The sequence below is a fragment of the Morus notabilis genome, unplaced genomic scaffold (assembly GCF_000414095.1).
Source record: "Morus notabilis unplaced genomic scaffold, ASM41409v2 Scaffold94, whole genome shotgun sequence".
In the NCBI taxonomy this organism is placed as follows: domain Eukaryota; kingdom Viridiplantae; phylum Streptophyta; class Magnoliopsida; order Rosales; family Moraceae; genus Morus; species Morus notabilis.
This window is the reverse complement of record NW_010363899.1, coordinates 2,989-74,704: the sequence shown is the minus strand read 5'-3', so window position 1 is coordinate 74,704 and position 71,716 is coordinate 2,989. Positions and strand designations below refer to the sequence as shown.

Genomic DNA, 71,716 nt, shown 5'->3' with positions numbered 1-71,716 from the left:
TTTTTAAGAGAATTTTTTCCCATGTCATACCACATAATTATATTTTTTTTTTAAGAGTCCGTTTAGATTGGCTTAAAAAAGCTGTTTATGGCTTATTTAGTCTAAAAGTCGCAGAACATTGTGTAAAAGAATATGAAAAATAACTTATAGATAACCGATCAAATTTTTAATCATCTGATTAAAACTCATGCAAAACAAAAAAGTACAAATTTAACGTAACTTAATAAATATTTGATTGCATAAATTTAATAGTACACTATACAATACTCTTCCTAATATTTATATTTATTTTTTAAAAGGAGGAGTTTACTTTAGGGAATAAGAATACCAAAGTGAGTAAGACACATCAATAAAGTATTAGACCTTTAAGTTCGTCAAATTACGATACTTTTAAGGTTCTATGATGTGATTTGATAATGTAAAATTATTTTTTAAGAGAACTTTTTCCCATGTCATACCACATAATTATATTTTTTTTAAGAGTCCGTTTAGATTGGCTTAAAAAAGCTGTTTATGGCTTATTTAGTCTAAAAGTCACTTTTGAATCTCTTTAGATAGACAATCTTAAAATATTTTTAGTTTTTTTAACACTTTTAGAACAAGTCATCTCTTTTGTATTTATGAAAAGTTTTTTTATTTACATTTTTATCCATTTATTTGTGAACAACAAATTAAATATCTCATCTATATATTTGTATTACATTACTTTTTATAACAATAAGTGCTTTTAACTTTTTTATCCAAACAGGTTTAAAAGCTCTTCTTAGATATTAAAACACTTTTTTGTACTTTAAAAAGTTACAACTTATTGTTATAAAAGTAATGTAATAAAAAGACTAATTAAAAGTCACAACTTGTTTGGGTAAAAGTTGTGACGCTATCTAAATACTAATAAAAAGTCACAACTTATATTTATCTTCTTATACTTCTTAAAAGTACAAACACAAACTATCTTAAACGAGCTCTAAATAATATACCAACCTTTTTTTGTACCACAAGCTTTTTTTTGGTCCAAATTTTTCATTTTTTTATTTATATTTTTTTTATCTTTTGAATTGTCTCACGAAAAGTTTATTCAATACATGAGTATTGTTTTTATTTTTCTTTTTGAAAAATTTGTTTATTTTTATCTCTCTCTTCCTTTGAATTATATATTCTCGTGATTGAATGCTAATTCCTCTCTTTATTTTCTTTTCCATTTTCCCAAATAAAAGCTTCTAATATACTATGTGTAGATACAAATGACTTTTGTAAATAGATAAAATCTAAGATTTAAGAGGATAAAGTATATTTTAGTCTTTCCCTTTTCCTGTCGCATCATATAATCTAGACCTAAACGCCCAAGAAAGGAATTACACCAAATTTACGGACTTCAATTATCAAATAATATATATATATATATAAAGACACAGAGACGAATTTAATAAGTAACTTAATTATGTGGTATAATAAAAATTTAATATCATTAATTGTCATATATGTTTTTAGTCAATTATCTAAGTCTTGTTCTTTCCACAATTTAAATCACAACTTAAGTTTTATTATTATAGTGTTTTTTCATAAAAATTTAAATTCAATTTTTACTACAATATTTTTTTTACATACACAATTTAAATTCTTAACTCAAATTGTGAAACAAACACACCCTTAATTTATTACAATTTTTTAATTAATATAGTACGATTAAAAGAATAATATTAACGGTATATTTATTTATTTATATGAAGGTAGAGCCCGCATATGACTATTCAATGGCAGTTTTTTTTTTCTTTTTTTCTTTTTGCTTTCTTTTGAATAGGAGCCACTCTTTTCTCCTTGTTTAATTACTTTTATTTTTTTTTCTCTTTAAAATGTCTTTCTTTATCTTTTCTCCTGTATTATTTTTTTGTGCCATCTCCCATATTATTCTTGAATAATAATATTGTATATCTTTTATGAACTGCGCGATATTCTCTCCAAATATCTTTAGCACAACTAATAAATGTGTAGGACCAATTTGACTTGGTGGATCTCATCATTTGGTCCAACATTGATACGTGCTTTCTTATCTTCTTCACATAACTTTGTTTATGGTTGTGCCAAAATATGGGACGGTCAAACTTTATGTTAAAAAACATGCATAAGGGATTAAACAACGCAGTGATCATACCTTTTCTTAAATGAGACGGCAGCAACATATATATATATATATATATACATAAGTGTATTAGGTATTCTTCTTTTTTCTTTATATTTTTTAATGGATTTTTTTTCTCTATATACATGTATAACTAGGTTTATGTGGTAGTAGACTAGTAGATTTCATTTCATTAATAGTATATTAGTATGTTTATAAACGATAACACAACTGGTAGGGGTCTTTTTCTCACCTTCACTCCACCATGCACAATTCTTAAGTTTTAATTTTATTCATTATTTAAACAACTTTTTTTTTTTCCCCCTTTGAATTGACAGTTTCTTTCTCTTGGTTTTATTTTGTTGGCTAAATTTGTAAAATATTTTAATCTAAAATTGGCTTATTTTGGACTGAATTAAGTCTCTGCTCATTTTATCAATTTAAATTTTATTATAGTAAAAAATTATCAAAAATAATTACATCTAATTTTTTTATTATAATAAAAAATTTTAATATAAAATTATATCTCAACTTAAATTAAAAACTCAAATTAACAAATTAGACGACCGTAAGTATGTTACAATTGTGTGTTGGTCTTGAACATGCTCTAGTCTCTTGACTGTACAAAATATGGGAAATGCATATGCAATGTAGGTCACAGTGGAGACACCTTTGCAAAGCGTGAGCACTTGATAAGCGGCTCTAAATGGTGTGGGTCACAAGCTGACACTGGCACTGGAGATTATGTTTCTGAAATATTTACAGTGATTTAGTGTTAGTCCCATCACACCACCTACCGCTTTTTATTTTATTTTGTATAATTATCTAAAGTGTAAGAACTTTCTACTTTCTAGTGAAACCTAATATTATCCGAATAAAAAAAAAAGGAAATTTTCAGTGATTGAAAAAATTACTGCTGGTTCAAATCTATAGTAATTACTAATTACTCGCCTTTCTAATATAACCCAAATATTATACAAGATTTTAATTTTAACGCATCATCACATGTTTTCTTTTCCTTCTTTTTGCCATTCCTTTTCTTTTAACACTATAACACGATAATTAATCTGAAAATCACGAGATTAACATGTTGTCTAAACTTATTTTAACCGGGTAACATAACATATATATATATATATTTAAATGTAACATGTACACTTTAATTTAGGGCAACGTTAAAGATTGCCAAGGATGCTTTACACAAGAATAATTAGGATACGAGCGATGTGCGCAAGGATATTTCCGTTGGCATTAAAGTTCCTACACATGGCCTAGAAACAACGTTTCAAGGTATGGGGGACATTGTTCCAAGTGTTTAGAGGCGATTTCTATGGTAATATTATTTCATGTTGAAATTGAAAAATAATAATAATAATAAAAAAAAAAAAACACACACACACAATGTGTGATCATATAGACGCCTCACCACGTTGAGGTAAGCAACTATGTCTACCAGTATGAAACAATTATATCTGTAACAATAATATTGCAAAAAATATATAGTATGAAACTAAGGATGATTACGGCTTCTTCATTTGCACATAAACTCTAAAAAATTTGAAATCAAGTTATAATTTTATTCAATTTCATATTTTTTTTTTTATAAAATTTGAGTTTGAACTTGTGTTTTAAATTGAATTTAGGGCTAAAATCGAGTTTAAGTTCATCCTTCAACTCAAGTTCATAAACTCAAACTCAAGTTAATGAACAATATTTTTTCTATTATTAAAAACGTCATAACTTTTTCGTTTTAATTCCGATTGAGATGATTTTTTTATATGCGTTCACAACGAAGGGACGAATAAAACCTCATTTATGTACCCCATTAAAATTTTTCATCACTATTGAGGTTTTATTAAAATACTATCCAAATACAAATTCAAATTTTGACGCACCTAAACACAAACTCAAATAGATCCTCAATTCAAACCACAACTCAAAATGAGCAAATATAAACACAAACTCAAATTAAAATCCCAACTCAAACCATACTCAAATACACCTTAATTCGAATAAAAATATGAACTCAAGTTACCTTAACTTAAAAAATACAAATGAACAAGTCCAAATTGTCTTTCAAAATGCCAACTAATTCATTTTAATCCCATTAACTTTCAATCAATCTTAGTTTGTAATTACAGTTAGAATTTAGAAGGGCCTGGAGGTTTTTTTTTTTTAATTTAAAGTAATGCTTTTTTCTCTGTTTGAATTTGATTTCATCCGTTGACTGGTTCCTCAAGAAAATGCTGATCATGAACACCCCACTACAAATATGGACAAAGCTGAAAGTAGGAGAAATAGGGTGACGGTTTGTTTGAGCAACTTGTAAAAGTGGGCGTAAGTTAGTCAACCACATGTACAACTGGCTTCCACGAGGGGAACAACTAACTAGTGATTACAGGTTACAACATTCAACAATGTTTAGCTGGTTCGTTCAAACAACAGCAATCAGCTTTCCCTTCCTTTTATTTCTGCGCTGCGTGCATTTACAGGCATCGTTCATTTCACTGATTTGAGTTTTTAGTTTTAAGTTTTTACAGTAAAAAGCTCTCAAAAAATGTTATATCTAACTTTTTTTACTACAGTGAAAAGCTATAAAAAAATGTCACATCTCAGCTCGAATTGAAAACTCGAATTCACGAAGTGAACGAGACCACCAGTAATTTGAACCGTTGAATTAATTTTATAACAATCTGAGCTGCAGTAAAAACAATTTTATATTAATAGCGGACATGTATTAAAAAACTAACCTAAAGGTTAAAAATAATAGTCCTTATGAGTGACACAAAATAGTCTTCTCCATCACAAAAATTTATCTTTATTTCTCTTCATATAATTAGATTTTTTTTTTAACGAAAATCAATGAGACAGACCTTAATTAGTCATTATTAAAAACTTTTAAGAGTAATACTAGTTATGCTATAGATATAATACGTTTTCTAACTACCATCTTTCCATGTGATTTAATTTTTTACGTTAATTTATTAAATTTTAACAGTTTTTTATATTATTTTCTTTTGATATAATAATGATTTAATTGAATATAGGAAACGTGCCCTACCACTACGTAGTAACTATAGAAACAAAAATACACACACACATTTTAAGCAAAATAGAAAGAGTCAACTAGCATCAAGGACTTCCTTCAAATCCCAATTAAGTTGTCACCCATAGAAAAAACCTATCCCACACATACCAAGACACCATGCTTCTAAATTTATAATTAAAATAAAATAATATATATGCTCTTCAAAACATATTTGGCGCGTTTGAAACTCGTTCTAAAATGATTTTATTTTTTTTGTATGAAAATGAAAATGAGAACGTTTTCAATCTCAGACAAAAATCATTTATAAAAATGCGTTTGGTAGTTTTATCAAGATATTATTTTCAGTATAAAAAACCCATTAATGTCTTTCTTTCTCTCTCTCTGTTCGAGGGATGAGAAAATGAAAACAAAAAATGAAAAAACGACTAAAAGTCATTTTTCATTTCTCTCTTATTTTACACTAAACCAAAAAATCATTTTCATTTCCATTTTTTGTCTTTATTGCGCCAAACGCCGTTTTAGAAACGTTTTCATTTTTTCTTTTTTGAAAAAATGTGAAAAATAAAAACGGAATCAATTCCGAACACGGTAATTAGTTACCGTGTATCCTTGTGTTCATTGTTTTTGTAAAAATCTACAAAAACATAAACTATGAAAAGAAAAATCTTGTTGAAAAGATGACAGCAGCAGATACTAGTAAAGACAAAGGAAGAGGTTAAAAATTGTGAGTGTGGTCACGGACTAGTAGTTTAATTCATGGAAAGTAAGTGATCACGGGGCTTTTTTGTTTTGAATATATGAATTTTTTTATTTTATTTTTTTAAAATGAATAAGATAACATATTACTAATTAACTGCCTCACACTCACCTCCTATGATGTACGCAAGATATCAAACATTTGAGAAAGGTCGGCAGCTAAAACGTTGTAAGCTTCTGAATTCTAGATATCTTCTCTTTTAGGTCACCCCTTGCCTTCATGTGGGCTCATGACACTTAATTTGCATATAATGGACCATGTCACATATAACGACAAAAATGCACCATTTAATTCACTATACTCTCATATAATTTGAGATTTATGTTTTGTTTAATCTATATTTGTCGATAAATAAATGGATATACGTTGGTATTATGCAGAAACAAATCAAGTATTTTTATAAGATAATAAATACTTGTTTGTCAAATTTTGATTGGTACCTTACAACATTCTTATAACTAAATAGGTTGAGCACATTGTCAAACTAATCTGAAAATATGATGCTTAATTTATCGGATGCTAAATGGTCGAGGTTTTTCATTACTTATATATAATTGGTTTCAAGTTCCCTTAGAAATATTTGGTTTAAAGTGTACCTTTGCCTTGATGTCTAAAGAAAGAATCCATATTTTTCAGGTCAGGTATTGATATTGTAATTTCTCTTTCAGGCTTTTGAGAGATAATTAGTTTTTAAAATTCACCCCCTAAATCAGCAATGAATAATTTCTCTTCCAGGCTTTAGGAAATAATATTGGTGTAATGTTACACACGTATATTAAGACCCCGTTCATTTCACCGATTCGAGTTTTGTCACATTAAAAAACTGTCAGAAACAGTCACATCTAACTTTTTTACTACAGTAAAAAGCTCTCACATAAAATCACATTTCAACTTGAATTAAAAACTCGCGTCAGCGAACTAAACGGGCTCTAATAATTATCGCAACTGCCACTTCTTGGTGATATATATATATATATATATATATATGTGTGTGTGTATTTTGTACAAATGCTCTTTAATATTATCTATTCTCTAATGGTTTAAATGTATAATTCCTACTAGCCTTTCATTCTAGCTAGTCGCCGACTCATGAGACTTCAAACTGTATAATTTCCTCCTTTTATCTACTTTGATTTATTGGCTTGTGAGGAAACAATTGTAGCATTTTCATGCCCTTATCCATCTAAGAAGGCCATGGTCATGACTATCATTAATGTCTTTGCATGAAGGGTTAAATTTAATTATAAAATGTTGTCATTATCTGAGTAGTTTCATAAGCTGACAAAAATCATCTTATTATTTAGGACAGCCTAAGTAATGTTTTCACTATGTGGGTATACACATAATAAATGCTACTTAATTTCTTTCAATATTTACACAATATTATATTTCTTCGACAGAAATTCGACATTATTATATCATTCACCACCGAATTGTGTTAAATGTAGGCATATAGGAATGCTTTCTCAAGACAATGAATCAGCACAAAAAGACAAATTTTTATACACGTTTTGTGGGGAATATTTGCCGTTCGGCTGCCCTTTGTTGATTTTGTTCGTTTATAAATTGCCCATATTTCGTATGTAATTAATGTCTCTGTGTGTGTATGTATTATATAATGGATTTAGGACAGAGAGAATCTTCACTTACGTACATATTACAATCATATATATATATATATATATATAAATCAAACCTGAATTATTGATGTTGGATTTGTATATATCTGATCTTAAACAAACATCATTTAGGTTTTTAGGTACAAAGATATAGGGTGTGTGTGTGGTTTTTTTTTTTTTAAAAAAAAAAAAAAAACAAGTGTCTGACATATATGTAATGCGGCACTACGTATAAAATATGTACGAAAATACGTATGAAAATAGAGACACAAACTTGAGTTTAAGAAATAATATATATTTGTGCATGATCTGTCGATTAAACTGATCAGCAGCTTTATTTGTCTCCTGAAACAGCGCTTGGATTTTGTTTTTTTGTTTTTTGCGAAAGGAAACAGTGCTTGATTAAGCATGAATATATGGTGCTACTTTATACAACGCAACAAAGCCATTCCACCAACAACATTGACCATTATGCTTGAGACGTGTAATGCGAGCAAAAACAACGTTTGAACGAATTGATCATATATACCATATTGATCAGAAAGCATCTTATGCTTTCACTTATTTTTATTTTATTGTCAATATTATTATTCAATATTGTTGTACTACAATTGGGAATAGGGTCACATGTACACCTACGAATGGGAATAGTGCATATACATATCTGATCAATATGTAAAGTTACATAATCGATAAGATATTTTCTGTACAACAATATTGAATAATTTCTGTTCATTAATAAATCAAACCGTTCGTTACTTTCGTTTAGTACATCATGTTCTATTGTACAGTAATTGCTTGATATTGAAGTGAATAAATTGATTTCGTATATATAAGCATTATTCATACTATATGCACAAAGCTTACAACATGAAATGAAGGGTTAGTATTATAATACAGCTTATGGTTAACCAAATTCGGTTTTTTTTTTTTTTTTTTTATCATCAATTGTTAGGTTATTATAAGGTTCAAAACCCTAGTTAACCTCAAATTCTCTTAACACGTACGTGGAAGAATTAGTTGAAATAAAGTAGATATCATCATTGGCCATTAATTATAAAAAGGGAAATTATAAACAAGGGCATTGAGGATAAGTGATGCTTATAATCTAACATATTTAAAGTCAATGTTGATGCTTCACTGTGACATCAATTATGATCATTAAAACTTCTACCAAAAAAAAAAAAAGTGAGTGATCATTAGCACGTATACAGCTATATATCTTAACGCCAAATTTGACATATATGCATATATATATATATGTATGTATATTACGCATACACTTATATTTATTATGAATTTTCCTAACTTGGCCTTATATTTGTTTTGGCCGCCTAGGTATGCCCACTCTGGGTAGCTAGTTTGGACATTCCCGTAAGCTATATACATATACATATATATATATATATGTATATGTATATGTATATGTATGTATATGTATATGTATGTATGTTCCGAAACCAACTTTGTTTTTAAAGTACTTAATTAATTAAGTGCCAAAATACAAGTAGCTGTTATCCCAGATGCATTAATATTATATATAATTCTCCTTCAATGACTTCAATATCGTAGTAAGTAGAAGAGTACAGATGCTTTGATGGATTTTTTAATGATTTAATTTATTAATATATAGGCGTTAGAAATATTCTGAAGGGTACTATTAATATTGCCATCCTCATTGTGGACGAAGTTTTTTAAACATATTCAATTATTGCGAGACGGCCTACCTCAGCTTGGCGGAAGCTACAAGTTTTAATTTGTATTTTTATTGATGATCACTACCAAACTAAGGAAGCCATATTAATCTTCTCTCTCTCCCCCTCTCTTTTCTGCAAAAGAGACCATATATTCCTTTTCTCTATGCTCAAATTTCTAAATGATATATAATTCTTTCTGTAAGAAACATACAATTAATATTCGCAGAGGTTGTGGTAGTTCTTGACTCATTTATAGTTTTGGTTCTTATCCCTTGACGCAGAACATAAGAAAAGAGTGGTTGTACGCGTAGTCTAGTGGTAATTTTACATCTGATTTTATTATAAAGTGTCGAGTTTGAATCTCTCTATCCGTAAGTTCAAGAAAAGAAAAGAAAAACACAAGAGAAGAAAAAAAAGAGAAAATAATGGCGCAAAAGCAAAACAAAACAAAGGGGTCCTGCATTATTTTTCAAGAAAGAAAACAGCAGATATGACATTGATTGGCCTTAAATTATAAAAGCTTTTTTTTTTTAAAGGATCAACTAAGGTTTTAATTTTGGATATTGCAACAAATATATCATTTTTTTACAGAGAGAAAAACATTAGAGGTAGTTTTAAGCAGCGGTAAAATTCAGTTCATTGTTGAGGTTTGGAATTCGAATACCCCACCTCAGTAAAAAGAACAATAAAGGGCAACGAAGAAAGTTATAGGGAGTGAAAATCCTAATTTGATGATTTTAGAAGAGAGAAGCAAACCAATCAAGAACAGCTTTGTCAATTTTGAGAGCGTGATGTAATTGGAACAATGGGAAAATTAGACATACAGTAAAATTATACTAGTCATATTGAAAGTTAGCAAAAATTTAGAATATTTTAAAACAAAAAAAATTAATACCACTTAAATAGTTACTATGTAATTTTATAGTATAAAATATAAATATCAGTGTAATAATTATTTTATAATTTTTCTGTTCCTAAATTTTTTCAAAAACTTGCAATATTTGCCGTTTGGTATCATTTTTAAACGAGAGAGAGAGAGAGAGAGAGAGATTTGAGTGGCAAATCTGGATCCAAGCCATGCAGAGGAAGAGAGAAATAGGCCAAGACTTGAAATGAATTAAAATTAATAAGCTAATAGATTTGAGTGGCAAATCTGGATCCAAGCCATGCAGAGGAAGAGAGAAATATGTCGAGACTTGAAATGAATTAAAATTAATAAGCTAATGTTTACATACGTTAATAAATAGGCCAAACTACTGTTTTTGTCCATAACTTGTCTGGTTATTGTCCATAATTCACAGTTGTTATCCATAACTTGTCTGGCTACGAATCATAACTTGACAAGTTTATCTATAACTTATCTGATTATAAACTATAACTTAACAAGTTATGGCCTATTAATTTCTATGACTAAAAATTAATCTATATACTTTCTTAAGCTTTTCAAGATATATTTTCTACTATTTTCGAAATATTATTTATAAAAGGGAGAAAGAAGGAAATATGTCAAGATTTGAGATGAATTAAAATTAATAGGCCAATAGTTTACATAAGTTAATAAACAGGCCAAATTACTGTTTTCATCCATAACTTGTCTGGTTATGAACTATAACTTGACAAGTTATTGTCCATAACTTATCTGATTATGAACCCTAATTTGACAAGTTTGTCCATAATTTATCTAGTTATGAACCATAACTTAACAAGTTTGTCCATAACTTATCTGATTATAAATTATAACTTAACAAGTTATGACCTATTTTCATATTGACCTATTTCCTACTATTTCTCTTTATAAAATAGTGAGGCCCAGTTACATTTGTTAAGCCCACAAACTTGTAGCCCAAAACTTCGCATTAACGCAGACGTAATAGAAAATATTAGAACTACTTCCTCCTTGATTACTTGTCCTCTGTTACCTTCTTCATTTTGTAAAGCAAAGACCTATTCAGTCGAGCATCGCTTCCACAGGTGACTTTTTAGATTTTCATTGTTATTCCCTTCTGTCCAGCTTCAGCTCGTAAATGGGTGTTTGTTTTTTTCAATTGTTTTTCAGATTATAATACCAAATTTGTCATTTTTATGATATCTCTGTACGATTAGCTTGTTTCCGAAAATTCTGATAATGGATATAGTGCCCAAATGGCATAGTCTATGAGATTTATTTTTATCTATTGTATCAGTAATTTATCCAAAAAGAAAGTTTGTTCCCGTGATTAATTGTTTGTTTTAACTTATACCCACATTGGCTTTTCGTTGTATTGATCTAGCTAGTGAGTAGTGTCGTCTTAAATGATGTCGAGAGATTGTTGAATTCTTTAATTATATCTGCATATATGTGAATAATGAGTTGTGTTGATATGGTTCAAGTATTGTTATGCCGCGTCAGCATATTAAAAGTGTCAGCTAACTGGTTAGTTAAATCAGTTAGAGTCTCTAAAACAAACAATTAGGTTTGGTTCGTTTTGCTGGCTCGAGTTTTCAATTTGAGTTGAAAATTGAATTTATGTGAGAGAAAATACTGTAGTACAAAAATTTAAATTTGAATTTTTGTGAGAGCAAAGACTTGAGTTGTGATTTGAACCAGCAAAATGAATTAGGATGTTAGAATTTATCTCAGTATTAAGTCATGTCTCTTGTATACCTATATATACTAGTTGGTAATTTCTAGAGTAATTAACTGAGTGATTTGGGTGTAATTGGGCTCAAAGTGAGGTTTCAGAGAGGGTGAGAGGCCTTGTTCTTCTATGTGGTTCAAGATCGTGTGGCTGTGTAAGTGAGATCAGAAGGGTCAAACTTGATCCTTGAGGGTGTAACAGAGATTAATATAGTGGATTGAGTTGTTGGCTTGGCTAGGGTAGATGTAGGATTCCTCATTGAAATCTGATCCTTGGTGTTGATTGTGTGTTCTGCAATTTTCTTTCTTTTTTTGTTTCTGCAATCGTTTTGGGAAATTGCTCGAAGCTCTTTCATCTGTTTTGGTGTTCAATCCTTGATATTGGTTCAGAATTTCTAACAAATTGGCTCGTGAGCTTTGGGATGTAGGAATCAACATATTTTGTCATACCGTGGTTTGATTTGGTTAATGATTTAATTAGGTGCAAAAAAGGATTCAAATTCCCTTTATATAAGTGGAACTATAGCATCTTAATTCTTACACTTCTATTCTATTGGGAATTTTGGGATTTGGCCCTGTGAGTTGGGCGTTTACCTTTTCTTTTGGGAACTATTGTTTTAAGACCACAAGATTTGGTGTCTATGTGACCTTAATCGTTTTGTGTCAACATTCCATTTTCCTTTTCTTTTGGGAACTATTGTTTTAAGACCACAAGATTTGGTGTTCGAAAGAAACAAGATAAACCCGCAAACAAGGGAACCTAAGTGGGAGAAAATAGATGGATTGGGGCTGTTTTGGCCTATGTCATAAAGAAAAGTTACACTAGGCAATCCAAACAGCCTATAAGTATCTGAAAATGTGCATGTTATGGAGCTATAGTTTTACAGGATTAGGAGCTGATGCTTTTCATTTTGGGACCTGAGATGGGAAAAAAGAGAGAAAAAAAAAGGGGAAAGGAAGAAAACAGAGAACACTCTTGATGCTTTTCATTTTGGGACCTGAGATGGGAAAAAAGAGAGAAAAAAAAGGGGAAAGGAAGAAAACAGAGAACACTCTGGGTGCGTTTGGAATTGGTTCCAAAACGTTTTTATTTTTATATTTGAATCGTTGAAATGAACGAGGCCTTAGTATTAGTGATTAGTAAATGATAACATATAAACGTTTTTGTTTTTTGTATAAAAATGAAAACAAAAACGTTTTTATTTTTATATTTGAATCGTTGAAATGAACGAGGCCTTAGTATTAGTGATTAGTAAATGATAACATATTTTTTAAAAATAGTAAATTATAGCATAATTTGATATTTTAAATTTTAAACATTATTAAAAACTTAAAAATACCCCTAAATCTCCTTTTTCACCTCACTCCTCCCTAAACATCTATTTTTTTTTTTAAATTAGTAAATTATAGCATATTTTTAAAAATAGGTAGATTATAGTCAAGTCCACCATGTCCGGGACTAGCGGCCGGCTCCGGCGATCGGAGACCATTTTTCGGCAACTTGTGACTGTTTTTTCGGCAATCGGTGACCGTTTCCGGTTATTGTTTTTCAGCGACCGTTTAACACTGTATTTACTGGTAAATACCGTATTTACTAGTAAATACTATATTTACCCGAAATGCCTACCACCGACTCTGGCTACCGTTTAACGTTGTATTTACAGGTAAATATCGTATTTACTAGTAAATATTATATATACCTAAAAATCCGGTCATCGACTTCAGTGACTGTTTAACATTATATTTATCAGTAAATATTGTATTTACTAGTAAAAATCGTATTTACTAGTAAATATCTTATTTATGCGAAATTTCAGGCACCGATTCTGACGAATGTTTAACACTGTATTTACCAGGTAAAGATTGATTTTGAGGAGTTCAATATCGAAACTTCAAGTAGTCATTTATTTTAGTTGTATCATTGTTTATTAGTTTAGTTTTGTTATCAATATATCGTTTATCTTAGTTGTTATTTTGCTATCGTTTTTTATGTAAGCTATAAATATTCACATTGCTTATGTAATAGGGAGACTTGAATGTTTTGACAATTGTATTAGAGTTGAGTTTCATCTCTAAATTGGGGATTCTCCCCTTGTGGGGTTTCTTTTATGTAGATTGGGATTGCATGTCCCATCGTCCGTCTGATTAGGCCGGTAAAATCATTTTCTATCAATTCCGCTGCATTAGATTATCTGTCATTCATCAACACCAGGACTATGTCGGCGCATAAACACTGAAAAAGGGGGAAAAAGAGAGAAATTTGAAAAACTTCAATGATAATACGGTTTATTTATTTATTTTTTAACCGTATTGCGATGAATTGTTGACATGTTTTTAGGTTATATACTGGCAGGATTAAATACAGGAAACAGCCATCTAGTTATTTTGACCCCTAAACATAATAGTCCTGTGATGGACTTGGGGCTAGTAATGCATAGTGGCGGTTGCCACTGCAGGAAGGTAAAATGGCGGGTTCAAGCACCGAAGAGTGTTGTAGCTTGGGATTGCGACTGCTCGGATTGCGCCATGAGGGGCAACACCCACTTCATTGTTCCTGCCTCGAGATTTCAGCTTTTGGGTGATTCCGAACGGTTTGTTACAACCTACACCTTTGGCAGTCATACTGCAAAACACACGTTTTGTAAAGTTTGCGGCATAACTTCATTTTACCGTCCGCGTTCAAACCCCGACGGGGTTTCAGTTACATTCAGGTGTGTCGATCCTGGAACTCTAGTCCACGTCGAGGTTAGGCGTTTCGATGGAAAAAATTGGGAGAGCTCGTACGCTCAGACTGGTGTTGCTTCATGTTCAAAGACAGATGAATCTGCACAACGTGAAGGCTCAAGTTGATTTGTGCCTAGATTATTTTGTAGGTTGGTTCATTAGGATGAATTTCGCTTCAGATGTCAAAGAATTGTAAGAGATTGGGATGCTGGCGTGGTGGGGGTTGGATTTTCGTTAAAAATAATATTGCTCCTTTTATTTGGAATTGAAACTTTAAAATTTTATGGCATAGTTTTATGACTCGGAAAAAATTATTTTTAGACTTCTCTTGAATTGAATTCGTATATGGGGAATAAATTTGTCTTTTATATATGTGTGCTTAAAGGGCGGAGCTGAGGTAGGTGGCGGCCACCTAATTATATTTTGTTAAAATTTACAGTTGTCTCTTTTAAAAATATGAAATTGTAAGTCTGTTTCTTCTTTATCCCGCTCAAAATTTGAAGTTATAATTTATTTTTCTGACTCCGCTCTTGGGCCTTACTCATGCTTTGATAGCCATTGCTGCAACTTTAATGTAATGGAGTTTGAAACCGCATTAAGTGTCAATTATTATGTCTGTTGTGACATTCTTGTCAAATTACTTCTTAGTTAAATCAATTCCTTATCCAAGGCAACTACATATTGTAACCAATCGGATTATTATTTACCAAAAAGATATCCACGGATTTGAATCTAGTGGAATAAAAAGAACTAGCTATAAATATAACTGTTTGGGATACAACTAATTATTGCTCACAATAATTCTAATTCATGGCATTAAGTTGATTAACATAATTAAATTCATAACTCAAAATTAATTTTATTGATAATATCAAAGATAATAAAAATACACTGATTCGATTGGCTCTTAAAATCACATATATTGAGTTTTTTTTGTTTTTTTTTTTGTTTTGCCAAGTACATAATTTGTGTACTTATTACAAATGGAAGTAATATAGTGTTATAAATTACATTAGCAAGACAATGGTAATCCAAGAAGTACACTATAGACGTGACATTGCTTCAACAAAATGTATACATACACGTTTAAGCAAATACATAGTACATAAAATGATGCTCACATATAAGTAAACAACAATTAATTATACTTAAGGCAATAACATTTACCCCGTTGTGTATATATCAGCGAGCTATGAGCATACAATTAATTATACTTAAGGCAATAACATTTACCCCGTTGTGTATATATCCGCGAGCTTTGAGCACACATTTTGCGTTTACTAATGTTGGAAATCTTGTTTTGCATCTCAGAATACATTCTACATCATTACGACATATGCCACGATTTCAAAGAACTCTGGTCATAGGTTCTGTTGCTCATAAAAAAAAAAAAAAAAAAAGAACAACAAAATGAGAATTTTTTCTTTTTGGTAGAAAGTTGTCTATAATGTAGTAATTTAGATGTTTGTGTGTGTAGATTGCAACAAAATATACGAATCCTTTTACATTGTTGTACTATTTGTATACAAGAGTAAGTGATTGATTTACTCCAACATATTTGATTTTAGGCGGTTAAAGCCAACTTTGAAACTAAATCCTAGTTTGGTTAGTGACTTTCAAAACATCCCAACTCATTTTCCGACATAACAAAAACGTTCCATAAAGTTCCTACCATAAAGAGACTATTAAGTTAAATTAAAATGGAGATTTCTATGGTAAGGCTTGAAAACAAAAGAGTTATCTAAATTTTAATTTTTAAATGTTAAATATGTTTTAAAAACGGTCTGTTCTGCAAGAAATTTTTTTGTAGTTGCATTACCTAAATGCTAACTTTTTATTCGATGGGTATACCACATAAACATGATGATATGTTACACCTAATTCACTGAATAATTCTTCATGTTCTGCCTATCATTTTTTTTAGATGTGATTTAACCTATATTCAACGGTGGAAGGAAAAATTATTAGTAGGAGATCCTACCGATCCAATAAAAATTGGGCAGATTGAAACACATTATAGTCTCATATTTAATTGAGGCCATTACGGTTGAGATACACACACATGTAAATGAAATGACCATAAAAACTCGGTTAAAAAAAAGGTAAGTCAAATGCTTTATTTCATCCATTTTCATATTCTATACACCTTTTTTTTTTTTTTTTTTTTAATTTTAAGAAAACGCATCCTTAGTTTTAATGGAACAATTTGGTATACTCTCTCTCTTAAGACGTACATGGTGGATGTTAGGGAACGACTAAAATGGATTCACACCGTAATTAAGTTGGAGATATTTAAACAATATGTCATCGTTTAAGTTGACGGCTAAAGTAGGCCCAGATTTATCTAGTGCTTATTTGGATACAATAATTTATCAATGTTTTGATATTCTAATATAGGTCGGTAAAAGAGAGAGACTAGGAGACGTTTAGTTCATGAATTAGAATCATGAGATTAGAACTATTTTTGATTTACGTGTATTTTTTGTGAGAGAAAACACTATAGTGAATCATGAACCATGATTCAAATCAGGATACGAATCCCCTATTAGAGAAGACGAGTTATGGTATAGAATATACAAATTGTTACATAATCTATAAATTGATAAGCATTTTATTAGGTCTATCAGTAACCATTTACACACAAATACATATGTTCAAGCCAAATATATATTATGACAATAAGAGTATTAAGTATTAACTAACCTGAATCGGCAAAGAACAAGGAGAAAGATTAATATGTGGGTTAAGAAGTCATCGGATATATAACTCATTGTTATCTTAAAATCACAATATATATGTCATACAACGTACAATGATTGTTAGCATTTATAAGATCACGTAATTCTTCAATGAATGAAAGATCATTTTTTCAGAGCAAACTTCTATGGAAATCTACAACCAATCGATGTGAAATGTTAATTGACCATCAATCTATTCATCATGAATAATATTTTTTGAAAGGAAAAATTTTAATATAAGCTTGTTTGTCCCTTTAACTTATGGTAGCTCTGTGTGTAATCATTTTATAAATGTAGAACGTTAATTTGCTTGAGACTTAACTTTAGAAGTTAGATTATTCAAATAGAGAAATTAATAAAGTACTAAGTTGTTTGTCCCTCAACATTCATCATGAGTTAACCTTTTAATTAGCTAGATTTTTATTATCTGATATATATATATAATTAATTAATTAGAAGTACATCTATACGTATATAATAACTTATTGACCATTTAATTAGGGCTTAAATGCCATTTCCATTTTCTTTGTGCTGATCATGCAAGAGGAGATGATTAATATAACATATGATCATGCATTAGTGATTAATGGTATTTTTACAGATTAGATAAGTTAATTTTAGTTAGTTCAATTTATAAGATGTAGTGGAGCATTTAGACAACTAGCTGTAGCTTCATAATTTTTTGCTCTACACATATCAAAAGATGATAGACTTTTTAAGAGCTTGTTTGGTAAGAGAGAAAGATTGAGTGAGTTAAGGAATAAATTAGGTATAACAAACACAATAAAGAAAAAGAATCTCTCCTTCCTTTCCAGTTAGGAACTACTATTGTAAAGTAAGGATTTCTTTTTGTTCTTAATATATATATATATATATCCGTGAACATCACAAAAACAAAGCAATAAATCCTCGTGATTGAGGAACAAAGTGGCGAATTTTGGAACATCAACCGCCGATGGTTGCAAGTTCAATGCGATAGAATATATACCTCTCGTTGTTTACACCTATTTTGAAGTATGAGCGTAATACATAAGCGTAAATTATATGCAATATTGGTAAACAATAATTGATTGTTCTAAATTATAATCAAATATAAGTTGAAAATCATAGATTGCGCGATAAACAAAATTAGATCAAGTACATGATATTCTCAACCCACGATTTACTAATCATCAATATATTTAATCCAACAATAGCATTTACCCCTTCTTACTATTGCATTCAATAATAATCAATTTTATGGATTCTGTTGATGAGGCAAATGAAGCTAATTATTAATCGAATTGCAACACATGAGTACTAAATAAATAAAAAATCACAAATTACAATACTTTATAAAAAGAAAAACCCCGCATTTTAGTCCTTTTTTTCCGTTGGAAGAAACCTTGTTGCCAGGTTCAAAAGAAAATATATAAACATAGTTTGGATCTCTAAGATGTTATAAGCACATAATTAAGGACAACTATATATATAAAGGAGCTCTATGGCACAAATAAATATATGTTCGAACTTCATATATATTATGACATTGAAATTAAAGTTTTCTCAACGAACCTGAATAATTGAAGACAATAAGGAAGAATAATATTCTTCAGGGTCAACATGTGAAGAGTACCCTTGTAACTCATATAGTTTTCTGAACTTGAACATACAATATAGATGTAAGAAAAGCAATTGTTGGGTTTTGTATGACGTTTGTTTATTTTTTATTTTTTATTTTTTTTTATTTTTATAGTACCAAGCTCCGTTTAAGTATATTCTTTGAGGGCTTAAATTTTAGTTGATGGAAACTTATATTCTCTGTACATGAATGAATTTAATCAATGTAGTCACAAAGTCAAAAAAATGTTCCAAATTAAACCTACAATTTATTGGCTATCTATCTCATGACATCCTTTTCACGTAAGTATTTTAAAATACAAAAATTTTCTTTAGGCCTTATTGTTACAAGTTGAATGCAAATAAAAAAAAAATCATTACTAGATTATCAATAGTCCCGAAACTTTCATGATAAGTTTCTTTCATCATTTAGCTCACACAAGTAGCTCGGAAAAAAAAAAATGTTTCTCAAATATGCTAAGCCTTTTCATTAAGAAAAATAGACAACATTAATTTTACATAATCGGCTCCTTGTTATTTTATAAATTTGAGATAATAATCTTATTGTTAAGGTTATAATTGATTAATTGGCACTCATTTCACAAAGTTGGACTTAATTAAAGATTACAAGCTGGTCGATCGCTAAACATGCCTCATATATATGTGTGACATGTGTTACCTTTAATCGCTAAATTACCAAGAAAATGTTACAAGAAAATTGATATATATGTCGATAAAGATTTACAGTTGGAATTTTTATATCCTTCATCCCCATAAAATCACAATATGTTTCATCTGACTTTACCATGGACTTAAGTACTCTATTCTCTTTTCTTTTTTTTCTTTTTTTTTTCTTTTTTTTTTTTTTGTAAAGGTAGGGCTGTATAATTTAACAAGAAAACTTTTAAAAAATATATATTATCTCTAAATATGGACATATATCTTGGTATTCAATTAGGATTTGTAATTATTGTATTTGAAACTAAAACATTTAATTTTTATTGAAATTGGCCCTTCATTATAAATATTTGCAAAAAGTTAAAAAAAAAAAAATTTATCATAACCCAAAACAAGCACGCCCTATTCCTACACCTAATCTTATGCCGTAAACTATATATCATGGAAAAAGCCACCTTTTCATTTGAAATTGGAAAGCGGAACGAAGATGCTCAAGATCTTCTAATTTTAACCTCAAGACGACTTATAATAAGCGGACTCGAACTAATACTTCCGAATTATAATTACATCCACTTTAGAACTGATAATCGTGATTTTTTATTATCCGATTTTCATCTTATGCGATTTGTTTAAAATATTGATCATGATGCGTCTATATCAACTTAATATTCAAACTATTTCTTATTCAAAACTATGTTCTTGTCTATAACATACACTGTATCCTACAGTACTCGAAAAATAAATGATGGATAATTAAACTTGTCATTTACTTTGTCATCTCTACTGACCTTAATTTATTGGTTTAGGGTTTTGTCATTCATCCTTGCTCCGATAATACCATTGCCGGCTAGTGGGATATGATCAGTACTTGTTTTGATGAACATGCACTCTATTTGCCTTCATATGTGTGTGTATATATGTATATATATATATATATGTATGTATATTTTATATTAGATTTTTCTTTTGGCAAGATATATTATTAGATGGTTAACTTGTGCGTGCCCTCCTCCCTCTTCTCCTTTAAAATGGTTTTAGGTTACATGTGCAATGTGCATGTTGAGATTTTTTTTTTAAAGAAAAAAAAATTGCTTTCTTAGTTGAGATTTCCAGTTATATTTATTAATTTGTCTTATGTTTTGGACAAGCCACATCCTAGTTGTGATGTACTTAAAACTTTTTTTAAGTATGATTTTGTTTTCCTAATTAATTTTCCATATCCAGGAAAAAAAAGAAAAAATAAAAAGAAAAGAAAAGTAGTCTCATAGTTTGTTTCCTTTCCTTGGTACCTTATACTTATCCCTAGTTTTCTCTTACCCGTGTTTCATACACACACATTCATCATAGATTCATAGGTACATTTCTTACATTTTTTAACTTACCAAACTGCACAATATGGTCCCTCGCGTTTTGTACGTAGGGAGTTTATCCAGTGTTTCATTTTTTTTTGGAAACACCAGTGTTTTTTTATTTTTACAGCCGTTAGATTTAGTTAAAATCATAATATATTGAAAAGTATTAAAAACAGACAGATTCTGATACATATCTAACAGTTAAAAAATAAGCAATACCGGTGTTCCTGAAAAGGAGAGAACACCGGAGAAAGTCCTTTGTATATATATGACATATATATAAATGTAAACAAAATTGTGAGCGTTGGTGTTCCATGTATATTTCCTTTGCATGTCATAAATTGTTTTGCATTCCTAATGTGTTCCTTTGGATTATATAGAATACATTCAGTCTAAAATGGAAAATATGGAACCACAAAAAAGGGCACAGAAATGCAAAACTTAAATACGAAAAATTTATGATTCTAGACTATGTTAGATAGTAAATCCATACCTGACATCACTATAAGGTGTATAATCTCCGATCCAAGCTCTAAAAGAAAAAAAGATTGCACAAGTATGAAATACTAAAGTGGGTTTCGTGATTTGTAAATTGAAAGAAAAAGAAAAATAAAAAGATTTGGGAGCGCTACAAAGAGAGCCAAAAAGAACAAATAATCGTTCATAGAAAGGAAAATTAGTAAAATGTCGACAAAAACAATTGCCTCGGCAATGAGGATAGCAAACTTGATAGTAAAATAAATTGCCTAGAAAAGAAAAATAGTAATAATGATTGAGAAAAAAAAATAGTAGTATGTAGAGGCTGTCCGACCTGATCCGACCTGACCTAGTGGTCTAAATGAAAGTTTCATGTCAAGTCGGTTTTAAAAAAAAAATTAGAGAATTTATTCTTCAGAGTGCATGAACTTAGACCTTTATTTTTTATTCTTAATAAATATCCTTTTATTAGTGTAATTATTTGACTAAAAAAATTATGAATCAAAAGTAAATAATAAAAATTTTGACACATATACTTTCAAGAGGTATTTATCAAGATTATCCGGTCTTAAATGAAAGAGGATAACTTATTATAATTCTAAAGCCTACAAAATTTAGGATCGCTCTGAAATTTTATAAAGTATTTTAAAAAAAGTATTTAGACCGGATCAGTCTGAATCGGCCGAATAAATTTTTGAACTTGAAATTTTAGCCTGGCCTGATCCATAAGTTAAGGCCTGGTTGGGTTCGGGCCAACAGTGTCAAGTCACGGGTCACTTATTTGACTCAATCCAGACATACAGCTCTAATAGTATGGTAATAAACTTGGTCAAGACTCAAAAATCAAAATGGAGAATTTCCCGTAAAAAAAAACAAAAAAAACAAGAAAAGAAACACCCTAAAAGAAAGCCTTTCTGATAGGAAAAAAAATGCTATCAGTAATAGAGTCATCTAATTTATATTAAAAAATGTTAGTTTTATATTTTGACATACTTTAATCAATAAAATTGGTCTATTAGACAAACTCTAAGAATAATAAAAGTGATTCATTTTATCGATTTGGGTTTTTAATTTTATATTTTTATTGTAAAAATTTTTAAAAAATATTACATTTAATTTTTTTACTATAATAAAAAATTTTCATAAAATATTATATTTTAACTCAAATTAAAAATTTAAATCTCAACTTAAATTGAAAACTCAAACTCACAGTGTGAACGGGCCGAATACACTATTTTGCTTGACGAGAAAGTCAAGAACCGCCTATAAAAACAACGAGTCCCACAACAAAATAACACCAAGAGGAGAAATCAGATTCCAGAAGCCTCTTTGCTTATATATATATATTTTTTCCCTTCAGCCCTATCTATCGAATATCGACCTCCAAAGTCAAATCCTTATAAGTAATATTTTGCTTTCAATCTCCAGATCAGAAGAAAATGGCCGACATAGATTTTCTTCCGAGAGAGTACGGATACGTGGCTCTTGTTCTTGTTTTCTACTGCTTTCTTAATTTCTGGATGGGTTTTCAAGTCGGCAAGGCCCGCAGAAAGTAAGTAAAAAGTTCCTCTCTTTAATTAATTTCTATCCTTTAAATCTTCTATGGGGTTTTTTTTGTATTTTTCGTATTTTTTTTTTTTTGCACAAAGAATCCTTCTTATTAATGGTGAGAGTTTTCAACAGGTATAAGGTGCCATATCCAACTCTCTATGCCTCTGAATCTGAAAACAAAGATGCCAAGCTCTTTAACTGTATTCAGGTATGTTTTTATCTGTTTTCTTTTTTCTCTCACACTTTTTTTTTTTTATCAACTCAAAACGGTATTAGAAATTGAGAAAAAAATTAGGAAAAAATTGTATAATAAACTGAATAGTAGTGGTGGAGTGGTTTTTTAACCTTATTTTATAAAAGGGTATAAATTTATTTTTTTATTTTTTTATTTTTTAAGAATGCAAAAGAAAAGGGTACATTTGTAATTGAAGGTTAAAATTGGTATTGGCAGAGAGGGCACCAGAACTCTCTGGAATATATGCCCATGTTTTTTGTGCTGATGGTATTGGGAGGAATTAGGCATCCTTGCATATGCGCCGGCCTTGGATCTCTCTACATCGTCACCCGCTATTTCTACTTCGAAGGATATTCCACCGGGGACCCACAAAAGCGCCTCTCCATTGGGTTCGTCTCATCCTCTCTCTCTTATTTTTTATTAATATGTTTCCACAAGTAATATCAATACTTTCATAAAGTCTTTAAAAAAAAAAAAAAAATTGTAGGACTTCTCATTTTGTTCCGTTATTGATGGAAAAAGAGTAATCTTCGTAAATACTTATAAAAGTGTGAATTAAAATTTTTATTTTGTATTCTTAATTTATAACTTTTTTACTTAAATAATTACACTAATAAAAATATATTTATAAGAGTAATAAATAAAGACGTGTGTAGTTTACTAAATAAGAATAAATACATCATGTAGTTTACTAAATAAGAATAAGAATAAGTACATCAAGTAAATTTATGCACTTTTAAAAATAAATTTTTTATTTTTTATGAAAAAAAAGAAACCTATTTAGTTCACGTGTTAAGTCAATAATTTTAATTTATTGACAGAAGTTTTATGAGATAAATATTAATAGAAAATTTTGAAATTCAAAAAATTTGAGAGAAAAACACGGTAACATAATCAAATTCATAAATTTAAATATAAGCCTTCAGTTTATAGAACTTGTGTGGGCCCATTATATAGGAATAGAGTATTCTCTCTCGTTTTTTTTTTTTTTTAAATGAAGTCATAATGGTTCATGACGGGTCATTGGGATGGACCTAAACTCACAAGTGATATTATGGGCGTGTTTAGAATTCTTTTTAAAATAATTTTATTTTTTTGTATAAAAAATAATTCATTTTTTTCTTATTTTACATTTAGTCAGAAAATTATTGTTATTTTTATTTTTATTTTTATTAAGTCAAATATCGTTTTGAAAATATTTTTATTTTTATTTTTTTTTAAATGTGAAAAATAAAAATGAGATTAATTTCAAATACGGCTTATAAGAGCCTATATCGGTGTTGCCTTACGTGGGATTGTCTTGCCAAAGCTCTTGAAAACTACCTCTGCCCACATTTCCTAAAGTAATTAGAATTTGTGACTATTAATACTTGATTGATTTTTGTTTATGCTGCAAATAATGCTTGATTAATTGGTTTCTCTTTTTTGGGACAATAGGAAGTACGGATTCTTGGCGTTGATGGGGCTTATGGTATGCACCATTTCCTTTGGGGTTAGTCTTCTGCGTGCTTAACCGACTATAAATTTGCTCAGCGGTGCCATCCCATTATCTGCAACACTAGTTTCCCTTTTGTCCTTTTTCTTTTTTTTTTTCTTCCTTTTTTCTCTTACTAGGTCAAGAATAAGAAAAAGAAAAAGCCCAATATTGTTTTGGGCTTGAAAGAGTTTCAGTTGTGTTTTATCTCGACAAATAAAAATGCATCTTTCAGTCACGGTGGCGGCTTGTAATAGTTAGTGGGCTTGTAGTGTGTAGTCTTCAAATTGCGACAAAATGTCTCGAGAATCTGAGATTGACCGAGTAATTGAAGAAATCTATTTCCTTTGGAATAGGCATAATGCAATGCTTACTTTAAGTATAGTTGGGATGAGTAGTAGTTCTTCTAAAAGCTCTCAAACTATTTTCACAAAAAAGAAAGACTGATTTGAGTTTCACGTGACAGATATTTAAAGATTTGGTATCAAAATAAGGAACAAAAATGTTTTCAAAAGGTATCTTCTTTAAATCTAATACGACATTCAATTTACGAGAGCCACTTTGTTCCATGTTATGTGATCTGGCTGTCCCTTTTCTTCTTTCTTCTCTTCTTCTAGTACAACATTCAACTTGCGCTCTCACAAATTTAATTCACACCCCACTTTGTTCCATGTCATCTGATCTTGCTGTCCCTGATAGTTTTAATATCTAATGCGACATTCAATTTGGGCTCTCGCAAATTTAACGTTTAGTTTATGAATTCAGAATCATAATTTAAAATCATTCTCGTTTTACATGTGTTTTTTGTGAAAGAAAAACACTGTAAAGAATCATAAATTATGATTTAGAATCATTGATGAATACATGACACAAACATTCCCGTCTCACACTACTTTGTTCCATGTCATGTGATCTGGTTGTCCTTGATAATTTTAACCACATTTTGGCATTAAATATTTTTAAAAATGTTTAAGTTAAACTACTAATTCCCGACTTTTGAGCATAATTACGTTTTGGTTTGTCAACTTTTAATTATAGCATATTGATCCATATATTTTCTTTTTTTATTGTTTTGATACATGATAGTAAAATTGACGAATGATTTTGAAATTTAACAAAGATAATTATGTGTCCATCGCTTACTTTAAAATTTTACAGAAAGTATTACGTTATATGTAAAATTTTCTATTTGTTACAATCAAAACCTATTAAAAACCGTATAGCACACATAATGTATTTGTTCCTTTTAGATTACATATGTTCTTTTATTTACACTAGTAGGGGGAATAACTTTATGAGTTGGGATCCCGCGTCAAAATACATAGGTCTCGTTCATTTTATCGATTCGAGTTTTCAGTTTTAGATTTTCACAGTTAAAAAATCTCAGAAAATGTCACATCTAACTTTTTCTGTTATAGTTAAAAACTCTCAGAAAATGTCAAATGTCAAATCTCAGTTCTAATTGAAAACTCGAATCTCCAAGCAAACAAGGCCGTATTGTTCTTAGAAACTAAGTCCATTAATTGGAGGAAGAAGAAAAACAAAATATTTCAAAAGATCACATAAAAAAGAATCAAAGTTATTTAACAGTTCTGAAAAAATATTTAAGTAAGGAGATATTTAAAAAGAATTATTTTATTGAAAGAATGTGAGAAAAAGAAAGTATTTAAAAAAAAGATATTGTTAAAAAAATAAAATGTGAAAAAATATTAGAGAAAAAAAACAAAAAAGGATAATAGGCAAAAGAAAAAGAAAAAGAAATTAAAAAAGAAGAAGAGGTAAAAAGAAAATTAAACGGTATAGGATATTTAAGTAAAAAAAAAAAAGAAGAAAAAGAAGAAGAAGAAGTAATAAGAAATCAAAAGTGAAAAAAATAAAAAAACAAAAACAAAACATGGAGGAGTAAATTAGAGATTAAAATATGGTAAAAAAAGAAGCAACTTCTTTGACTTTTTTATGTATGTTGAGATGATGAGAGAGGATAATTAATATTATAACTTAAAACTAGCGTTTTTTCTTTTGGGAAAATAAAACTAGCATATTTTAGCACCCATTAGAAATTTTATCCCATACCTAAACTTCCACTCTAATTCACCAAATGAAAAGGAAAAATTACAAAGTATAAAACGGATCTGAATCATAGCTTGCAAAATAAAACTTTAAAAGATGAACAAAAATAGGGGAAAAAATATAAGAAATTATGGAACCTAAATTATTTTATTTTTACCCTTTCAATTCCCACTTTTTAAGTGCCGCGTAAGAAAAAATAAAAAATAAAAAAGTAAAGAAAAACCAATGTAAAGAAAAAAGTAAATGAAAAATTTGAATGCAAGAGAAAATTTAAATTTTGCCAATGGAGTGAGGATGGTGAACTTAGAGAGGAGCGGCGATGATAGCGAACATGGAGATGGGCAACAACAATGATGCACGGTCATTGAGATTTGAGAGAAAACATTAAGGTTTAGGAGGGGAAGAAATTAGAGAGAGAATGGGAAAGAGAGAGAATGAGGAAGTAAGGAAGTGAGATGATGATTTGAGAGAAAGATTTAGAGTTTGGAAAGAAGAGAGTGCTCGATAATATAAAAGGGAAAGAAAAAGTTTCAAAATTTGAAAAGAAAATGATGAGCGGGAAAAAATCTGCCATTTTTTAATGAAAATTTTTGACATTTAACCACTATTTTTCAAAAATAGTCGTTAAATGTTGGATAGACAGTCGTTAAATGTTAAAAATTAGACGACATTTTTTAAAAACCGTCGTCTAATGTGCTTGAATTTCTCAATTTTATTTTTTTCGTATACATTAGATGATTGTTTTTAAAAACTGTCGTCTAATATATAGTATGAAATTTTCGAAACACAGAAATCTTCGTTTCATATTTTTTCATCACATTAGACGACATCTTTTCTTAAAATGTTGTTAAATAAGCGCACTATAATGTAAAATTTGTTGTAATGCCTTCTGCTATAATTTATGTCAAAAATTGATAGAAAAGAAAAAGAGAGTAATGCAGTTACGTAGTCTTTTTATTTGGATTTTTGTTAAAAAAAATAAAAATAAAAACTATATAACGTCTACACTTAACCCCTCTTTTTATATGATTAAGTGAGAGAGGATAAAGTGAGAGTTTTTAAAATTTATAAAAAAAATTGAAAACGGTCCTAAAATTCAGAGGCACTAAGAATCAGATTAACCCCTTTTTTTTTTTCCATATCTTTCTTTTTCTTTCCGAATTAACTTCTCTCTCTTTTTCTTCTCTTTTGTTTTCATCACGTATAACGAGCTTCCGGCAAAGTTATAAATAATTTATCAGCAAAAATTCCATACAAATTTTCTCTCATCAATCAATCAATTATTGCGGATAAGTTTTCGAAATGCAAATGTTGATGATTAAATGCATTGATCATGAGGAGTGGATCTTAATAAATGGTGAGGTTGGAGTTTCTCTTAATAGAAAGTGACAGAGATTAACAGAAAAAACTGATGCTAGCATTAATTTTAGGCTGAATTTCTCATATTAACTTTTTTTTAATTCTTTTTTCTTTCTATTTTTAGAGTGGGAAACTTTTACGTGCAATAGGTCTCTTTTGCAAGTGTAATGATGTTTGGTAGAGGGATTCGTTCTCTGATTCGAATCATGATTCGTGGTTCGCTACAGTATTTTCTCTCACAAAAAATTTACGTAAATCGAAAATGGTTCGAATCACATGGTTTGAATCCTCCAACCAAACGTCGATGTGCTTAAGCACGTTGATGCCAGCTAATTAACCTCTCTCTTTTCATCATTTTTTTCTTTTTAATCTTTTTAACACAAAAATGACGTAAGATATATAATGCATAGCTGAGTATACAATTAAATGATGTCCTAGCATTATAAGTATATGTATATATATGTACACACATATATAACATACACGTAAAATTATTATAAAACAAGTAAATAAGAATAAGTACATCATGTAGTTTGCTACACACGTAAAATTATTATAAATTTCGGGCAAGATACGTACATATATCAATTTCTTGCTACCTACTAATTAATAATTACCTTGAATTCTAATATTTGTAGATTTATATTGTCATCTATGTGGAGGTTTTTTTTTTCTTTACTTTGATTGGAAAATATTTATGTACATTCATGTATTAAGCTTAAACTTGCGGATTATCGAAAAGGACAAAAGCCGTAAATGAATGTTATCTCTATCTTGCACATAATTATTGACCTGAATATTCGAAAGAAACGAGGAAGAAAACTAATATGAACGTCAAGAACCAAAGCAACTTAATAGCCATAATATTCCTTTTCCACTAGCTACATATAAATAAACAACAATTGCCTGGCTTTATACGTATATATATATATATATATATTATTCAATATTTGAAATACGAGTACTTTTTACACCAATATTTACTTAAATTAACGAAATATTTTCTTTCCTACAACATGAGATAAAAACATGATCAGTAAGTCATTTTCTCAATCAAATCCGAAAGTCATCAATACGAGACAACATTAGAAATGATAAATAACACAGTATTTATATATTTTTTTAATATCACAATATTTATTTTTTGAAACAAGCAATTAATTATATTGTCCTTTGCCATTATGAAAAGTTTTCCTCTCTATTTTTTTGATAATTATGTCATTTTTTCCTCTTTCCTTTTCCTAAGCTCTTCCTTCTCTTTCCTAGAAAAAATTACCTAAATGGAACTATGGTTTTGCTTTTTCATTGTGTATAATAACGATTCTTGCCACAAGTACTAATTTATTATCTTAAAATACGAATTCCATACAAATTTGTCTCCTCTCAAGCAAAATTGGGGAAAAGTTTTTGAAATGAAACTTTTGAATGAATGCATTGACCAGGTGGGTTTTGTAAAGGTCATTTTTTCAAAAAGGGAAAGTAAATTATGATGTTTGTTTACTATATTCATTCTTAATTATGAATCATGATTCATGATTTTCTACAGTGATTTTCTTTCACAAAAAATACACATAAAATGAGAATGGTTCTGAAACATGCTTCTGAATACATGAACCAAACGTCCAAGATTCACTGCACGGAAAACTCAATACAAACACCCACACAATCTTTTACTGAGGGGAATACGACACCGGCAAATAACTAATTTAATTTGTAAGCTCGAATTAAATAGTACTCAAGTGAAATTGTGTGTATCAAGATCTCAATACATACATACACCAAAAGAGGTACATCAAATCGAATACACACCCAACTATTTGGTAGATATTCTATATATTATTAATAAAAATATCTAATCAACTGATATTATTGAGAATCTCATAGCATTATGTCTAAAAATACCTACCAAGAAACAATCATAAACTTTTTCTCCTATTCGGCATGTGTACTTTTTCGAAGCAAAAAAAAAAAAAAAAACAAAATTAGTTGCAACATTTTTTTTTTTTGGAACAAGTTGTAACTTAGAGCCCGTTTGGTTGAAGGATTCGTTTTTTGATTTGAATCATGATTCATGGTTCGTTACAGTATTTTCTCTCATAAAAAATACACGTAAATAAAAAATGATTCTAATCTCATAGTTCTAATCCACGAACCAAACGGGCTCTTAATAAAAGCATAAACAGTTTGGCCACCTCGATCTTGACCAATGTTAGCTAGTTAAGGATTCAACTTGATTGTCTCGTGATACCCAATGATCTCTTCATGTCGAGAGATTTCCATATGATGCTCACGGTGTGTACATGGTTAGTACTACAAGGACAACCAGTCAACCATGTGCACAAGATATTCATAGAATATATATATATATATATGCAGTAATAGATTCAGGAGTTATCGGTAGAAAGGGCTAAATTTTTTTTTAATTAAGATTATATTAACATGTATATATATGTAACAATTTGTTTATTAAATTAATTCATGCCCAATAAAATGTAGAGAACTATTAATTTAAAAGGATTAAATCTAATTTATACACATATTTATTATATTAAAATTAAAACTACTATAGGCTCCCCTCTCTCCGTCATTTTATATATATATATATATATATAACATATCGATGAAGAGATATCCAGAGAATTCACATATTTTCTGTTGGTGATAAAAACGGTATTCGTATGCTTCTACAAGGAGTGGTTGTTTTTATTTTGGTGCTTCCATGGCTATCAAATATGTATCTGATGATGAATGAAATGTATTTTTTAGTGGACTAATTTTTTAAATATGATTAGAATATGGAAACTTTTTTGAGAGGAAATATGAACATAGTTAATAAAACTATATACTGTCGAAATTTTTATTGTTTATTGTATTCTTATTCAATTCAAATTGAAATTTGAATGTCTCAAATATTAAGTATTTTGCTAAAAAAAATCGTGTATTATATATCCGTACGTGTACTGTTTTTATTTTTCGTATAATACAATTCTTCTTAAATTCTAATGAAATGATTCCATAAAATTTTCTTTAAATTTAAAATATAAACCTTGGCCCATTCAAAAGCATCACCGGAACTCCATTCTTCTTAGAAATCTCTTTTGAAAAGATTATTTAAAAACTCACCCATAATATTGATACAAGTTTTTAATTAATATCTATCTATCTATAAGTATTGTTATTTTAGCCGCAAGATATTAATCTAACGTTTGTAATAAATTTGATCGTTCACTAAAAAATTTAATAATAATTAATGAGATTAGATTTTTATCACTCAACATCATTAAATTTTTTTATTTAATGGTAACCACAAAAAAAAAAAACCATTAAAAACTCATCTATACATCATCATACTAAGCACATGAAACTTCTCAAAACCAATGGCCGCTTTTTAAACAAGTACTAATTAAATTCGCTTGAAGCAACTAAAGATCACTTATTTAGCACTTTCACATGTAGAGTAACACATGACAAATTAAATACATTACACGTTTTTAAGCATAATTAACTAATTGTACATGATATGCACACATATAGGGGACTTTGAACCGACTTAATAAATTTTACTTAATTACGCAATAACATACGCCCCACACTTGCCCGGCAGGTTTATGACATTCTCCTCTAATAAATGATGCTGGATGACGCATTTGGCATCTCGTAGTACAATTTATATCATGTTTACCGGTATTTTATTACCAAGAGAAACTACTTTCTTGCAATCTGGTAAACAAAAGGCCAAAGCAAAAATAGAATTACATGATTAGTATATAGACTATATATATATATATATATATATATATTTCTTAGTAGACATTACGCCGTAAATTTGTTAATATCTTAATTTATCTATTAAATTTCTCATATATAGTAAATGATCGGTTAAATGAGTTATTAATTTTCAATTGGTAAAATACACTTTCCTTACCATGTTTATTTTCACTTTTGCAACGCTAGAAAACCTGTTAAGTTTCTTTAAAAAAAAAAAAAAGTTGTTGTAGATGTGAGCAAAAATTAATATAGCCCCCTTAATCATGAAATAAAATAGATATCTTTCAGAAATGCAGTTTTATCTCTATCTAGAAAAATTGAAGTTTTTCATAAAACTAACCCGATTGCTGGAATATGAGGAAGAAAATTAATATGAACCTCAAGAACAAGAAATAGAGTGATTTGTCGCCCATATTCATGTTAAAGCGGTACATAAATAGCTATACCGAATCAACTTTTCAATAGGTTTTTATAGTGTACTTTTTTTTTTTTTTTGGGCTCAAAAAGGTTTATATAGTGTATTTCTTCCGGAGAAAAAAATATTTAGGGGTTGTTCTTTTAGAGTGTGACTTAAGTGTAATTTTTGAGTTATAATTTGAGTTAAATTTGTAACTTGAATAAAGTTGAGTAAAGTTGAATAAAGTTGAAACTTAAAAGAACGTGAACTTAAATAAAATTGTAACTTGAATTTAAATTTTTTTTTTAATTTTATTGCAAAAGAACAACCCTTAGTTTTTTATGATTTTTACAAGTACCCCTTAATTATATTTATCGATAGTATATTCCAAAAGGATACCTTTTGGCACCCGTGAACGTCACATGGCAAACTGTATACGTGTAAGTTTCAATAAACTATAGCTTTTTTCCCCCCCTTATTTTTTAGTTTTCGTAACATTAAATAGGGTGACTCTAGCACTAACTTGTTGCCTCTTGAGGTTTAATTATTTGGTAGTTTTCAATCTAATAATGAGTAAGATAACGTGATAAAATAACTAAGTTTGCTTAAAAGCAAAGTTATTTCTCTTACGGGATTTCTCTCTTTTTTTTAGACCTTAGGAACAATGTAAAAGTTCAATATTTTACATCTATGTACACTTAGAGATAAATGCACTTTTCATGTAAAATAATTAAAAGCAAGACATATACAAAAACTATCGTTGCAAGTTAGTTTTATTATATAGAACGTCATACTGAACTTAAAACAGTTTGCAAGTTACGAGATCTGAATAGATTACTTAAATCAATTGGTTATGCTCAGAGAATGAATTTTGTTTTGGTCATTTAAGTTAAAATTTCATGCCTAGGCGGTTGAAGTTGATCATATATGAATACCATAAATCAGCTGAGTTGAAAAGAAACATCCAATCTAACTTGCTCAGATTAGATTATGTTGGCTTTTAGACAAAACAAAAAGATTAAAAATTAGTTAAGAAGATTCAAATAACCAACTCTTTGATTAGGTTATGCATAGCAAAGAACGACTGTATATCGACTGATTTTCGTACCTTCGGCACATCCATGCTTTCCTTCACCATAAATGTTCACAAAACCGAGAATTTTGGGAAACCCCAAGTTATAGAAGCGAAAGTTTTACAGCAAAAATGTTTTTATATTGCAGAACAAATTACAGTCAAAGAAAGCCTAAAATCATTTTTATTGGAAGTACTTCCAATGTTTCCAGAAGCTCTGGCCAAACGAAGAGAATAAATAAAAGAAAATTTGAAGCTTTATTGAAATAGTACAAATTCGACCATTTCTCACTTCTTCAACAGTGATGCACTGCATTGTGCCATTATCTTTGATGCCCTGGTGATGGAATCAGTCATGTAAAAGTTCTCAACAGCTGTTCTGAAGGAATCCTGACTCAATTTCTGAGCGACTTTAGGCTTCAAGGAAGGCGAAAAAGTAGCTGGCTCTCTTTCGTTGACGTGCGAGAGGTTTGGTGCCACGGTTCTGATCCGGGATCGAATTGCCCCGAGTGAATCATAGGGCAGTGGAATCCCTGATACCTCCGATAGAGCCCTAATAATCTTCCAATCATCCCTGGCATCACCAACTGTTGGAACAGCAGGCAGTGTCTGTTGAGTGCAACCTTCGGTATTTTCGTATGTACCTTCCTTCTCACTGAATGCTGATGCAGGAAGAATTACATTGGCGCGGTACACACTCCGATCCCCGTGGTGCCCCTGATAAACCACAAAGGCGTCAGCTGGAACCTTCTCCAAGTTCACATCATCTGCACCCATCAGATACACAAACTTTGCGGACTCGATGCTGTTTTCAGACTCCGGCACAAGTCCAAGGTCAAGTGCCGCAGCCTGAGCAGCGCTGAGAAGCAATACATTGTAACCATTCCAATCAGGTCTGATAGCTTTCGAATATTCAGCAATGGTCTCAACAGCAGAAAAAATTGCATCCTTGTCTTTCCTATCAAAGAGCCCGGCCCCAAGAATAATAACAGGGTTTTTGGCATTCAAGAGAGCCGAGGAAAAGGGATGGCGACGCTCAGCCAGTTCTGCTAGCGTTTGAGGACCTGTGCCAAGATGTTGGTGATCATAGTTGAAATCTGTTTCAGGACCAAGATACCCAACTTTAGCATTGGTAGCTCTAACTGTTTTCCGGATTCTAGCATTTATCATAGCAGCTTCAATCCTTGGCTGTCAATTAGAAATTAAAGAATGGAGATTAGTATTTAATCATGCTTAAAACACAAGTTGTTAACATGCAGCCATCTTATAGCTAAATATAAGCGTGTAAAAGAATATAAGCGTGTAAAAGACACAGGATCATTTTGTACCAAGTAGTGCGCTAAAGTTAAAAAATGAAACAAAGGACGTCGGGACAATACCTGGGTACCAATCAAGAGAAAAACATCTGCCTTCTCAAGATCAGCAATGCTAGTGTTCATCAGATACATAGATCGGAGATCAGCATCATGATGGGCACCATTTCTTTCACACCAAACATTGTTAGACCCCAATTTGTTCAAGAAATCTTTTAGTGCCATCATGGACTCTGCATCAGACAGCTGACCAGCAACCCCCACAATTTCCTCTGGTTTAACTTGATTAACAACTTCAGCAACTACAGCAAGGGCATCACGCCAACTCACAGGCTTAAAGCGCCCATCAGCACCACGAATCATAGGGTCGTTTAGCCTTTGCCTCTTCAAACCATCATAACAGAAACGAGTCTTGTCTGATATCCATTCTTCATTTATGTCCTGCAATGTGAGGGAAATGGCATTACGGATTTGATACAGAACAACACTGAGAAAACAACTTTAAGGTCTACAGCCGTGAAGAATAGCCTTAAAAAATCCAATCACGAGTACTTCCTAGTGCCTTACAAAAGGCAAGCAGAGGAATTCTCAAGGTGATGGGAACCCATCAGAATTGGGTTCCGGGTGCTGTTGTATTGTGGGGCCCAACTTAAAACCTACGGGGCAGATCTTGCAGTAAACACTTTCAGCATCTATATAAAGCTTTGTCCTAAGTGCACAAGAACAGAAATTTCTTCTTACATGGAAAGCTCAGCAGAAGAAACAAATGGTGAAATATGTTTGCAATAAGTTATTGAGGTCAACAATTAAGAGAGAAAAGAACCAAATCAAGTACATTATATGCTTTTATAATGCACAGGTTTCCAACTTGCAACAAAAAAGTACTTTACAGATTCTATCAACCTACTAGATACAGTGAATACTCAGTTCAATGAACGTAGGTCTCTCACATATGGTTCTATTTTTCAACCACTAGTTTTTCACTTTTTCTTTATGAATATTTTAACCACTAGTTGAATGCCAATAAGCGTGAGCAATAACAGAACACAATCAAGCAACCCTTTTAAATATCATGCATAATCCAGTCATCATAATCATGGATGTCAATCCAGATAACAGGTTCGCACTTCAATTTGATCAACCAATTACCATAACATAAAGGATTTGGAAAGCTAAAACCTTTATCAATTCAAGAAAACACAGCTCAAAGGGCAATCAAAATCTGGCATCTAGTACATATTACAAGATATACCTCATTCAACCTTGGAAGGATGCGCATGACCTCTGGACCTCTACTGTCGATGCGAATGTTGGATCCTACGGCATCAGTAACATCGATGCTCTCAGTTCCTTTCAACTCCCAATTTCGGGCTTTAAATGCAAAAGGTTTTGAGGTCAGGGCTCCCACAGGACATATGTCTATCACATTTCCAGAAAGTTCACTTGTCATGAGTTTTCCAACATATGTTCCAATTTCTTCTCCACTTCCACGACCTAACATACCAAGGTCTTGAACCCCAGCAACCTCTGTTGCGAATCTAACACATCTGTTTGACCAGACACGTAGTTCACATTAGAAACTTCCTAGCTAGCTACAACTAATTAACTAATGACATAAATTGATTGATTCAATATCTGCATTCTGCACACTACAAACACGCGCACACAAGTATACATACATACGCTAGCTACAACTAATTAATTAATGACATAAATTGATTGATTCAATATCTGCATTTTGCACACTACAAACACGCACACACAAGTGTATATATATATATATATATCCAAACACTTGTAACAAACAGTTTTTTCAAAGAAACACCAAACATAAATGCTGTAAACAAAGCAGTGGAAGATCTTGGAATTTCCCTTGCGGATTTAGAAGAACAGCACGTTCGTTACCCTTTTGGTTTTTTGTTATTTAAAATTGCAAACAAGTATTAAGTAAACTTGTGATTGGCAACATAATCTAAAGCTGCACTGTCAAAATAAGGCTGCATTCCGTGATTCAAAAAATAACTGCTCCAATAAAGATTTTAAGCAGAAAACTAGAAACAAAAAAAATTAAAGTCCACACATCTCCAGAATAATCAGAGAAAAGTTTTCAATGTCATAGTGAGCTCGGAAGGATGTTTCAATTAAGGGAAAATAAGATTTTACCAAATTTTATTACATTACACAAGATACAACAGTGACAACAATTGTGAATGATATCCTTTTTGTTTGTACTAGAACGCAATTGAAGAAAAATAGAAGCCACTACTCAAAAGAAACTCATGGAAAACCACAACGTAAGGAGCAGGTTGCTATAAAAACATACGCTACTTAGAACTAACTGGAATGAAAAAGTTGACTTGTAAGAAAGAATTATCTTATAATAAACAGAAACTTTCACTGAATTAGTACATGAACCAACATGTGAAATGCTAATACGATAATTTGGTCGGTCAAACCAGTATATCAGTATTCTAGAAAGATTTTTTTCTCTACAAACAAAACAAAGTATGAATCCACGATGGGTATGTGAAAAAACATAGAAATGATCAATTAGAGCTTCTCACCTTGTACATTGAATGCACCTAGTCATTACAGTCTTCACCAGAGGACCAAGATTCTTATCCACCACAGATCTCTTCATCTCTGTGAAGCGGCCGCGATCAGACCCGAATGCCATGGACTGATCCTGGAGATCACATTCTCCACCCTGATCACAAATTGGACAATCTAATGGGTGATTCATCAGTAGGAACTCCATCACTCCTTCTCGGGCCTTCTTTGCTACTGGAGTATCAGTCTTTATTTTCATCCCTAAAATAAATTTTAAAAACAACAATAAATTACCAAAGCAAACAAAATAAAACACATTGTTTTTCAAAAGAACATTAAAATAGTGGGTGGGGGTGGAGGATAATTAGTTTTGGCTAAACGAACTATAAAAGGAGAAACTTCTAATGTCAAATAAAACCCTCAAACAATTCACAAGCTAGGAATTGAAGGTAATAATAACTGAATGGTATATCAAAAACAGTAGCAGTAGTACATTTGAAGATTACTAAGAGCTAAAGCATTCCATTGCATTTCATAGATAATAATTGAGCAAACAAACAAACCATTAGCCTGAACTAGAATCGATGAAAATGTCGGTGAATATCAGCAAAACCCCAATGCTAAAACATGATTCAACAAACTAGCAAAAACTAAATGTTTAGCACTCAAAGAAGCAGAAAAGAAAATCAGGTTTCATGAATTATCTCAAGATTATTGGACCTTAACCGAAAGAGAAATGATAATAAGCAAATCCGATCACTAGCTCAAGAGGTCAAACATCACAAACAACAAACAAAGAGGCGAAACCCTAACCAGGAAGCGCGGGCATGGCGCAGGAGGCGACGGGCTTGGGGGACTTCTCGACCTCAACGAGGCACATGCGGCAGTTGCCGGCGATGGAGAGGCGGCTGTGGTAGCAGAAGCGGGGGATATCGACGCCGGCAACCTCACAGGCCTGGAGGACCGTGAAGCCCTTCGGGATCTTCACCGGATAGCCATCGACGAACACCTCGATGGCGTCCTCCGGTGCGGGGCTGGGGAAGTGTACCCTGGCCCCGCCGACCGGCTTCCGAGGCGGGAGATCAGGCTCCGGATTTGCCGCCGCCGCCGCCGCAGCTGATTGGTCGGCGTTCTTGAGCTCCGGCGTGGAGGTGACGGCCCTGAGGAAGGAGGTCCTAGGGCTGAGGAATTTCGCCGTCGAGGTTGTGGGTCGGAGGACCCTGGAAGCGAGCAATCCCAACCCCATTAGTGTAGTTCCAGAGCTTGGTGAAGCTCTCCGAGCTGCAAGTGATACTGATCGATCGTGTAAGAGGAGATCTCTGAACTCTCGGCGACTGAGGGAGGAGATGTTTGGTTTTGTCTATGCGTACGACACTGCTGCTGCTCCTGCACGAATGGAAATTGGGATTGGAAATAGATGATGGGCCTTGACTTGTTGGGCTGGGCTTTGATCGGGCTTCACCTTTTGAGTTTGATTAAAAAAAAAAAGGATTTTTACGCATCTAGCAAAAATAAAAAAAAATGGAATTAAAATACAGATTCTTTTTTTGAAATATTCAAAAAATAGTAAAATATTTAGGTTTTGATATTTAGAAATAGCATATTTTTTTTACAAAATATTTCACTCTTAAATTTAATTAGATTTCTAATTGAATATTTATTTAAAAATTTATTTGTCATCGCCACTAAATTTATTCAGACCTCATTTTTATATGCAATTATCTTTTTGCTTAATTATCCATCCATACCATAAACATATTTGTTTCATAAGTTTAAATTATTGTTCAAACTTTTTTAAAATATTTTCTCTTATAAAATTTAAATTTCTGTTCAAAATTTTTTAAGTCTAAAACCATTTCAAATGTCAATATCATACAAATATTATAGTTGACAAAAAAAAAAGTGAGAATGATATATAAGCTATATAACAATTTTTCTTAATTTATATTTTGTTCTCCCCAGTATTTCTATTTTTATTTCTTAAAATACTCTATTATTGTTTTGGGATTCCACACAATGTTAGATTTATATTTTCCAAAATAATTGTTTTTGGAAAATGCATAAAATCAAATGTAGTTTTTTTTTTTGGCAAATGAATTACAGTTGTATGTGCATAAACGTTTGATATTCTTTTTCACTATGGATTTTTTTTTTAAATGGGCACCATGGATTTTCAAGCAACAGTGTTTTAATTTAAAAAAAAAAAAACAATTCGTGAGTCAATCTATCCGAACTCCAACTCCACAGCTAAAATCCTTAAAAAAAAAAAGAAAAAGAAAAAGAAAAAGAAAACTCCATAGCCAAAATACCAAAAGAGCTTTGAGTTTGTCCGTCGTTTGCTGTACCTTGCATGCTACATTGAACACGACCATGGTCTAGGGCTCTATCTCAGCAGAGAACTGTATCACGCACAAGAACCATGGCCTTCAATTTCCTTTACTTTGCTCTGTTGTTCACTTTCCACCTCCAATTCTCTCTCGCTGGTAAGTTCTCGCTCGAATTTCATTTCTGTTTTGTTCTCACTGCGATTACTGTAATCTCTTTCTTTTTGCTGCTTCTTGATTTTGGTTTCTGATCAACCAATCGTCTCGACTGTTATGGATATTTATTTTGTCTGTTTGTTTGTTGCGAAAATGTGATGGAAAAAGAAGAAATGCGGGTGAAAATAGGGAGATTTTCACCCGCACGGTTTGAATAGATTCGACATAAGATCCATTCAGTTATGAGAGTTAATGCTTTTTGTTAGCAAGCTATTAGGCCTGTTTGGTAGGAGAGAAAAGAAAGGGGCTTTCTTTTATTGTGTTTGTAGAGGTCAAAATTAGGGTCTTATTGATGATTTTGAACGCTTCGTTACTCAGATCTTATTTTCTATGTTCATTCATTGTTTGAGTGTTGCTTTACTAATAGAATCTGTTTCTTATAGTTATAACTAAAAATGTTGTAATTTTTGTTCTATAAACATTTTAGGACAAACGAATTTGATGGAATCGGTTCCTGATCTTCAGAATTCTATGTACAAGGTTGTCGATGGATATCCTTGTGTACGGCTAGTCAATTCTTCTGGGGAGATTGGATGTTCAAGTAAGGATTTTAATGATAATTCATCGTGTCATTGTAGCTTATCGCTATGATATTTATATTCTAGAGTAAATCTACTTTTGTAATGAACCTTTGTGTGTGTTTTGTCATTTGCATTTTCTTAGATCCTGGAAGAGAGAAGGTTGTTGCTCCAATTATAAGATTCAAAGATGCTAACACATTGTCTCGTTCGTCCACAATTTTGCTGTCATTTGATGAAGTTGAAAGTTTTTTTGCCAGGTACATGAGCGACAACTAATATATTCTGCTTAAACTTAGTCCCTCCAATGAATGAGTTGCCATCATCTTGTGGTTGTTTCTAATTGTAGTTTTCCCTTTTTTGGCTTTTTGACATTGAATAAAAGATATATGGGTATTCTAATTGTCAATGAGGGAAACTTCCTTGAAGGAAATGGCGAAAAGTGTAAACATCCATCCACGTTGCTTCAACATCTATTTTTTTACATGTGCATTACCTACAAATTCAACATTTGTTGTCTACATTGATCAGTAACCAGTTGGATTGGTCAGATGGAATTATGTAACATATCAACTTGCACATATCTTTGGAAGAGAGTTGTTGGGAGAATCGCTAATCTCTTAAGAAGAAAAAATGGACTTCTAGTTGATTGGAGTATAAATTTTGTTCTTTTTGTCACTCTTTCTATCAGTAGATTGGGTTATGAAATGATATAGTAGCTTGGCTTGGGAATAAATAGGTTGGCCTAAGCCTTACAGCCTGTTTGGTTTGGAGGGGAAGAAAGGAGGGGAGAGATGGGGAGTTGAAGTCTAACTCTACGCCCATAAAATCCAATAAAGAGATCTGTTAATGAAAAGCTTTGTTTTGGGTTTCTTATTTTTCGAAGTGATGCTCTTAACTTTACATATCTGGTCTTATTTCAGGATTGCGGATGATTCTACTTTTGCTAGAAATGTTGGTGGGGTTTTAGTTGAATCAGGGGCTGAATTTCAAGATAAGTTACGAGGTAAGTTAATCTAAAGTTATCCACCCATCATGTTTTTGCTTCATAAGTGTAAACGTAAGTTGAGTGAATGACTTCTACTCGCTGATAGTGGCACTTCTCATTTGTAGGATTCTCTCCAGCTCATAAGTTCCCTCAAGCTGAATTTGCACCTTACAAAAGCACTAACTATGAGTGGAACCCAATTGTATGTTATTTTGCCTTACCATCAGCCAGCTCTTGTTGCAGATATCTTAGTTTGTTAGTAATGTGTCAAGAACGTCAGTGCTGTAGTTTGTGCTATAGCAATTGTTTTGGTGGTCATATTTAATAATTAAGATGTATGTTAGTTGCTTGGTGATTTAGATAAATGGACGAGCATTTATTCTAACTTTAGTCATCACTCATATAATTTATAGTGTTAGTCGACAAGCGAAATGACAATATTAGTTTTTATTTTTATTCTTTCATTTCTTAACTTCGAATATACTGTTTGAAGAGAAATATGAATTTACTTAAATTGTACCAGTCACATTAGGTTTCAAATCATTATATCTTTACTTGTTGGTTTGAAAAGGTTGACTTATCATAATGTAGTACTTACTGCTATATTCCATTTTTCGCATCTTGTTTGGCAAATTTGACAACCTTCACACTTTCAGGGATCTGGTATTATGTGGCGGAGGTACAATTTTCCTGTGTTCTTGCTCTCTAAGAACAGTGCTGTGACCATCCAGGAGGTAATAAGCTTTTTGAAACTTCTTGAATTTTTGTCGCCCTTGCAAGATGTTACACATTTTACTGGAAAAGTAAGACGCTTCTCAAAGAAGTCCATGTAATCAATCAAGTTAATGCAGATGTGCCAAATTGGTAATAAACTAATAGTTGATTGAAAATAATACATGAACGTGCTATTTGAATATTTTTATGTAGACTTAATTCACTCTTAATATGAATTATAACATTATGGACAACTTTATTATTGTGAATTTGTTAATACATATATGTTAAATTTCGACCCATAATGGGATGAACACTTGTTTTATTGACTATCTTGAGGCCTTGGACTCCTTCTCTCATAAATGAATTGATTAGCCTGTTGGATCAAATAACCTCTTCACACAATTGAAGTAAGCCCAATTAAAATGTGAGCCCAAAGGTAGCATATATTGTTGTGTGTGACCTAAGTGTTTATCCTTGATGGTGCTTAGTGTGGTGGTTGAGGGAGAGAAAGGAACTCTAAGCTCCTCTACATTGACGGCGGTGTTTTAACGGCTTATCGACACTACCATCCGATTACCCCTATTGTACCTGTTTCAATACTCATATAGATTGACATTTAAATTTCAACAATTGGTATTAGAGCTCTCCTCTTTCTTAGTCTCACCACATACAAGTGCCATACATATCATCAACCCATACTCCATAGACCTACACACACCACATTGCATAATATGCCTCATCCTATTCCTTACCGCCTCATATTTTGGTAGGCCTATTGGGCTTTATAAATTGTGGTAGTGAGGTTATTTGGCTCAATGGGCTAACCAAAGTACTTACGAGAGAGGGAGTTCATAGACCTCAAGCGCAGAATCAAAATTTACTAACCATCCCATTATGGTTAAATATTAAAGTTGTTGTCATGCTTTTATGAATCTTTAGCACCTAGTTATGTGTAATATTTGTATCCTTGGTACAGTATTATTACATAATTAGTTTGGCTGTATTTGTTGTAATATGACGCCTAAGATCCTTTGGTCTAGTGGCACTGGGGAATTTGGGTGGGATGGGATTTAGGAGGTAGGTTGCGGGTTTGATCCTGTGTTGTATCAAAAAAATTGTTGTAATATGACATTCTTGAATTTTTATTTCTTAAAATTAGTTGGAAGTATTTATATTTTATTGCATGATCGGGCAGTCCAAGTGGGAGAACAATTGAATGTTTTGTGTGTGGACTTGCGTAATCATTGGCAACTACTTAAATGTCATAATGAAAGCATGATAACATGATGAATTAAGGAAACACTGAGAACATGATTATGGTTTTACGTGCATAGTTATGTCACAATCCTAGTATAATATAATTTTAACATGTATATTTTATTATTTTCATTATGCATTTTGATTATGCATTTGAGGTCTATGAACTCCCTCTCCCGTAAGTACTTTGATAAGCTCATTGGGCCAAAGAATCTCACTAGCACAATTTACAAAGCCCAATAGGCCCACCAAAATATGAGCCCATAAGGAATAGAGTGAAGCATATTATAATGTGGTGTGTGGGGGGCATGGGATACGTGTTGATGTGTGTGGCACTTGCTGGGGCTAAGAAAGAGGAGAGCTCTTATACTAATTATTGAAATTTAAATGATATGAGTATCGAAGCATGTACGATAAGGGTTACCTGGCAGTAGTGCCAGTAAGCTGTCAAAATACAGTCGTCAACGTAGAGGAGTTGAGAGTACTATGAACTCTCCTTCTCTCTCCTCATTTACCACCACACTAAGCACCACCTAAAACTAAAGACTTAGGCCAAACACAACAATATATGCTACCCTTAAGCTCACATTTTAATTGGGCCTATTGGGCTTACTTAAATTGTGTGAAGAGGTTATTTGAACCAATGGGCTAATCAAATCATTTATGAAAGAGGGAGTCCATGGGCCTCAAGCTAGTCAATAAAATGAGCGTTCATCCCATTACAGTCCGATATTAACATACATGCATAACAAATTCACAATAACAAAATTGTCCATAACATGTTATAATTTATATTGTAGAAGTCCACATAAAAATATTCCAACATGTACTCGTTTTAAATTAATTATTAAGACAATTGTATCGTTCGATAAAAGTTCTTTATTTTTTCTTAGTTCTTCTAGAAGTGAGAGCTTGTAGTTGGCTGAGATGTATGTGATGTGGAGTACTATTTTAGATGGATTCTTGATCCACATATTTCATAATGTTGGAGAAAGTTAGCATCAATTGACTGGTGTTGATTATTTCTGTCAAACTAGTTAGTGCCCGTTTGGGAAGTATATTTGAACCATGATTTGGATTTTGATTCAAATTTTTTTGTGAGAGAACTATTGGCAGGAATTGTTTTGATTCAAATTCTTTGTGAGAGGAAAAATACTGTAGCAGAATCATGGTTTGGGCTTGAATACATGTACCAAACAACCCCTTAAGTATTTTAGGGCTCGTTTGTTTCATGCATTTAAACCCATGATTTTGATTCTGGTACAGTGTTTTCCTCTTACAAAAAATTTGAATTTCAAATGTCAAAATCAAGAATCACTGATTTAAACACATGAACCAAATGGCCCTTCTGTTTTCCTCTTACAAAAAATTTGAATTTCAAATGTCAAAATCAAGAATCGCTGGTTTAAACACATGAACCAAATGGCCCTTAGTAATTATCTGATTGCAGGGTGCCGTTCTTGTATTTGGTAAATTTTTTAATAGTGTTCCTGGGTCCGTGGGGAACATCCGCATGCCATAAGTTGGAACGTATTGTAGATAAGATCAGAATGATTTATGCAGATAAATAGATATGTACATGTGGCATGCATTAGTATAATAAACCAGAGAATGAAAAATTAAGCATACAATACTAATGTTTACCTTGGAAGGGTAATAATGATGTTTAAATCATGAACCACACAATTAATTTATGGAAACAATGTCATTAAATCGTATGGGAAAAATGTAATTCTTACAATCAATGGTTGCCTAGATCAGTAATTGGGGATGGTTACTCCATGTTACTAAACAGATTTGTATCAAGAAACTTCTGTCTCTTAATTTATTTCTCTCTAACCCTTGATTGTTCTTAGACTATCTTCACCCCTTAGATTTCTTTACTCCCTCTTGTTTTTTTATCTGATTACTCCCTCTTGTTTTTCTCTTCTATTTCTTAGGCTATCTAAGTTATTCTCATGTTTTTTTCCTTGACTACTTGTTTGCTTGTGTGATATGCTAGGTCTGAATGATTGTTAAATCTAAGAATGCCTCTCCAACTAAGAAAATGATTGTGAAATCTAAGAATGCCTCCCAAAGGCTTGTATCTTCTCAAAAATTGCATGTGAAATCTTAGAAGCTTGTGAAATCCCAAAAGCTTGATTTCTTAGCATGTCTTCCCTTCTATTTATCGCTTCCCAAGCACCATAGGTGTTATAATTATTTTACCTCTCACTGCTCAGATGGTTGTTATGTTTTACTCTCCCTCTCACTATTCGAAAGGTTGTTATATTTTACTCTCCTCTCTCACTATTTGGTATAGCTAAAGATCATGAGTTACATAATACTACTTCTCTCCTCATATTGTTTTACCATGCTAAGTCCTTGATGGCTTTTGTCTTACCACTCTTCTCTTAGTGAATTAGAAGAGCCTTTTACTACCCTCATCCTATAATACTATAACTTTCCCATGAGTTAAATAACTTTATTTTCACCATTCATTGTATTATAATGCAACCCTAGTGCTTGCAAAGCTTGTTAGACACAATTGTATAATGTAGCACAATATTTCATATTGCACCATTGTACAATGAAGTCGCACAAGTCTTTTACGTAGCTAGTTTGGTAATATCAAGTATTTGATATTACTGATTTAGTGCGCACCCGTATGAGTCCTAAAGGCAATGTTACGTCCAATCCTACCATACCACACCCCATAACATTGTTCCCTGATTTTTATGGTTAAAAGATCTATTTGTGGTTTTTTCTTGTCTTGTTTGTGTAATGTATTTCTGTTTTGAGCCGTTTGGAGTTTTTTCCTGTTTTTGTCTTGTGTTCCCTCTTCAGATGGATTCCTCATCCATCTTGAAACTTCAATTGTAATTTATCTTATTCATTGAAGTTTCTTTCTTATAATACACACACACACACACACACACGTATAAAAGATGTCTTTGAGGTCGAAGTTTTGAAAAATAACCCATTTATTACTTCTAACCCTCTGAATGTTAAAAATTATAATGTAGTCGTACTAATTTTCCTACGTTAGGGTCCATTTATATTGGACTATAGTTCCAAGCCAATTACTACATACTTGTGTTGTCACCTTATGCAGGTTGCTCTAGAAAATGAGAAGAAAAAGAGATCATATACCACTGTTGTGGCCGAGTTTGATCTGGTCATGCAGGTATCTGACACTGCTCTTTCGTATAATTTTTATGTGCAATATTTTAATGATTCATCTACTTATATATTTTTTTTAAGTAACCTGTGATACATTTGAATTGGACTAGACAATGAAAGCTGGGACTCATGATTCCAAATCTTGTTTGACAGAAGAAACATGTCTTCCATTAGGTGGATATAGGTAAGTTTTTGTGGGTTTTTTAGTTCTCGTAATGCTGTTTAACAACGCTATAGCTGGTTCACTATTTGTTTAAGTTGGTTCTTTCTTTTGAGCCCAGGATGTCTTGCCATGTGTTCTCTTGATTTTTTGTTTTGGTCATGGAAGGACCGTTGTTCTTATTGGCTTGTTTATTTCTGAATTAAGTGTAATGTCTCTATGAAAAAAAAAAAAAAAAAAAGGAACAATAGATTCTTTTAAAAAAAGATGCTCCATAAAGTGAAAACCTTGGAGATTGTTATTTGTACCTTGGTTAGTTAATATTTATTGAGAAGTTTGATATATAGGAATTTATTGGCTAATAGATTTGACATTGAATTTGTTTGTGGATGTCTTCTTCAAAGGAGTTTAGGGATCTTCCTTTATCTGTGAGTTGACTGGATTGGAAGTCTTTATGGTGTGTATTGATTTAGGCATTTAGCACGAGTTCTTTCTCCCTTTTTATTTGCTGAGGACAACTTGTTCTTTCTTCTATTATGTTATTACTTTTGGCAGAAATTGTATAACGTACATTTATATAATTGTATAACTTCTATTATGTTTGTACATCTTATATTTGTCTTAGCCTCGCTAATTTACTTTAAAACTTATAATTTAAATCCTAATTTTGAAGGGCAGTGTTTGGTCATCGCTTCTGCCAATTAATACCTCATCCTTGGACCAGGCCAAGCCCATTATATTAGCTGTGGCATCAATGGATGCAGCTTCATTTTTCCGCGACAAAAGCCTTGGTGCGGACTCCCCCATATCAGTAAGTTTTCAGCCTTTTAAATGACATCCTTCCAGTGAAATTTTGCTTTGTTTTATGCTGTTTACTACTCGTTGATTAACATTCTTATGCAATGCTTTCAGGGTCTGATTTCGCTGCTGGCTGCGGTTGATGCACTATCACGTTTGGATGGTCTGGATGACCTCAATAAACAGGTTTGTCTAAGAGACTTGGTTTCTGTGCTGATGCCTGATGTCCTGTCCTTTTTTTTTTTTTTTTGTTCTTTGACTGATTAGTCTTATATTTTAATGCAGCTTGTTTTTCTTGTTTTAACTGGAGAGAGTTGGGGTTACCTTGGTAGTAGGAGATTTTTGCTCGAACTTGATCTGCAGTCTGATGCTGTTAGTGGCCTTGATAACTCATTGTTTGAGATGGTATACTTCTTAGCTGTTGCTGATGCTGATGCTGAAGTCTAATACCGAAATGATAATTACTATCTTCTAAATGAAATAGTATCCGTTTTGGACATTTATTTATTAAAAAATGTTCGTCATTTTTTGTTTCTTTACTTTCATACGTAAATTATTGGTTTACCTAATTTGTTTTGTTGTATTGGTAAGAGTAAATGGTGCAACTCACCTTAGTTTGGGTCTTTCACGTTATGTGTCAACAATTGTATTGGAAATCTAACTATTATGTCGTTGAATCTTTGTATGTAGGTCGTGGAAGTTGGATCTGTTGGAAAGGGCTTCAACCAGGGAGTCACTAACTTTTACGCTCATACCACTGGGGTAAGAACAGTTTATTATTACTCTTGAATATAAATGCTAAAGTGCTATGGCCCACAGTTAATTGGAGGTATGGAAAGGTGCACCTATGGTAGATGTCTTAGTCAGTTTACATGTGGTAGTTGCTATAGTATCCTTCTTGGTGTAAGTTTTTTAGGATAGCAGTGAAGCGATGGTGGTGTTTAAGTTGTCTACTTTCTTTAAATAAAAAAGAAAGTAGCTTTGTTTTGCTCAGTTTTCACAAGGCCATATTATTTAAATGCTGAACAGTACTTTCCTTTATTGGAGTTGCTTTCAGAGTTTCGCTGCACAAGTTTGCTGTGGATATCATAACACTTAGATGTAATCTTAAGAATGTCCTTGTTGACTTCATGTTAAACCTTCATAAAAATTTATAGTTAATGATTTCGTCTAATCCATTATAGTCGCTACATTCTACAACTGTTATCTTGCTTAATGTAGGTTTCATCTGCTACAAAGAAGTTGTGGGATGCATTAAAGCACGCTGAAGATTCCCTCAAGTCTGAAAATGTTACAATCTCATCAGCAAATGCTTCGAACCCTGGGATACCCCCGTCTTCCTTGATGACTTTCGTCAAAAAGGTTTTTGATTTGTTAGCGTACACAAAATATTTCTTACCTTGCCAGCAGTTATAGTCCTTGCATCCTTCCTTTTATTTTCTTTTTCTTGCTGATACAAGGACATGAAACAATACAAAGTTACAAACTAACATCTGTTGCAACGAAGACTTCTGTGGCATTAACATACACAGCACAAATTGCTTCTGTTTGCTTATATTTCTTCCTTTTGTTTCATTTTTTATCCCTCGGAACAATATACTACGTTAATGGGTCAGATAATATGTGTGTCTTATGTGTCTGCTTGTGAATTCAATGGAAGCTAAGAAATTGTTTCATTTGATGTGAATATCTCTCTAGAAAATCTAGAGTTAAAGCAAGAAATCTATTATCCTAAACGTACTTAAGAAATGGAATATCTCTTCATCCCTGACGTAGTGTACAGTAAGATGTAATTATCTCTTTTCTTTTTTTTCCTTTCATTTTTACTTTTTCCTTTCTTCTCTCTGCTGGTAACAGAATTCTCTTACCTCTGGGGTTGTGTTAGAAGATTTTGATACCGTCTTCTCCAACAAGTTCTATGATAGCCACCTTGATGATATTTGTGAGTTGATACGTTTTCTTAATTCTTTGTTACTGAATTGTATTTAAGGCTTTGCTGCAAGTCACTTATCCGTTTCCCCTTTTTAACCAAATTTCTAATGCAGCAAATATAAACTCTTCATCAATTGCGGCAGCTGCTTCCCTTCTGGTGCGGTCCCTTTACGTCCTTGCAAGTGATACTAAAAATTTAAGCACTTCAGCTCTAGCAGCTGTCAATGTGAATGTTTCACTAGTTGAAGAACTTATGGGTTGCCTACTGAGCTGTGAGCCTGGCCTGTCTTGCGAGCTTGTGAAAAACTATATTGCACCCTCCAGTACCTGCCCAAGCCATTATGTTGGTGTTGTTCTCGATGAGCCTTCATCCACACCGCCTTTAGAATACGTCAGTGATGTTTCAAGATTTGTGTGGAATTTTCTGGCTGACAGAACCTCTGTTCTGAAAGGCCAGAATACTAGTTCTGCTTGTTCACAAGATTGCAGCAGCGAAGGTGGAGTGTGCATCAGAGCGGAAACAGATGGAAAGGGAGTTTGTGTTGTCTCCACAACCAGGTATCTTGCTAGTCAGTTTCCAAAGAAAAGAAAATGAACAGTACAATAGGTGGCTTGTCACTGACATTTCAATTTTAGGGGCTATACATGTTAGAGTTACTCTGCTTACATTCTTCATCTCGTTGATACGCAGATATGTACCGGCATACTCTACACGGTTGCAATTTCATTCTGGAACTTGGATTGTCTTGCCTCCAAATTCATCTGATCTTATGGGTTTGGTCGATCCTGTTTGGACGGAAAGTAATTGGAATGCAATTGGGCTGCGAGTCTACATTGTGCAGTCTGCTGCTTATGACTGCCTCGTTCTACTTGGCGGTATTGCTGTTACAGCCTTGGCTTACCTCGCCATTGTAATCACCAGAGCCACCATCGCGAAGATCTTGAAGCAAGATTGAGTAGGCGCCTCAAAAGCCATTTTGAAGAACTTTTACCGAGGAGGTGTTGGGACTTGAATCGAGAGATTCTCGTTTGCGTCTTCGAATATTTTCGAAGGATGTTGCATTATTGAAGTCGCGTCCTCCGTTGGAATTTTTTAGGAATTATTCATTCCGTTTGGTTAGTGTAGGATGGATGGTCAAAGTAGTCTAGTAATGCTTGAATGAAATTCATCCTCTTAAGGAAGTCCCTGATTTCAATTTTTGCAAATATGTTGGGAATCTTCTTAGTTGGACAGTTTTGTCCCCACACTTACATAGGTGAAAGCAAAATGTCATTTCAGTTGTCCTGCTTATCTCGATTGTTTATCTGATGTGCGACTTATGGAACAGAGGAGATTTTTTCAGTGCCGTTTATAACAAGCAAAGATGTAACGATTTAATTTGGAGTTTGGATGGCTTTTGATATGTCATATACTGATATTGGATGGTCTAATTTAATTTGGGGATAAACGTGCACCTAAATTTTAGTATTTTTGTGCATTTTACTCTTTGGTTGGCCTTTTTGTTTCAATCGCCTTATTGACTTTCTTACATTTAGCTTAATGCTATATTTTTAGTTGACAAGATTTGAGTTCTCAATTCTTCAAGGGAACTCAATTTGATTTGACTTCCAACCAGTGAAACCAAACTCTGACTTTATCAGCACATTTCCTTGATATCTAGACGATCCTCATAAGCACATTGCACGGACTACGAATGTATGGTGTGGACCTTCCACGCATGATACAGGGAACCCCATTTTCCCACGCAATTTATTCAACATTTTGGGTAATTTTGACAAATACATTTTAAAATAGCACTATTAAAAATTTTTGAGTCTCTAGCCTATTGAATTTTGCCCATTTGAGTAAGTAATTGGACATATTATTATCTATAATTTGATAAATTACACTGGTTTTGACAAATACATTTTAAAATAGCACTATTAAAAATTTTTGAGTCTCTATTGGCCTATTGAATTTTGCCCATTTGAGTAAGTAATTGGACATATTATTATCTATAATTTGATAAATTACACTGGCGGCGGGTCTCCGGTCACCGGCAGCAGGTCTTTGATCACCGACGATGAGTGTAATTTGACAAATTACTATATATGATTTGACAGATTATTATCAAATGGGTAGTCTATTACAATAAAATGATAGATCTCCAGAATGATGTGTTTAAAGGTTAGTTTTTTGCAATTTTCTCCCAACATTTACAATCAAGTGAAAAGAGATAATTGAAGCCCGTTGAAATCTATTGACTTCGCAGGTTCTAATTGCGTGGTATTGAAAGGTTTGAATCAAAAATTCTAAACCTATGTGGGTTTTATTATGGTTTAAATTAGTATTTAGAAGTATTCCGAACAAGAAATAAAACATCACATCAATGACTAAAGTTTAAACTAGTATTTAATTTAGTGTGAGAATTATGAGTAAATCAGAAATAGAGTTATGGTTTTAAACTAGAAATACTATAGCAAATGGTTCAAACCCATAAGAAGAGGGGTAAGTTTCTACACCCACCTAGAATGGTTCTAAACCCGTAGCTTAGGTTCAAAGAAAAAAAAAAGAACAAAATATTGATTCAGACTTGTTCCTGAGTTCAAAATTTGATCAACACGCGAAGTAAACGAGTCTTTAATAGTTTTTGTCCAAGTCTTAGACTTAGGGTACCCCTTTCTTGAGATTGGGACCTTACACCTGTTTCAACATTTATATGCTGCTAAAATATCTTTTGAATTATCTCTCTATAAACTCTTTATTGACTTAAGCGTTAAGTGGATACGACTTAATTAACGGCTTTTTTTTTGTTTTTTAACTGACCATAAATGGCTAACATCTACTATTGATTATTCAAATATTTATTCTTAAGATTAATATTAAGAAAATTCTATTACAGGGTCTAACAAGACTCTATTTACATGATGTAATTTTAATCATTAAATTACATCATAATCATATCTTTTTGTGTATTGATTTAAGGAAACTTGATAAAAATTTGACAATTCATGAATTTATGCATTTACAGTTTAAACTATTTTTCCAATCACTTTTATAGGGGTACTTTGGGTATTTTAAGAAGTTTAAAATTTAAATAACGACTACTGTGATTATAATTAAAGGTCTTGTTCATTTCATAATTCAAGTCATATTAATATAGTGTTTTCTTTAACAAAAATTTTAAACTTAACTTTTTAACTATAATATTTTTCTCTCACATGTACAACTCAAATCATAACTTTGATGCAAATGAACATACATAAATATCCACAAAATTCAGGAGTACTAGCGTAATTTAACTATTATTTATCTTTTTTATTTAAGAAAAAAAAGGAGAGAGACAAGAATTTGACACAGAAAGGGAAAGGGCGGGAAAATTCTCAGGCAACAGGGAGTGAAGCGAAGCAGCATTGCAAATGTCCGGCGGCGGTCGGAGCATCACAGCTCTGAACGTGGCGGAGAAGCCGTCGGTGGCGAAGTCGGTCGCCACCATCCTCTCCCGCAACCACCAAGGCTTCCGCGTGAGGGAAGGCCGTTCCCGTTACAACAAGATCTTCGAGTTCCCTTACTCCATCAATGGCGTTGCCGTCCAAATGCTCGTCACCTCCGTCACCGGCCACCTCATGGAGATCGAATTCGAAGATCGATTCCGCAAGTGGCATTCTTGCGACCCCGCCCACCTCTTCCAAGCGCCTATCCGCAAGTCCGTCCCCGACGACAAGCTCGACATCAAACGCACCCTCGAGGATGAGGCTCGCCGCTGCCAGTGGCTTATCCTCTGGCTCGACTGCGATCGCGAGGGCGAGAACATCGCTTTCGAGGTCATCAATGTCTGCACCGCGGCCAATCCTCATCTCACCCTACGCAGGGCACGTTTCTCTGCCTTGATCGATAGGTTTTTCCTCTTTCTTAAACTCTTTCTTAATTTCTAGGGTTTCGATGTTTTTTTCGCTCCTTAGATTTTGGTGAATCGCAGGGAAATCCATGAGGCCGCGCAGAATCTTGTTCAGCCTAACAAGTTCTTCGCTGATGCGGTGGATGCTCGTCAAGTCAGTACCTTTCCTTTCCAGAAACTCATTTTATCTGATGTTTTTCCGAATCATTTGTTACTAGTACTGCTTTTGTAGATATAGTGTGTTAGTGAGAAGTGTGATATGATTTTGAGGAGAAGAAAATTATTTTATTATGTTTTGGAGGTCTTAGGTTCCTAGAAAAACCTACTGGATGTTAATTTCTTTCAATAAGTTTTCCATGTCACTCGCAGGAAATAGATCTTCGAATTGGTGCTTCTTTCACCAGGTTTCAGACTATGTTGCTGAGGGATGCGTTTGTTATTGATTCTGCAACTGATGACAGGAATCTTGTTCTAAGTTATGGTCCTTGTCAGGTATGTCTTTGATGCCAGCTCAAAGCACAATGATACAACTGATTTGAATTTTTTAAAAATGGATGCTTACTGCATTTGTGTTTTTCTCTCCTTGCCCAATCCAGTTCCCCACGCTTGGATTCGTTGTTGAACGTTATTGGGAAGTACAATCACATGAACCCGAAGAGTTTTGGGCTATCAACTGTTCACACAGATCAGATGAAGTCATTGCTACGTTCAATTGGATGTAAAGCTTTGAAGCCTTTTTATGGAAACTTTTATTCCTTTTGAGCTTTAGTAATTACGAAGTTTAGAAGTTCAATGACATACATAAATTTTGCAGGCGTGGACATTTGTTTGATTACACTTGTGCAGTTGTAATATATGAGATGTGTGTCGAGGAACCAACTGCAACCGTGAGTATTGATAACCAAAATGCGCATATTGACAACTTTGAAGCTCCCATTTAAATTAGCAGCTTTTTACATTTTCAGTTGCATTCAGGTCACAAATGTTAGAAAGCAGGAAAAACTTAAGTATCCTCCGTATCCTTTGAATACCATCGAGCTCGAAAAGCGTGCTTCAAGATACTTCAGGATGAGTTCTGAACATACCATGAAGGTGAGCACTTGGCGTCCCACGTACCATCATTTTCTTTCTTTGCTTCCATCAATAGTATCATTCCTAGTATACATTTTATGTCCTTTCAAATGAATCTTATGCTCTTCCTTAGTTTCAAGCCTCCTTCAATCACCTTAAGTGTCCACTAATCATTTTGAAGCCAAACAAACAAAATTTTTAAGCATTAGATGTAAATATGTGTTGTCGCACAAAATACACATGTTATTTGAAATACATTTTGATTTGTGGTCCAATATCTTCAGCGTTAGATGTACAATTTTTTACTTGGTATGCTCGCTGTTTTTGGTCTTATAGCTGACAATGTTTTGCTGGTTGAGTTCTAGATGAAATTCTAAGCACTGGGTTCACTGATTTTCTCTGTATAGGTGGCAGAAGATCTGTACCAAGCAGGTTTCATCAGTTATCCTCGCACAGAGACAGATTGCTTTTCCCAAAGGACTAATTTGCATGTTGGTAACCGTCTTTGAATTATATTAAGTAACATTAGTGAAGGAAGTAATCCACATATCAAAGAGTCAATTGAAATTTATGATATCAAGATAATAGGCAGTTGTTACTGAATGTAATTTGATTCTCTTTGTTTTATGTTAGTGCTTCCGTTAGTAAATGCTTGTACTCAGCCCCTTGTTAAAATTACTTATGGTTAGAGCTTTGACTTGATCAGGCGATAGTGGAAGAGCAGCAAGGGCATCCTATATGGGGATCATATGCACAAAGGTTATTGGACCCTGGTTCCGGACTTTGGAGAAACCCTGGTAATGGCGGACATGATGACAAGGCCCATCCACCCATTCACCCAACAAAATTCTCTGCTGGAGAACCAGCATGGAGTCAAGATCACCTTGTAATAAGACTGTTATTATGTTTAGTCCAAGTCAACATTGCATCTCTATTCAGTTTTCCCCATGAATTCAATATTATTTCACCTTTCAGAGGTTATACGAATTGGTGGTACGCCATTTCCTTGCATGCGTCTCGCAGCCAGCTGTAGGGGCTGAAACTACTGTTGAGATTGATATTGCTGGTGAATTGTTTTCGGCATCAGGGAGGGTTGTATTAGCCGTAAGTTCTCTGCAGGATTCCCAGTTTTTAGTGTTCTTTAGTGAAAATTTTATTTTTATTTATTTGTGGGTTTGTAAGTAGTAAAGACACTTGTTTTTTATTTATTATTTTTTTTTTTCTGTGGGATGACAGCTAATATATGTAACCAAGTTTGCCTGAAACTTTGATCATTGCAATTTTGATTAACTTTTCATTCATAATTGGGCTGATGTGATTTAATAAATCTTTGACACTAGGCTAAAGGAGATGCTTATTCATATAGAATACTTAAACAAATATTAATACAAGCACTGGAGACTTTGTTGAATTACTTTATACATTCAAGAAAATTGTCGCAATTTCTCTCCCGCTCAACTCAATGGTTCTTATTCTTAGCTACTTGTATTAACAGAAAAATTACTTGGACATATACCGCTTTGAATCATGGGGAGGTTCACTAATACCAACTTATGTTCTGGGGCAACAGGTTTGCTACATCTAACTTCAGTCTGGAGCTCGAATTTTGTCTCTGTTTTCAGAATGTCGTGTTTCATATATGCTTCATTACTTCTTTAACAAACACGTACTCCGTCCTGTCTGCTAGATGAAGTTCTAGTCTAGCTTCAGCTCATATGCTTCCTATGAAGTTGTTTCACTGCTAGATATGTACTTGAAACTCAATGCAAGTGAAGAAAGATGATCGACTGTTCCTTTACATGCATATATGTATGTACACACACACACACACCACACTCCTAAAGTTAGAACTCCTCATTTATATCACGTTCCTTGTTCTCACTACGCAGTCCTATTGGTTACCCTTTCCTACTAAATAAGTATATACAGTGCAATTTTCTATGTTCTGAAATTCAAATACTTTCGCCTCTTTAGCATGTGTGTGATCTTAGAAATAGAGAACATTAGATTTATTATGTTTTGCAGTTTGTTCCCACAACGTTGACTCTTGATTCAGGAGTGACTAGACCGCCACCACTTCTGAGTGAAGCTGATTTGTTAAGTTGTATGGACAAGGTGATAAATATTAAATGCTCTGTTCTTGCTGGACTTTATTTCTATTATTTATTCTACTCATCTGTTTATCAGTGCAATAGTTATTCCACTTGCTAAACGCAAGGACCTATTTCCTGTCTTCTTATCTACGTTCTAGGAGGGCATTGGTACAGATGCAACTATGCATGATCACATAAAAAAGCTGCTGGATCGATGTTATGCGACTAAGGACGCAAACACTCGTTTCTCACCCACTAATCTTGTAAATTTTCTGCGTCTAACTTGTTGCAGAAATTTTTGTTGCAATCTCATATATTTGATAAATTTTATTGCACATGATTTCAGGGTGAGGCGCTGGTTATGGGATATGATGACATGGGGTGAGTTTTGATCTTGTTTTGTAGCTTTAAAGCTATAGTAATCCTTTTATTTTTCTTATCAGAAAATGTACAACTTTGAGGGCATACTAACTAACTAGTGATGTATACGTGTGTCTATGACTCAACTAAAAAAAAAAATGCACCGCATGCAATTTTAATTGCAAAACCATCATCATGTCATGTGAACAATAAATTGGAAAATGCACTTTTCATTTGCTTTGTATGTGTCACTATTTATACTATATTTGCACCAAATCTTATGCCTTGGCACTGTATGTATCCGCTGGCTAAATTATTCTAAGTTGCTGATGTTTGTCTATCTAGGTATGATTTCTACCTCACATTTTATTCCCCACCTTTTTTGACGTTTGTGTTAAATTGAGATAATAAAGTTGGAATACTTTGCACCGCAGGTATAAATTATGGAAGCCATATCTTAGAGCCGTCATGGAGCGGGACATGAAAGCAGTTAGTGAAGGTGCAAAGAGCAAAGCTGAACTTTTGGAAACTTGCTTGCAGCAGATGAAAGCTTGCTTTTTGGATGTAAGTTCGTACTCTCTATTTCTGTGGCTATAGATTTTTGGTTCCAGTGGTGCTATGCTCTGACTTTGGTTTCCTGCATGCTGTTATTAGCATTACAAAATTGCTCTATTACCTTTATGAATCATCACATTACTCCCTGCTTGATCTGGAACTTGGCGTTTTGATTTTATATATCTATTTAGCTCTCCCTTGCTAGTATGCTCTAGTTTATCGGTTCTTCACACTTAACTCAATGCCAACCAAAAATATAAGAATTCATCATTACTCTCCCTTCTTTTTCTTCCTCTATATTCCATGTTTGTTCCAATATAAAAATATCTTGCTGTTTCCTTCATATATAGTTGCATAATATTGTCCTCCTGACAGCTCTCTGAATGGGTTTCTCTTTTCCAACCTCTTTTTAAATTGAGGAGTTTTTGTTGCCATTTAAAATAAATCCAGTGAATGATTATGGACAACGATAAGTTGGCTATTTAGTTGCTATGTGCACTCTTTCTTGCATATGTTTATCCCTTGTGCATTATAGGTATACAAACAAGCAACATCAGTTGTTACATCCTTGGGCATATTTGCAGGCAAGGTTAAACAAAGCTAAACTCTTGGAGACCATGGCAATTTTCTTTGAGAGGTAATTGGTAATTCCTATATGTTTTTTGTGTTATTGGCACCGGATTCCTTAAGTGACATGCTTCCATCCTTCATGTAGATCTAATAGATCCAGTGGAGATGAGCAACATGGACCTGTAGAAGTTGTCCGGCCGTGTGGACTTTGCCACGAATCAGACATGGTTCTTAAGCAAAACCGGGTAATCAAGTATATCTTGAATTTCTCCTAATATAAGTTTGGCTGGTAATTCATTTTCTGTTAAGTTATCGGTTTTTCTTTTTCTTTTTCTTTTTTTTTTCTCTGGCCACTCTAAAATGTGTGATTATTACTTTCTGCATCACTAATCTGCTGAACAAGGATCACACTGAAGCTTTTAGCAGTGCTATGTGATGTTACTGGAGTTAAAGGATGTTCCTTTTATATATATATATATATATATATATTCCGTTTCTGAGAATGTTCTATTTAATTCTTTTTTTTTCCCTTTTTAATCTGTTGGCATTAGAATGTATTGTTCTCTCTCTCTCTCTCTCTCTCTTCTCTCTCTCTCTCTCTCTCTCTCTCTCTCTCTCTCTTTTCTTTTTCATGTTAGTCCAACATGAAAACAAATATATATTCACACACACACATATATATATATAATTATATATCAATATCTAAATTGTTACTTTCTGGTATTTCACGCTTATAGGGACCTTTTAGTTTTAGTTTAGGGTTCCATTCGAGAATATATATTTCGTTTTCTTTTCTGAGTCATTTAGGTTGTGTTTCTTTTTAAACTGGTATTCGTTCTGTCTGCAGGATGGAAATTTCATGGTCGGATGCATGGGTTATCCACAGGTTTGTAACCTAGTGTATGAGACATGTGCTTTACTACAACTCACATGTTTGCTAAAGCACTTATAGAAATAGTAGAGCATTTGAGAGTAAAAAAAAAAAAGGTAGCAAACGAGTTTTCAGTATGGGAGCGTGATATTTGTATCCCTTTCAGGCAAAGATATTTCTCTGAAACTTTCACTTTTTTTGTTTTGTTACGTTGGATTTGAAAGGTTTATTGAAGTTTACTTTTCTTTTGGTTTGAATGATTCCTTGTTCTCCTTTGGCTACGATAGTTTTTTAGTTGTCACTAATAAAATTTCTAATTCTTAAAACCGGAAGAGAAGAAAAAAGTGGCAAAAAAAAATTACTGATCATCTTCACTTGGGATCCAGTTGTTTGCCGTTGATTAAAAAATGTGTTAATTATAACTTGTATGCAGCAGGAGTTTCTAATAGATTGTTCTCATCTAGTTATTAACCAGTACCTTCCTTGAAATAATTCCATCCTTTTGGCACATCCAACAATTTTCCCTGGCATTGTCATTGATCTGTGCTCTTGTTTTCAACATGTGGAGAAATGGTTTCTAAACTGACCCAACTTTCGTAGGGTGATGCGTGGCTAGCCAGCAAAGTTCTTGGAAAACTCATATTTATACTGATAGCTTGACTTTTATTAACTATTTAGAGCTGTAATATAATGTGAGCTGGTCCCAACTTATTTTGTAAACTTGAATTAGGGTATACCTGATTTCTTAAGCCTCCTTGAGAAACTTGTTCTTATCTGGTCTCTTTAACTATGTTCCTCACGGAGAAACTTGCTGACTTTGAATCTCCTTTTCAGTCAGTCTTCACTTTTGTGATGGTAATTACATCTTTTTGTTATACTTTTTAGTGTAGGAATGTTGTATGGCTCCCTGGTTCTGTATCAGAAGCTGCTGTAACATCCAATATTTGCAACTCTTGCACTCCAGGTTATTTTAATATTGTTATTTCAACATTCTTGCTTAATTACTCATTTAAATGCTACTGAATCCAACACGAGGTTTGCTACAAGTTTTTGGCCATACTAACTTTTTAGTCATACTAACTTTTGTTTCTGTAGGTCCTGTCCACTTGATTCAGTTTAAATTTCGCCGCTTGGAAATACCACCCGACTACAATGCGAGCCATTTGGGTATGTATAACACAAGGAATAATTGGGCTGTCTATGCATAAACTTTGTATTGGGCTTTCTTGATCAGCCGAATTACTTGTTACTTATTGCTGTGTGGTGTTGCTGCATTATAATACGACATATCGTTGTATTTTCCATTAATTACTTTATTAATTATAGTTTACTTTAAGCACCTGTGAGCTTGTAATGGTGAGTTTCATGTTACAAATCAGGTTGCATTGGTGGCTGCGACGCGATTCTTAGACAGTTGATAGAAATTTGTGGAACCGGTACCAGGATGTCAGGTTTGTATGTTTTTATGTATTGCGAGTCCAAGAAATTATTTGAATAAAGCATACGTATACTAAATTTCAACTAGTGCATTTCTTGTAATGTTTTGGTGGAAGTTCTTAAATCTGCAATTAGCAAGTCAAATATCCAAAATTAGTTTATTAACATATAATTTCTTATGCTGAGAACGTAAGACTGTGGAAACAATAATGTGGTGGGCATTTTCTTTTTTTTTCAGTCCCTGAGCAGTTATTTCACAGAAACCGAGTCTAGCGAACATAATACATCTATCAGTTAAGATGTATTTTTTTTTTCGCTTAGAATTAGCGTTACCAACTTATGGGCCATGATGTTGCCTCATTTTGAAGGTCCTTGTGGTTGATCTGCCAATGGGTTTGGTGCGTTCTTTGCTTCCGTGTGTTTTATCAAAAAAAAAAAAAAAAAAAAAGAAAGAAAAAGAAAAAGGTTCTTTTCTTAGAAAGCTATTTTAATTTATTCCATTAAAGGAAATTTCTGTCCTATTTGCCACCAAAAGTTTAGTCTGTCACAGTGGATCAGGAGTAGAGTTCAAAAGACCAGACCTTGTAATTTAAGTTTCTGAGTAGATGCAGAACTTCAAAAGACATTGCATGTTTATCACCACTCTAAGTATTGTTCGAATTTTAAAATATCAACCTGACAAGATCTATTTGATTTCTTTGTGCGTGTGTGCTCGTGCATAGATATGCATATGCACATGCATATGTATACAAAGAGAAATGAGAGTGATGCACTTGCGTAGATATAAACACATCACAAAAATGGAAAGGCTTTTACGAGTTTAATTATTACCTATAAACACGCGTGCGCACACTTGGATTTGTACATATGTATGTATAGATACACACATACATTCTCATACTGGATATCTTTTTCTTATGTTTCCTCCTTACTGTGCATGAACTTCTGAAACCAATCTGACAATATTTCAATATGTGCTTCAGCAAGAGGACGCGGACCCACTGCATCATCAGGCAGTGCCCAACAAACTAACACTCGACAAGGTGTTTGCATATACTGCCATCAAACTGGGCATTCTTCAAGCGATTGCCCTTCCCAAGTTTCAGCCCCTCAAAGTACTAGATCTCGTAGAGCAAACGTACAAAGTGGTGAGTAAATGATTTTGTTATTTCCGAAATATTTTTGGCAAAGTATTGAACGATCAAATTAGTTGAACGTGAGAAACGTATGCTGGGAGAGACAAAGCTGAGTCACTGACAAATATACTGCTCTATGTATTTTATTTCAAATATATACTGCTCTAGGTATTTTATTTCAATGGATGCAATCAAAGTAACAATTTGATAAGGATAGGAGGAAAGGAATAGCTTTGGACTCTCTAGAAGAGAACACCCTCGACAAAGTATACAGAAATTCCTAAAATTGAGTTTGATGCCTCCGTCAGGACAGTGATAGCTTTTTTACGGAGTTTAAAAAAGTTATCACGGATGGGGAAAAGCCTATTGAACAAAACAGTAAACAAACACACCCTATTGAAAGAGATATCAAGCAACAAATATGACTCGAAATTGAGTTCTTGCCAGCCTTTTGAACTTGCTATGTTATTTAATGAGAATAAATTGGATGATTTCAGTTTATATCATGTTGCCATCCATGCTTGGCTACAGGCTAGAATAGAATTTCCCAATTTCATACTGTGCAGGTGATTCATCAATTCCATGTGGTACTTGTGGAGCTCCGTGTCCTTTGCGGACTGCAAATACAGCAAACAACAGAGGGCGAAAGTTCTACTCGTGTCAGTCACAGGAATGCAACTTCTTTGTGTATGTGCACTCATTCACAATCCTGATTCTGATTCTATCCTCTATGCTTTAAAATGATAAAACTCCAGATTATCTTTCAAACCAGAGCCTGACTTTCTTTTGTTTTTGGCCTTTTTTTTTTTTCTCTCGTCCAAATTTCTTATCCATCCCTTTCCTTTTTTTCAGATAGTAGAAGTATATTGTTGTACATCTATTGTGCAAATTTTGTGTACGTACACTCATACATCTTTGGCCTCTCATGCAGATGGGAGGATAGCCTCAGCAATGGCAGTGGAGGAAGAAGTGTCCCGCGAGCAAACACGCGGGCCCCAGCTTCTAATTCCAGCAGGAACGGTGGCCACGGGAGAGGCGGCCGAGGCACAACTCGGGGGGCTGGTGCGACTTTTGTGTCAGCAACAGGTGATCCAGCTTCTGGCAGGTGCTTTGTTTGCGGCGATCCATCACACTTTGCGAATGTCTGCCCCAATTAGGGATGTAAATGGGGCGGATCAGGACGGGTTTTTGGCGCCCTGCCCCGGTATATGGGGCAAAAAGTCAGGTGGGTCACGGTGCCCCGGTTTTTTTTTTTAATTTTTAAATTTACTTTTATCAGTAATAAGGATTCATTTCAGTCTTGAAAAACTGATAATTAAATTATTCAATTTAATAATGAGTAGAAAATGGCTTTCTCAATTAGGTTGTAGAGACTGATGCGGTGAATGTGGTGCACGCAGTTAGTTAGCCAAATCTGCGATCATCCGACTCAAATGTGATTGGTGATATCCTTCATCAAATTTCTCTAGTTTCTTCTTGTGGTTCTGTTAGTTAAATTCTTCTTGTAATTAATCTTCTTTGTACTATGTATCTTCAATTGACGAGCAACCCCTTCAACTTAAATTTTAAATTTAAATTGATAAAATGAATGGAGTCAAAATAACTTTCCATTTAAAAGTAGGGAACCACCAGACAACTTCCCCTTTACAAGCAGAATCAGTGCATCATTTGTTGTACAATTATCTACTGTCAATGTAGACAATTTGTGGTCTACATTCCAATCCATCAAACAATCAATCAATGCATTAGTTAATGTCGGACCATCGTGTGGAGATGGAAGATATTGAAAACTCAAAATCTGGGATCTTAAAACCCAAGATTCATCAATAAAGTGCCCGGTCACAGTCATGCACCCTCTCTTCTGATTGTTAGCTGTCCACATATCAGTTGTAACGGCAATTTTACAGGAGTTTTTCTACATTAGCTGTATTGCATTCTCTTTCTTTTCCTTATAAATCTTAAATATATAGCTTCTGATGGTGTTTCTCGACATCATCTTAAACATGGGGCATGCAACGCTCATCATTTCAATGAAACCAAAAGGATAATCATACAAAATAATCATATGGGCTATTTTCTCTCTAAGCAACTCCGGATCAAAATTGTATCCGCCGATTGAAGGATCCCCACCACTGCTCTTCTGTCTTTTATTTGTGTCTCCTTTCAACTTAGGACATCTACTCAAATGTTTATGCAAAAGGCTTGTACCATTTTTACTTTCTCCTCCCAATATCCTCTCACAATGCTTACAAATTGCTTTCTCTCTCCCATTAATCTTTTTTATATCATAATAATCCCATACAACATATTGCAAGTTCCTTTTTCTTCCTCAACTATATCTTCCTCTTCCACTTGATAAGTACTCTCGGCCCCATGATTGGAAGCACTCTGCACAAATTCCACTTCTTCATTAATACTTGATGACTCCATTAATTCTGCAAAATAATAAAAGCAAAGTAAATAAATTCAAATTTAGACTAAGAATAAATTACTCTCTTGTTCTCGGGGAAAATACTAAAGAGCTGCTTGCAGAGCTCATTGTAACCAAATGCATATGACAATTATACCACCCACCAAGGAAGTAAACAAACAATTGAAAGAAAACGTAGATTTGCAGTCAGACTAGTCATCGATAATGTAAATAATGAATAAATATATTGAGATGTATAAAAAATTCAGAGTTGCACAACAGGAGAATCCTTTAATTTAATTAACATATGAACATCCTTACAAATAAAAGCCTTAATTCTTTCTCAAATCAGTACTTATAAGAACAGAAAAGAACATCCTTACAAATAATTAGATCATCAATCATACATACTTACAAGAACAGAAAAGAAGACTCAAAAAAATTGAAACGAAATCCTAATGAACCTCTAAAGCATTACATAAGCACATATATTTTGGAATTGATTGGATTTTAGAATAGGAAATCCTAAAGATCACTCAGAGTGGAAACAAATTCCTTCATCAAGTAGTACAACACTCCTGAATCAAACTATTGCAACATAAAATGGCCAGGAGAAATCTACCACCTTCAGAACGCTAAACTGAAAATCTAAAAAAAGAAAAAAAAAATTACTAGCAGCAATACACAAGAAAAAAAACATTAAAAAGGATTCAGACCTTACAAAAATTTACATAAACTGATTCAAAAATTTGATCAATACCCTTTTCTTGAAATCAAACAGCAAACTTAAAAGAGCACCCAAAGAAGAACTCGAATCCAAGATGAATTTCAGAGAGAGAGAAAGAGAGTTACACTTTTTACCTGAATATAAGGAACGGATTACGAACGATGATCAGCGGAAGCGACGGCGGCGCCGGAGTGCCGCAACGGCGGACACCGGAATGCCGCGACGGCGGACACCGGAATGCCGCGACGGCGGAGGATGACGGTGGAAGACAGCTATGGACACCGGGGGGAGAGAAACAGAGAGGGGTTAGGGTTTGACGACGGAGGGAAATGAAATCTCAGACCTCGTTCATTTCACCGATTCGAGTTTAGAATTCAAATTTTATTATAGTAAAAAACATTCAGAAACAGTCACATCAAACTTTTTTACTACAGTAAAAAGCTCTCACATAAAGTCACATCTTAACTTAAATTAAAAATTCAAATCAACAAACTAAACGAGTCCTTTAATTAAATTAAAAACTCGAATGAATGACTGAGGTCCTTAATCGAGTAATCAAGTTTTTTTTAATATAAATGGTGCGGATTCGGGGCGATCCATCCCGCCTCGCTCATTAAACGGGTCATGACCCACCTTGAATCATGCCCCGATTGATTACAGGACGACCCACCCCGAATGGGCCGGCTCGGAACGGGGCACTACACTAGAGTTTCACCCGTTCCCCTAGCATTGAAATACTAGGAACATATTGCTAGCTAGTTTGGTGCCTGGTGAGTAGTGGTTCAAGACCAACTAAACTGATTTGAAAGGATTGACTACATCTGTCTTGACATGTATAACAGAAATAGAGATGCAACAATGGGTCGGAACTTGTGGGCCGGCCTAGGCCTATCTTGACACAATGACAGGTCAGGCTGGCACGATCCGTCACTATTCAAAGCACGGTCTAACCCATAAATATTAGTGGGTTGGGTTGGGCCAACATATATCAGTCCATGGCCGGCCCATGAAATATCATGGGTTTGGGTCGGACTGGGCCGACCCATCTAGGCTCATGATGGCCCAGCCTAGCTCGCCCATCTAGGGCCATAATATCTTCATGTTTTTTTTCTTTTTTTTTAGTAATTTTGTAAACATTTTATGCATAATTATCTTGATCGTACTCTTTTTTTCGTATTAAGATTTTGTCCTATTGGGTTTTCCTTAGAAATGTTTTTATTTAATGAGGCAATCGTAAATAAATATCTATTTTCATATTTCTATTGACTATTCAAACTTTTTATATTTGTTAACTTGTTTAAAAATTCAAATATTCAAAAATTAATTATTGGATATTTAGATGAGCTCGACCATCTAAACCCATGATGGGCCAGCCCATTCAAGGCCCATGGCTCAACCCAGTCTGACTCATGTAAAATTGGCTCGTGGTGTGGGCTGGGCCGAGGTAATTCTTATACGGGCCGGCTTGGTCCAGCCCACAAAATTCATAGGTTGGGCCGGCCCGGCCCACGGCCCGCGTAGGCCTAAGGAGAATGGGCGAGGCCGGCCCGTTTTTACATCTCTAAGCATAAACAATACCTGTGACGACCTTAACTTTTGATCATCATCCTACGTTCGTACTTAGCATTACTTAACCTCTACTAATTTCTAATTATAACATCTTAAAAATTCAGGCTAATTTTTTTCTACCATTCATACATCTAAATGCTGTAGCATTTTGCTAGCATTCTGTTTACAGTAAAAAGAATATTAAAAAAAACTTCATAAATTTTTTATTTTGCAAAAAAAAAATCATTACAACTTTAACTTATTTTTAATTAATAATGGATATTTCATAGTTAAAAGTTAAAATTTAAAATAGTTTTAATTTCAAATTATATTTTAAGTCATAAAGTTACGAAAATACTCTCAAAATAATAAATTAAATGTCAATTTTCGTTAAAAGCCTAACGGAATAGACTTTTTTAATTAATATTTTATTATATAAGGGTGAATGTTATATTTTAAAGATCATGAGGATAAAGTGTTACAACGGACATAACTCATAGTGAATTTTTGTAATTAATCCTAAAAATAAACTGTGAAAATTTATTTTAAGAATTCTATTGTAGGCACCAAGAAAAAAGTACCTATTTTTAGTACTTAAAAGTCTAAGTTTAAAATTTTAAGTGAGAATATCTAAATTAACATGCAAAATTTTTAACACTTCAAAATTAGTGTTGGTAGAGAATTTTTCTCCCAGAATTCTCCATTTCATAATCTTGTTTGATGTTCCCCTTATTGTGGTCACACGGCCAACAACTAAAAAGTAGCAGCAAAAATATTTTATGGGAAAACGGATAATCAACCAATGTACCCTGGCAAAATATAAACGACAAAAAAGAAAAGAAAAGAAAATCAGCAGCTAAGGATAGATAAAAACTTATATGAAATTGAAATTAAAAATAAAAAATCAGCAACTGGGTAAGGAAAGATATAAATTTATACGAAATTGAAATTTTAAAATACAATATTGAAATATCTTAAATTATACGGTATATATTTTTGATAAGTATAAAAAATATGGTATATAAAAAGTAAATAATCAATTCTTAGGGCCAGCTGAAATTCACAGGAAAAGAAAAAAGAAAAGAAAAGAAAAGAAAAATCTTACTTCCTCGTATCGTATCTCTATCTCGTTACCCCTTTTGCGCTCTAATGTCATCCAAAACCAAAAGCAAAACCAAAACGAAGAAGAAGACTTGTATCTGATTACTTCCCATTTCTCAACCAAACCAGGTTTCTAACGTTTCCTTTATTTGTTTGTTTATTTATTTTTGTGTTACTTCGATTCAACGGCTTTTGTTCAAGTCCCAAAGCTTGGATATTGGTCTGTCTGGATTTTGAGAGTTTTTTTTTATCCATATAGCTTTCTTATTTTTATTTTTATTTATATTGTTTAGTATTCAAGTTGAAAATCCATTTCAAAAAGGAAAAAGTTGAATATTTGGAAGTTCATGTATGTAAAGATTAGTTTTTTCGCCTGACGAAGTTGTATTAGCAACAAAAGCCATATGTATAATGCTGGGCAAAGCTTATTCTCCACCATTAGACTTGCATTTTATTGTTTTTCTGGAAATGGGTCCAAGACTAGAGTGCAATTCATTGTTTAAATTTCAAGGCTTTTTTTTTTTTTTTTTTTTTTTTGCAGAAGTTAAAGTAGCAGCAAAAAAGACATATATACAATGCTGGGAAAAGCTCATTCTCCACTATTGAACTTAGACTTGAACCCATCCATCATCCACCATGGACCCACAACCTCATTCCCTCTCTCTCTCAACCTTTGGAACTTGGGAACTCAGAGGTTTGGTTCTTCTTCTTGTTGTAGTTGCAAATCTATGGCCACTGATTTTGAGAAATCAGAGGATTCCCACCACAAACCTCAACCCCCAGGTACTGCCTTTTTTTTCGTCAATTTTGCCATTCTCATAGAGGAAAGAGGACAAGGTATCCTCAAGTATCAAAACAAAAACAGAAAAACAACGTGAAAAGACTCTAAAGAATTCACAAGTACTAAGTTTGGGAAATAAGAGTTTGTGATGGGATGCATTTCGAAAAAAGAGTTCAGGAGTGTGATGTTTCCAGAGCTATAGAAAAAAATCGTAGTTTGTTTTTGTGTTTTTGTGTTTTTGTGTTTTTTTTTTTTGTTTTGGACTCCCTGTCCATCTTTTATTGAACTTATTTCAGATTTATAATAGAATCATATAAAAAAAAGTTATTCATTCGTAACTCTGATGTCATCATTGGTGCAGATGCAGCAGCTGGCACTCCAACAATTGTGCGTTCCACGACGAGTTTTGGGAGATTGAAAGTACAAAGAGCAAAAATTCCCCGGTTCGTAGAAAGACAAGAACAAGATGAACATTTACCTTTGGCATTTGATGATGAATCTGTTGATGTTGGCTCGAATGCCGGGGTTGAGCTCGTGAAGGGAGCAGGAGTTTCAAGCCATTCTCGGTGGCAACGATCCGGGGACAAGTCATCTGAGACTAGAAAACACAGCAGTGCAAAGGCTCCAGCTCCTAGAAGATGGAATTTAAGACATGACTCACTAGACCTAACCCAACGGTCAAAATCAACCTCTGGTGCTGCTGACTTTTTTAGTAGGAAATCCTTTAGAGATGTAGGCTGCTCCGATTTTATGATTGAATGCCTGAGGAAGCTGAATTTTCAACGCCCCTCAAATATTCAGGTATGACAAACATAGTTCTTACCAGTTTCCAACTTGCAATTACTAATGCAAGTTGCTAATTTTCACAAGCTAACCCATCTGACTCTTTTGTATTTGGTCAGTTACTATCTCCACTTCTTTGTAGATTAGGAATGTGCCACTTTCTAATTTCTTTTGATAAGACCTTGTAGTATATTAATACTGAAAACTGTACAAAAATATCGAGGACAAGAAGTCCGCAGGTGAAAGCAACTAAGATACATCAAAAAGAGAAAAATACCAGTAGAAAACCTAGACTTTTAGAAGCCTAGTACATCTTTTGAATCCTACAAAATTAAAGAAATGGAAAGTCAAAAAACTTTATTAGTGAAGCCCACAAAGAATGTTTAGCCTTTTTGAAAAGGGGGCGCAAATACCTTTCCCTTTTCTTTGAAAATGTTCCCCTTTCTAATTGAAGTTGTATTTTATGCGGATTTTATTCCCCCCCCCCCTTTGGTTTCTATCTCGTTTGTTTATTTATCCCATAATTAGGTGGTGGTATCGTTTGTGTGCTGCTATTGTGCTTGGCTAAGCAGTGTGCCATTGCCGTATTCAGTAGTGGAATTACCTTACAAAGAAACTTTCTGAAATCTGAACCAAATAGGATGATCCCTCGAACCGAAAGAATGTGGTTTGTTTAATGTTTTTGTTAAATGTTAATGCGTCTTTCTTGGCTGCCCTGATAATTATTTTCCAGTTCAGTTCTTTGGAGATTGCATTATTAGAAATCTTTTGCAGATTGCATTATTAGAAATCTTACTTTCTAATAACTTACATACCTTTGGAGATTGCATTATTAGAAATCTTACTTTCCCATAACTTACGTACGTATCCATAATGATTTTTATTGGTCCAACGGATTGGGGTTGGCTATATGGATTTCTCGTTTTCAGTATGCTCTATTAAACACGAGACCCTCCTAAAACCCTAGATCTTGAAAGTCGTGCCTAACTACGTCAGCCTAAGTAATTCTTGGTCTATCACTCTCTCTCCTAGTACTAGGTATTTGGATGTTCTCCTAAGCACGAACAAGTGCATCTAACGATCTACGTTGTACATGCCCGTACCACCTCAGACAGTTTTTCCGCACCTTATCTTTTATTGGTGCTACACCTACTTTACTACGAATAACTTCATTCCGTATGCGATCCATCCTCGTATGGCCACTCATCCATCTTAACATATGCATCTCCGCCACACTCATCTTGTATATTTGTTGTCTCTTGATGGCCCAACATTCACTACCATATAACATAGCCGGGCAAATTGTTGTCCTATAGAATTTTCCTTTCAACTTAATAGGCATCTTATCATCATATAAAACTCCCGTGGCATTCTTCCACTTAACCCACCCCGCCTTAATCCTATGTCCAATATCCTCATCTATATCCCCTTTACTTTGCCCTATGGACCCAAGGTACTAAAATTTCCTAGAAGCCCCAATCACCACACCATCCAAAGAAATTCCATCACTCTGATCTCTCAAATTACTAAACCTACAATGCATGTACTTAGTCTTCGTTCTACTTAACTTAAATTCCTTCGTCTCAAGGGTCTGTCTCCATAGTTCTAACTCACGGTTAATTCCCCCCCGATGTTTATCAACTAAAACTATATTGAAGTGAATGAATAACCAAAGAAAAAGGAAAGTCTTTAAAGACTGTCAGTCGTGACATTTCATGATTTCATCGACTGCAGGCCATGTCATTTGCAGCTTTTGCAGCTGATAAAGAGGGAAAGAGCTGTATCTTAGCCGATCAAAGTGGATCTGGAAAGACATTGGCGTATCTTGCTCCCGTTATTCAGCGTCTTAGGCAAGAAGAAATGGAAGGAGTGAGCATGTCTTCTTCACAGAGTCCTCGACTGGTTGTATTGGTGCCAACAGCAGAGTTGGCTTCTCAGGTCTGGTCTGCTCATACTTTTACTTCTTTACGCTAAATTCAATTTTTGTCACCATTTTCTGCCACTTCTATTCAACTCAACTTTGTTTTTCATGGAAGAAAGATGTAATTGTAACCATTTTTTATTACCATTAAAGATTTATTTTTGTACTTAGGAGTTCAGATTTGTAAATTATGACTCTGTTGTAATTAAGGCTTAGCCAAGACAAGACATGATTTAAGAATCGGTCATGAAGCCAGCCCCAAATTGCACAGGGATTCATGTATTTTGCTGAGGTGTAATTATTCATATCAAGAGAGGACATGATGAGATATTTTTTGGTATTACGTATTAATATATTTTGGTATTTCCTCCTACAATATCGGATTCAATTTATCTGCAAAAAAGAAATCAACCTTTTGATTTATAGTGACTTGTACGGGTCTGTGATCTCTCTTTGAAAAGCCATCTTACTTGGACATGCCCTCTTTGCTTTTGTGCAATATTCAACGTCCATACATATAAAACTGAGGGTCTGTGTATAGAGGCTGTATTTTGTTGGCAGTAGAGAGAGTTTGTTAATGACCATGGTACATACGCATGAGAAGGCATCAATTCCTTTCCCTCTTTCTTTTCTGTGCTACCAGATATAACGCCAAAAAAAAAAAAAAGAAAAAAAGAAAGAGAGAATATTTTACTGTCCCATTTGAACCTCTTGAATATTTAAGGCATTAGCTATTACTAATGCAAGTGTAACTTTGGCAGGTTTTGGGTGTTTGTCGATCAATGTCGAAAAATGGGGTTCCTTTCCGGTCTATGGTTGTGACAGGAGGTTTTCGTCAGAGAACTCAACTTGAGAATTTACAAGAAGGTGTCGATGTCCTAATAGCAACACCTGGTCGTTTTATGTACTTGATCAAAGAGGGATTCTTGCAGCTATCAAATCTGAGATGGTATCCCATTTTTCAGAGCTGTATCTTAGCCGATCAAAGTGGATCTGGAAAGACATTGGCGTATCTTGCTCCCGTTATTCAGCGTCTTAGGCAAGAAGAAATGGAAGGAGTGAGCATGTCTTCTTCACAGAGGCCTCTTGTATTGGTGCCGACAGCAGAGTTGGCTTCTCAGGTCTGGTCTGCTCATACTTTTACTTCTTTACGCTAAATTCAATTTTTGTCACCATTTTCTGCCACTTCT

General features: G+C 33.2%; 6 protein-coding genes across 9 annotated transcripts in view; 5 read left to right on the top strand and 1 right to left on the bottom strand.

Annotated features, from left to right (window-relative positions):
• Positions 1-11,148: 11,148 nt before the first annotated feature.
• LOC21388436 (centromere protein V) lies at positions 11,149-14,955 on the top strand. Of its 4 annotated transcripts, none has more exons than XM_024170148.1 (3): positions 11,170-11,209; positions 13,970-14,008; positions 14,194-14,954. In XM_024170148.1, the coding sequence occupies exon 3, from the start codon at positions 14,268-14,270 to the stop codon at positions 14,703-14,705; it is 438 nt and encodes a 145-aa protein (XP_024025916.1). In that variant the 5' UTR covers positions 11,170-11,209; positions 13,970-14,008; positions 14,194-14,267; the 3' UTR covers positions 14,706-14,954. The 4 variants fall into 4 exon arrangements, with proteins under 4 accessions (XP_024025915.1, XP_010103456.1, XP_024025916.1 ...); XM_024170149.1 differs by having other exon boundaries at positions 11,173-11,209; positions 14,209-14,955; XM_024170147.1 differs by lacking the exon at positions 13,970-14,008 and having other exon boundaries at positions 11,149-11,209; positions 14,194-14,953.
• Positions 14,956-22,728: 7,773 nt separating this feature from the next.
• LOC21388435 (microsomal glutathione S-transferase 3) lies at positions 22,729-25,036 on the top strand. The gene is made up of 4 exons (XM_010105153.2): positions 22,729-22,975; positions 23,107-23,182; positions 23,426-23,598; positions 24,647-25,036. Exons 1-4 carry the CDS (start codon positions 22,863-22,865, stop codon positions 24,720-24,722), a joined length of 438 nt encoding a protein of 145 aa, XP_010103455.1. The 5' UTR covers positions 22,729-22,862; the 3' UTR covers positions 24,723-25,036.
• Positions 25,037-33,510: 8,474 nt separating this feature from the next.
• Positions 33,511-38,576, bottom strand: LOC21388434 (NADH dehydrogenase [ubiquinone] iron-sulfur protein 1, mitochondrial). Its single transcript, XM_010105152.2, has 5 exons — positions 38,026-38,576; positions 37,227-37,473; positions 35,915-36,209; positions 34,729-35,103; positions 33,511-34,537 (listed from the first exon to the last, which is right to left on the bottom strand). Exons 1-5 carry the CDS (start codon positions 38,456-38,458, stop codon positions 33,638-33,640), a joined length of 2,250 nt encoding a protein of 749 aa, XP_010103454.1. The 5' UTR covers positions 38,459-38,576; the 3' UTR covers positions 33,511-33,637.
• Positions 38,577-39,439: 863 nt separating this feature from the next.
• LOC21388433 (nicastrin) lies at positions 39,440-50,732 on the top strand. Its single transcript, XM_024170137.1, has 16 exons — positions 39,440-39,695; positions 40,180-40,293; positions 40,416-40,530; positions 41,194-41,276; positions 41,384-41,460; positions 41,915-41,992; positions 46,327-46,398; positions 46,505-46,578; positions 47,233-47,365; positions 47,467-47,538; positions 47,638-47,757; positions 48,043-48,114; positions 48,574-48,714; positions 49,210-49,294; positions 49,398-49,842; positions 49,976-50,732. The coding sequence occupies exons 1-16, from the start codon at positions 39,632-39,634 to the stop codon at positions 50,238-50,240; spliced, it is 2,010 nt and encodes a 669-aa protein (XP_024025905.1). The 5' UTR covers positions 39,440-39,631; the 3' UTR covers positions 50,241-50,732.
• Positions 50,733-52,583: 1,851 nt separating this feature from the next.
• LOC21388432 (DNA topoisomerase 3-alpha) lies at positions 52,584-62,412 on the top strand. The gene is made up of 23 exons (XM_024170146.1): positions 52,584-53,162; positions 53,244-53,316; positions 53,532-53,654; positions 53,759-53,880; positions 53,977-54,049; positions 54,138-54,254; positions 54,641-54,724; positions 54,940-55,119; positions 55,209-55,337; positions 55,729-55,803; positions 56,259-56,348; positions 56,485-56,589; positions 56,673-56,707; positions 57,121-57,250; positions 57,826-57,878; positions 57,957-58,056; positions 58,659-58,697; positions 59,568-59,646; positions 59,778-59,849; positions 60,062-60,133; positions 61,103-61,267; positions 61,822-61,942; positions 62,187-62,412. Exons 1-23 carry the CDS (start codon positions 52,684-52,686, stop codon positions 62,410-62,412), a joined length of 2,742 nt encoding a protein of 913 aa, XP_024025914.1. The 5' UTR covers positions 52,584-52,683.
• A 4,679-nt stretch (positions 62,413-67,091) lies between these two features.
• The window catches only part of LOC112092894 (DEAD-box ATP-dependent RNA helicase 50-like), a 7,460-nt gene continuing 2,835 nt past the window's right edge, over positions 67,092-71,716 (top strand). The window contains exons 1-5 of the mRNA XM_024170138.1: positions 67,092-67,170; positions 67,583-67,824; positions 68,184-68,623; positions 70,340-70,543; positions 71,288-71,475. Coding sequence (XP_024025906.1) covers positions 67,617-67,824; positions 68,184-68,623; positions 70,340-70,543; positions 71,288-71,475 — 1,040 coding nt within the window. The 5' untranslated portion in view covers positions 67,092-67,170; positions 67,583-67,616. The remainder of the gene's footprint in view (positions 67,171-67,582; positions 67,825-68,183; positions 68,624-70,339; positions 70,544-71,287; positions 71,476-71,716) is intronic.

Bases quoted from the DNA above. Each gene is read 5' to 3' on its own strand.
- LOC21388436 (XM_024170149.1), top strand. From the start codon at position 14,268: ATGGACTTGGGGCTAGTAATGCATAGTGGCGGTTGCCACTGCAGGAAG.
- LOC21388435 (XM_010105153.2), top strand. From the start codon at position 22,863: ATGGCCGACATAGATTTTCTTCCGAGAGAGTACGGATACGTGGCTCTT. The intron at 23,183-23,425 runs GTATGTTTTTAT...TGGTATTGGCAG, and splicing joins AGCTCTTTAACTGTATTCAG to AGAGGGCACCAGAACTCTCT. The intron at 23,599-24,646 runs GTTCGTCTCATC...TTGGGACAATAG, and splicing joins CAAAAGCGCCTCTCCATTGG to GAAGTACGGATTCTTGGCGT.
- LOC21388434 (XM_010105152.2), bottom strand. From the start codon at position 38,458: ATGGGGTTGGGATTGCTCGCTTCCAGGGTCCTCCGACCCACAACCTCG. The intron at 37,474-38,025 runs GTTAGGGTTTCG...AATTTATTTTAG, and splicing joins CGCCATGCCCGCGCTTCCTG to GGATGAAAATAAAGACTGAT. The intron at 34,538-34,728 runs GTATTGTCCCGA...TCTAATTGACAG, and splicing joins TTCTCTTGATTGGTACCCAG to CCAAGGATTGAAGCTGCTAT.
- LOC21388433 (XM_024170137.1), top strand. From the start codon at position 39,632: ATGGCCTTCAATTTCCTTTACTTTGCTCTGTTGTTCACTTTCCACCTC. The intron at 46,399-46,504 runs GTATCTGACACT...GAATTGGACTAG, and splicing joins AGTTTGATCTGGTCATGCAG to ACAATGAAAGCTGGGACTCA. The intron at 47,366-47,466 runs GTAAGTTTTCAG...CAATGCTTTCAG, and splicing joins GTGCGGACTCCCCCATATCA to GGTCTGATTTCGCTGCTGGC.
- LOC21388432 (XM_024170146.1), top strand. From the start codon at position 52,684: ATGTCCGGCGGCGGTCGGAGCATCACAGCTCTGAACGTGGCGGAGAAG. The intron at 53,881-53,976 runs GTAAAGCTTTGA...TAAATTTTGCAG, and splicing joins ATTGCTACGTTCAATTGGAT to GCGTGGACATTTGTTTGATT. The intron at 54,050-54,137 runs GTGAGTATTGAT...AGTTGCATTCAG, and splicing joins TCGAGGAACCAACTGCAACC to GTCACAAATGTTAGAAAGCA.